General features: G+C 45.3%; 5 protein-coding genes across 7 annotated transcripts; 3 read left to right on the forward strand and 2 right to left on the reverse strand.

Annotated features, from left to right (window-relative positions):
* Positions 1–26,320: 26,320 nt before the first annotated feature.
* LOC123443298 (uncharacterized protein At4g28440-like) lies at positions 26,321–28,840 on the forward strand. The gene is made up of 2 exons (XM_045119632.1): positions 26,321–26,695; positions 28,371–28,840. Exons 1-2 carry the CDS (start codon positions 26,446–26,448, stop codon positions 28,556–28,558), a joined length of 438 nt encoding a protein of 145 aa, XP_044975567.1. The 5' UTR covers positions 26,321–26,445; the 3' UTR covers positions 28,559–28,840.
* Positions 28,841–28,936: 96 nt separating this feature from the next.
* Positions 28,937–32,047, forward strand: LOC123443296 (probable metal-nicotianamine transporter YSL1). The gene is made up of 5 exons (XM_045119630.1): positions 28,937–29,454; positions 29,567–29,730; positions 29,811–29,908; positions 30,016–30,337; positions 30,445–32,047. The coding sequence occupies exons 1-5, from the start codon at positions 28,962–28,964 to the stop codon at positions 31,582–31,584; spliced, it is 2,217 nt and encodes a 738-aa protein (XP_044975565.1). The 5' UTR covers positions 28,937–28,961; the 3' UTR covers positions 31,585–32,047.
* Positions 32,016–33,987, reverse strand: LOC123443299 (protein NUCLEAR FUSION DEFECTIVE 6, mitochondrial-like). 2 transcript variants are annotated; one of them, XM_045119635.1, is made up of 4 exons: positions 33,779–33,987; positions 33,572–33,693; positions 33,047–33,083; positions 32,016–32,169 (listed from the first exon to the last, which is right to left on the reverse strand). In XM_045119635.1, the coding sequence occupies exons 1-3, from the start codon at positions 33,907–33,909 to the stop codon at positions 33,064–33,066; spliced, it is 273 nt and encodes a 90-aa protein (XP_044975570.1). In that variant the 5' UTR covers positions 33,910–33,987; the 3' UTR covers positions 32,016–32,169; positions 33,047–33,063. The 2 variants fall into 2 exon arrangements, with proteins under 2 accessions (XP_044975570.1, XP_044975569.1); XM_045119634.1 differs by lacking the exon at positions 33,047–33,083 and having other exon boundaries at positions 33,779–33,984.
* Positions 33,988–34,103: 116 nt separating this feature from the next.
* Positions 34,104–42,375, forward strand: LOC123443297 (DDB1- and CUL4-associated factor 13). The gene is made up of 17 exons (XM_045119631.1): positions 34,104–34,380; positions 34,924–35,013; positions 35,096–35,207; positions 36,460–36,487; positions 36,576–36,674; positions 37,144–37,213; positions 37,303–37,337; positions 37,427–37,501; positions 37,582–37,677; positions 37,859–37,922; positions 39,407–39,460; positions 39,784–39,869; positions 40,285–40,345; positions 40,428–40,492; positions 40,982–41,087; positions 41,684–41,772; positions 41,891–42,375. Exons 1-17 carry the CDS (start codon positions 34,315–34,317, stop codon positions 42,051–42,053), a joined length of 1,359 nt encoding a protein of 452 aa, XP_044975566.1. The 5' UTR covers positions 34,104–34,314; the 3' UTR covers positions 42,054–42,375.
* Positions 42,376–43,694: 1,319 nt separating this feature from the next.
* LOC123443300 (probable transcription factor GLK2) lies at positions 43,695–49,452 on the reverse strand. 2 transcript variants are annotated; one of them, XM_045119637.1, is made up of 6 exons: positions 48,404–49,452; positions 47,279–47,422; positions 44,952–45,341; positions 44,743–44,811; positions 44,491–44,625; positions 43,695–44,273 (listed from the first exon to the last, which is right to left on the reverse strand). In XM_045119637.1, the coding sequence occupies exons 1-6, from the start codon at positions 49,007–49,009 to the stop codon at positions 44,103–44,105; spliced, it is 1,515 nt and encodes a 504-aa protein (XP_044975572.1). In that variant the 5' UTR covers positions 49,010–49,452; the 3' UTR covers positions 43,695–44,102. The 2 variants fall into 2 exon arrangements, with proteins under 2 accessions (XP_044975572.1, XP_044975571.1); XM_045119636.1 differs by having other exon boundaries at positions 48,398–49,446.
* Between the last annotated feature and the right edge of the window lie 21,428 nt (positions 49,453–70,880).

Consider the following 70,880-nt stretch of genomic DNA (forward strand, 5'->3'; position numbering starts at 1 on the left):
AGGCTCGCTGGGCGGTGATGAGTAGGATGAGATCTATCATGTAATCGAGTTAGTTTTGATGGGGATTGATCCCTAGTATCCACTATGTTCTGAGATTGATGTTGCTACTACTTTGCCATGCTTAATGCTTGTCACTAGGGCCCGGGTGCCATGATTTCGGATCTGAAATTATTATGTTGTCACCAATATATGTGTGTTTTAGATCCGATCTTGCAAGTTGTAGTTACCTACTATGTGTTATGATCCGGCAACCCCGGAGTGACAATAACCGGAACCACTCCCGGTGATGACCATAGTTTGAGGAGTTCATGCGTTCACTAAGTGCTAATGCATTGGTCCGGTTCTTTATTAAAAGGAGAACCTTAATATCTCGTAGTTTCCTTTTGGACACCGCTGCCACGGGAGGGATGGACAATAGATGTCATGCAAGTTCTTTTCCCTAAGCACGTATGACGACACACGGAATGCATGCCTACATCACATTGACGAACGGGAGCTAGCCACATATCTCTCCGTGTTATAGTTGTTGCATGAGTAATATCATCCAAACAAATCACCAACCCATTGCCTACGAGTTTGTCCTACTGTTGTTACTTGTCTTACTCTGCTGCTGTTGCTACTGCTCTTACTTGTCTTGCTCTGCTGCTGTTGCTACTTCTGTTACTTGTCTTGCTCTGCTGCTACTGTTGCTATTATTGTCGCTTGCTATTGTTGCTACTTGATACTGCTTTCACTACTGCTGTTCCTTGCCGCTGCTATTGCTCGTTACACTGCCGTTACTCGCTACTTTGCTGTTACTACTATGCTTGTAGATACTAATCTTTCAGGTGTGGTTGAATCAGACAAATTCAGCTGCTAATACTCGAGAGTATTCTCTCACCTCCCGTCGTGCAAACCAACAAATTGGGTCAAATACTCTACCCTCGAAAACTGCTGCGAACCATAGCGCTGGTGGGCCATCAACAACATTCTTCTAGTTTCATTGCCGGGGAGTGCTAGCAGCATTCTTCTGGTGTCGTTGGAGGAGAAGGTTTGTTGTCATCAGCATTCGTCTAGCTATCGCCAGAGATTGCAATCAACATTTTTCTAGCGCCGTTGCCGGGGAGGTATTGCTATATTCTCTCAGTCACTTGGGATTTATATCTGCTGACCACTATGAAGAATCTGAAGGATCCGAAGACCAAAGTCTTGCCCTCAACTACGAGGGGAGGTAAGGAATTGCCATCTAGCTCTGCACTTGATTCACCTTCAGTTATGAGTAAGTTTGCGACATCACCTCCTGCTAGAAATCTTGATATGTCGCCTGTGCTTGATGATGCTTATGATGCTACTGCTAGAGATGCTTGATACGTCTCCAATGTATCTATAATTTTTGATGGTTCCATGCTATTATCTTGTCAACTTTGGATGCTTTATATGCATGAATATGCTATTTTATATCTTTTTTGGGACTAACCTATTAACTCAGTGTCAAGTGCCAGTTTCTGTTTTTTCCGTGTTTTTGGCCCATTTTCGGACGGAGTCCAAATGGAATGAAACTTTACGATGATTTTTTTTGGACCAAAAGAGACCCCCGAAGCTTTGAAAGAAGGCCAGAAGAGCCACGAGGGAGTCACAAGCCCTGACGCCGCCACCACCACCCTAGGTGGTGGCGACCAGGCTTGTGACCTCCTCGTGGGCCCAACCAACGTAATTCCACCGTCATAAATTCCTATAAATTCAGAAACCCCCAAAAAGAAACCTAGATCGGGAGTTCCGCCGCCGCAAGCCTTTGTAGCCACCAAAAACCAATCTGGATCCCGCTGCGGTACCCTGTCAGAGGGGGAATCCATCTCCGGTGGACATCATCATCATCCCGGCGATCTCCATGATGAGGAGGGAGTAGTTCTCCCTCGGGGCTGAGGGTGTGTACCAGTAGCTATGTGTTTGATCTCTCTCTGTCTCGTGTTCTTGAGATGTCTTGATCTCGATGTACCATGGGCTTTGCTACTATAGTTGGATCTTATGATGTTCTTCCCCCTCTCCTTCTTGTAATGAATTTGTTTCCCCTTTGGAGTTATCTTATCGGATTGAGTCTTTGAGAACACTTGAGGTATGTCTTGCACGTGTCAGTCTGCTGTGATCAACTTGTGGGTTTGTGACAATTGGGAACCTATGCATATGGGTTGGCACAAGTGGATTCATGTGAGTACTTGATGTATGTTTTGGTGATCAACTTGCGGGTTCATGACATTGGGAACCTATGCACAAGGGTTGGCACACGTTTTGACTCTCTGGTAGAAACTTTGGGGCACTCTTTGAAGTTCTATGTGTTGGTTGAATAGATGATTCTGAGATTATGTGATGCATATCGTATAATCATGCCCACGGATACTTGAGGTGACAATGGAGTATCTAGGTGACATTAGGGTCTTGGTTGATATGTATCTTAAGGTGTTATTCTAGTACGAACTCTATGATGGATCGAACGGAAAGAATAGCTTCGTGTTATTTTAATACGGACTCTTGAATAGATCGATCAGAAAGAATAACTTTGTGGTGGTTCCGTACCCGAGAATAATCTCTTCCTTTGTTCTCCTCTATTAGTGACTTTGGAGTGACTCTTTGTTGCATGTTAAGGGCTAGTTATATGATCCAATTATGTTATCATTATTGAGAGAACTTCACTAGTGAAAGTATAAACCCTAGGCCTTGTTTCCACGCATTGCAATACCGTTCGTGCTTACTTTTGTTACTAGTTACCTTGCTGTTTTTGTAATTTCAGATTACAAAAACCTATATCTACCATCCATATTGCACTTGTATCACCATCTCTTCGCCGAACTAGTGCACCTATACAACTTACCATTGTATTAGGTGTGTTGAGGACACAAGAGACTCTTTGTTATTTGGTTGCAGGGCAGCTTGAGAGAGACCATCTTCATCCTACGCCTCCTGCGGATTGATAAACCTTAGGTCACCCACTTGAGGGAAAATTGCTACTGTCCTACAAACCTCTGCACTTGGAGGCCCAACAACGTCTACAAAGAGAAGGTTGCGTCGTAGACATCAAGCTCTTTTCTGGTGCCGTTGCCGGGGAGGTTAGCGCTTGAAGGTATATCTTTAGATATTGCAATCAAATCTTTTTGTTTCTTGTTCTTTCGCTATAAAACTACAAAAAAATGGAATTGAGGATGCCTCATATGCTCCATCTTTTCAATGTCTTTCGTGAGCATGATGGGAAGGAAAATTGTGCTCAAGTGCTGAAAGAAGAATTACATAGAATGCTTGGCATAGAATATGTGAATGATGAGCATGATTGCAATGTTGTTAGCACGAATTCTTTGAATACCCATGATGCTAATGATATGCAAAGCCATACGCTTGGGGATGCTTATTTGATGAAGATGATCTTTTTAGTTCTTCCACTTTGAATGATCAAAATCATTTTGATGAAAGCATGCCCCCCTATCTATGATGATTATTGTGAGGATACTTATGCTTTAAAGAAGAGGGATGATAAAACTTGTCATACTCTTGAGAACCCTTTTGCTAAACCTTGCTTTTTCATTGTGGACACAATTTGTAGTGCTCAAGTCTTTTACGATACTCCCACTACTATTCTTGATAATAGATTTCCTTATGTGGAGAGTAGTAAAATTTCTATGCTTGTAGATCATGAAAAGAATGCTTTAGGTGCTGGTTATATTGTTGAATTCATTCATGATTCTACAGAGAGGATCATATGCTTCTACTTATTGCAATAGTATCAAGCTTCCTCTCCATATGTTGAAATTTTTGAAGCTATGCTTGTTTTGCCTTCCTATGCTAGTTGATTCTTGCTCCAATAAATTGTTTGATCACAAAATCCCTATGCATAGGAAGTGGGTTAGACTCAAATGTGCTATCCATTTGCTCCATGATGCTCTCGTTGTGTTTCAATCCTTACCTTTTATGTGAGCATCATTGAAATCAATGCCTAGCTAAGGGCGTTAAACGATAGCGCTTGTTGGGAGGCAACCCAATGAATAAATTTTTCTTTCCTTTTTGCTTCCTATTTTGTTTTCTCCACACCATCATAATTCTGTTATGATTGTGTCTTTTGTGTTTCTTCTTGTGTTTGTGCCAAGCAAAACCGTTATGATTAGTCTTGGTGATGATTGTTTGATCATGCTGGAAAAAGACAGAAACTTTCTGCTCACGAAAAGAATTTTCATTTTTTTATGTACGAGATTTTGAGTTGATTCTTTTTGCTGCTGATTTCTAAAAAAATTCTTCAGACTGTCGCAATTTTTCAGAATTGTTGAAGTAGCAGAGGTATATGAAATATACAGATTGCTACAGACTGGTCTGCTGTTAACAAATTATGTTTTTGTTGTGTTGGTTGCTTATTTTGATGAAACTATGGATAGTATCGGGGGGTATTAGCCATGGAACATTGAAAATACAGTAACCCAACATCAGCATAAGTATAATTTAAGTTTTCTACAGTACCTAAGGAAGTGGTGGTTTGCTTTCTCATACTAATGTTATCACGAGTTTCTGTTTAAGTTTCGTGTTGTGAAGTTTTCAAGTTTGGGTGAAGTTCTTATGGAAAAAGAGATAAAGAGTGGCAAGAGCTCAAGCTTGGGGATGCCCAAGGCACCCCAAGAGATTCAAGAATGCCGTAAAATCCTAATCTTGGGGATGCCCCGGGAAGGCATCCCCTCCTTCGTCTTCAATCCATCGGTAACGTTACTTGGGGCTATATTTTTATTCACCACATGATATGTGTTTTGCATGGAGCGTCTTGTATCGTAGGAGTCTTTTATTTTTGTTGTGTCACAATCATCCTTGCTGCACACCTGGAGAGAGAGACATGCACTCACCTGATTTTGTCGAGCCTCACTTATATCTTTTGGTACACAATTCAGCTCACATGTGCTTCACTTATATCTTTTGAGCTAGATACTTTTGCTCTATGTGCTTCACTTATATCTTTTAGAGCGCAGCGATGCGTGGCTTGGTAGTTGATCTATGCTTTGAAAGTAGTCTCAAAAGGGGTAGTTATCCAATGGGATACGAAAACTTCCACCTTCATGTGCATTGAATAGTTAGAGAAGTTTGATTCATCTCAATTAGTTTTGAGTTGTGGTTTTGGTAATATTGAAGTCATGCTAGTAAGGTGTTGTGGATCTAGAAATACTTGTGTTGAAGTTAGTGGTTCCCGTAGCATGCGCGTATGGTGAACCGTTATGTGATGAAGTCTGAGCATGATTAGTCTTTTGATTGTCATCCTTTGCGTGGCGGTCGGGATCGCGCGATGGTTTATACCTACCAACCCTTCCCCTAGGAGTATGCGTTGAATGCTTTGTTTCGATTACTAATAAAACTTTTACAACAAGTATATGAGTTATTCATGACTAATGTTGAGTCCATGGTTTAGATGCACTTTCACCTTCCACCATCACTATCTTCTTAGTGTCGTGCAACTTTCGCCGGTGCACAAAACCCACCATTAGCCTCCCTCAAAACAGCCACCATACCTACCTACTATGGCTTTTTCAAAGTCATTCCGAGATATATTGCCATGCAACTACCACCATGACATGTGCCACCACGTCTACATTGCCATTGCATGATCGTAAGATAGCTAGCATGATGTTTCCATTAATGTCTATGCCATGCTAGATCATTGTCACGGTACACTACCGAAGGCATTCCATATAGAGTCATCATTGCTCTAAATTTTGAGTTGAAAGTGTGATGATCATCATTGATGGAGCATTGTCCCATGTGAGGAAATAAAAGAGGCCAAAGATGCCCACCAAAAAAAAAGAGGCCAAAGAGCCCACCAAAAAAAATGAGAGAAAAAGAGATAAGGGACAATGCTACCACCTTTCCACACTTGTGCATATTAAGCACCATGATCTTCATGATTGAGAGTCTCTCGTTTTGTCACCACCATATAGCTAGTGGGAAATTTTCATTATATAACTTGGCTTGTATATTCCTATGATGGGCTTCCTCAAAATTGCCTTAGGTCTTCGTGAGCAAGCAAGTTGGATGCACACCCACTAGTTTTCTTTAAGAGCTTTCACATACTCCTAGCTCTAGTGCATCATTTGTATGGAAATCCCTACTCATTCACATTGATATCTATTGATGAGCATCTCCACAGCTCATTGATATGCCTAGTTAATGTGATTATCTTCTCCTTTTTTGTCTTTCAACCTCCACCACACTCCACACCATCTATAGTGCTAAAACCATGGCTCACGCTCATGTATTGCGTGAGAGTTGAAAAGGTTTGAGAAAGTAAAGGTGTGAAACAATTACTTGGCCAATACCGGGGTTGTGCATGATTTAAATTCGTTGTGCAATGATGATAGTGTTGGGGAACGTCGCATGGGAAACAAAAATTTTCCTACGCGCACGAAGACCTATCATGGTGATGTCCATCTACGAGAGGGGATGAGTGATCTACGTACCCTTGTAGATCGTACAGCAGAAGCGATTAGAGATCGCGGTTGATGTAGTGGAACGTCCTCACGTCCCTCGATCCGCCCCGCGAACAATCCCGCGATCAGTCCCACGATCTAGTACCGAACGGACGGCACCTCCGCGTTCAGCACACGTACAGCTCGACGATGATCTCGGCCTTCTTGATCCAGCAAGAGAGACGGAGAGGTAGAAGAGTTCTCCGGCAGCGTGACGGCGCTCCGGAGGTTGGTGATGATCTTGTCTCAGCAGGGCTCCGCCCGAGCTCCGCAGAAACACGATCTAGAGGAAAAACTATGGAGGTATGTGGTCGGGCAGCCGTGAGAAAGTCGTCTCAAATCTGCCCTAAAAGCCCCATATATATAGGAGGAGGGAGGGGGACCTTGCCTTGGGGTCCAAGGGATCCCCAAGGGGTCGGCCGAGCCAGGGGGGAGGACTCTCCCCCCCCCAAACCGAGTCCTACTTGGTTTGGTGGGAGGGAGTCCTTCCCCTTTCCCACTTCTTCCCTTTTTTTTTTCCTTTCCTTTGATTTTTTCTCTCTTGGCGCATAGGGGATTGGTGGGCTGTCCCACCAGCCCACTAAGGGCTGGTGTGAACCCCTCAAATGCCTATGGGCTTCCCCGGAGTGGGTTGCCCCCCTCCGGTGAACTCCCGGAACCCATTCGTCATTCCCGGTACATTCCCGGTAACTCCGAAAACCTTCCGGTAATCAAATGAGGTCATCCTATATATCAATCTTCGTTTCCGGACCATTCCGGAAACCCTCGTGACGTCCGTGATCTCATCCGGGACTCCGAACAACATTCGGTAACCAACCATATAACTCAAATACGCATAAAACAACGTCGAACCTTAAGTGTGCAGACCCTGCGGGTTCGAGAACTATGTAGACATGACCCGAGAGACTCCTCGGTCAATATCCAATAGCGGGACCTGGATGCCCATATTGGATCCTACATATTCTACGAAGATCTTATCGTTTGAACCTCAGTGCCAAGGATTCGTATAATCCCGTATGTCATTCCCTTTGTCCTTCGGTATGTTACTTGCCCGAGATTCGATCGTCAGTATCCGTATACCTATTTCAATCTCGTTTACCGGCAAGTCTCTTTACTCGTTCCGTAATACAAGATCCCGCAACTTACATTAAGTTACATTGCTTGCAAGGCTTGTGTGTGATGTTGTATTACCGAGTGGGCCCCGAGATACCTCTCCGTCATACGGAGTGACAAATCCCAGTCTTGATCCATACTAACTCAACTAACACCTTCGGAGATACCTGTAGAGCATCTTTATAGTCACCCAGTTACGTTGCGACGTTTGATACACACAAAGCATTCCTCCGGTGTGAGTGAGTTATATGATCTCATGGTCATAGGAATAAATACTTGACACGCAGAAAACAGTAGCAACAAAATGACACGATCAACATGCTACGTCTATTAGTTTGGGTCTAGTCCATCACATGATTCTCCTAATGATGTGATCCCGTTATCAAGTGACAACACTTGCCTATGTCCAGGAAACCTTGACCATCTTTGATCAACGAGCTAGTCAACTAGAGGCTTACTAGGGACAGTGTTTTGTCTATGTATCCACACAAGTATTGTGTTTCCAATCAATACAATTATAGCATGGATAATAAACGATTATCATGAACTAAGAAATATAATAATAACTAATTTATTATTGCCTCTAGGGCATATTTCCAACAGTCTCCCACTTGCACTAGAGTCAATAATCTAGTTCACATCACCATGTGATTCCAACGAATCCAACACCCGTACAGTTATGGGGTGTGATCACGTCTTGCTCGTGAGAGAGGTTTTTAGTCAACGGCTCTGAAACTTTCAGATCCGTGCGTTCTTTACAAATCTTTATGTCATCTTATAGATGCTGCTACTACGTGCTATTCGGAAATGCTCCAAATATCTACTCTACTGTATGAATCCGTTTCACTACCCATAGTTATTCGGATTAGTGTCAAAACTTGCATCGGCGTAACCCTTTACGACGAACTCTTTAACCACCTCCATAATCGAGAAAAATTCCTTAGTCCATTTGTTACCAAGGATAAATTTTGACCGATGCTAGTGATTCAATCATGGATCACTCTCTGTACCTCTCAACAGACTTTGAGTCAAGGCACACTTCAGGTGCGGTACACAGCATGGCATACTTTAGATTCTACGGCTAAGGCATAGAAGACGACCTTCGTCTATTCTCTTTATTCTGCCGTGGTCGGGTTTTGAGTCTTACTCAAATTCACACCTCACAACGCAACCAAGAACTCTTTCTTCGCTGATCTATTTTGAACTCCTTCAAAAACTTGTCAAGGCATGCATCTTGTTGAAACTTCTACTAAGCGCTTTCGATCTATCTCCATAGATCTTTGATGCTCAACGTTCAAGTAGCGCAATCCAGGTATTCCTTTGAAAAACTCCTTTCAAACAACCTTGTATGCTTTACAGAAATTCTACATTACTTCTGATCCACAATATGTCAACCACATATACCTATCAGAAATTCTATAGTGCTCCCACTCACTTCTTTGGAAATACAAGTTTCTCATAAACCTTGTACAAACCCAAAATCTTTGATCATCTCATCAAAGTATATATATTCCAACTCCGAGATGCTTGCACCAGTCCATTGAAGGATCGCTGGAGCTTGCATACTTGCTAGTATCTTTAGGATCGACAAAACCTCCTGGTTGTATCACATACAATGTTTGCTCAAGGAAACCGTCGAGGAAACAATGTTTTGACATCCTACGTGCAATATTTCATAAATAATGCAACAACTACTAACATAATTCTAACAGACCTTTAGTATCGCTACGAGTGAGAAAGTCTCATCATAGTCAACTGTTTGATCTTGTCGAAAACATCTTTGCGACAAGTCAAACTTTTCTTAATAGTGACTTTTCACCATCATCGTCTGTTTTCCTTTAAAGATCCATCTTTACTCAATAGTCCTATGACCATCAAGTAGTTCTTTCAAAGTCTACACTTTGTTTTCATACATGGATCCTCTCTCGGATTTCATGGCTTCCAGCCATTTGTCGGAATCTGGGCCCACCATCGCTTTCTCCATAACTCGTAGGTTCACTGTTGCTCAACAACATGACCTCCAAGACAGGGTTACCGTACCACTCTGCAGCAGTACGCGACCTTGTCGACCTACGAGGTTTGTAGTAACTTGATTCGAAGCTCAATGATCACCATCATCAGCTCCCACTTCAATTGGTGTAGGCGCCACAGGAACAACTTCCTGCGCCCTGCTACACACTGGTTGAAGTGATGGTTCAATAACCTCATCAAGTTCTACTACCCTCCCACTCAATTCTTTCGAGAGAAACCTTTCCTTGAGAAAGGATCCGTTTCTAGAAACAAACACTTTGCTTTCGGATCTGAGATAGGAGATGTACCCAACTGTTTTGGATATCCTATGAAGATGTATTTATCCGCTTTGGGTTCGAGCTTATCAGACTGAAACTTTTTCACATAAGTGTCGAAGCCCCAAACTTTCAAGAAACGACAGTTTAGATTTATCTAAACCTCAGTCTACACTGTGTCATCTCAACGGAAATACGCGGTGCCCTATTTAAAGTGAGTGCGGTTGTCTCTAATGCATAACCCATAAACGATAGTGGTAATTCGATAAGAGACATCATAGTATGGATCATACCAAATAGTGCGTGGCTATGATGTTCAGACACATCATCACACTACGATGTTCCAGGTGGCATGAACTGCGAAATAACTTCCACATTGTCTTAACTACGTACCAAAACTCGTAACTCAGATATTCATTTCTATGATCATATCGTAGATAGTTTATCCTCTTGTTACGACGAACTTCACTCTGAAACAGAATTGAACTTTTTAATATTTCAGACTTGTGATTCATTAAGTAAATACTCTAGTATCTACTCAAATCGTCAGTGAAGTAAGAACATAATGATATCCACTGCGTGCCTCAACACCCATTGGACTGCATACATCAAAATGTATCACTTCCAACAAGTTACTATCTTATTTCATCTCAATGAAAACAAGGCCTTGCTCATGTGGTATGATTTGCATGTCACTAGTGATTCGAAATCAGGTGAGTACAACGATCCATCAGCATGGAGCCTCTTCATGCAATTTATACTAACATGACTCAAGCGGCAGTGCCACAAGTAAGTGGTACTATCATTATTAACTCGTATCTTTTGGCACCAATGTGTAACACTACAATCGAGATTCAATAAACCATTGAAGGTGATTATTCAAGCAAATAGAGTAACCATTATTCTCTTTGAATGAATAATCGTATTGCAATAAACACGATCCAATCATGTTCACGCTTAACGCAAACACCAAATAACAATTATTTAGGTTCAACACCAATCCCGATGGTAGAGGGAGCGTGCGACGTTTGATTATATCAACCTTGGAAACACTTCCAACACATATCGTCACCTCGCCTTTAGCTAGTCTCCGTTTATGCCGTAGCTTTCATTTCGCGTTACTAATCACTTAGCAACCGAACCGGTATCCAATACCCTCGTGCTACTAGGAGTACTAGTAAAGTACACATCAACATTATGTATATCACATATATACTTCTCTCGGCTTTTGCCAGCCTTCTTATCCACCAAGTATCTAGAGTTGCTCCGCCTCAGTGACTGTTCCCCTTATTACAGAAGCACTTAGTCTCGGGTTTGGGTTTAATCTTGGGTCTCTTCATTAGTGCAGCAACTGTTTTGCCGTTTCACGAAGTATCCCTTCTAGCCCTTGCCTTTCTTGAAACTTAGTGGTTTTACTAACCATCAACTATTGATGCTCCTTCTTGATTTCTACTTTCGCAGTGTCAAACATCGCAAATAACTCAAAAGATCATAGTATCTATCCTTGATATGTTATAGTTCATCACGAAGCTCTCATAGCTTGGTGGCAGTGACTTTGGAGAACCATCACTATCTCATCTAGAAGATTAACTCCCACTTGATTCAAGCGATTGTCGTACTCAGACAATCTGAGCACACGCTCAACGATTGAGCTTTTCTCCTTTACTTTGTGGACAAAGAATCTTGTTTGGAGGTCTCGAACCTCTTAACAAGGGCACAAGCATGAAATCACAATTTCATCTCTTCGGAACATCACTTATGTTCCGTGACGTTTTACAACGTTTTCGGCGCCTTGCTTCTAAGCCATCAAGTATCTTGCACTGAACTATCGTGTAGTCATCAGTAACGTGTATGTCGGATGTTCATAGCATCCACAGACGACGCTTGAGGTGCAGCACACCGAGTGGTGCATTAAGGACATAAGCCTTCTGCGTAGCAACGAGGACAATCCTCGGTTTTACAGACTCAGTCTGCAAAGGTTGCTACTATCAATTTTCAACTAAATTTTCTCTAGGATCATATAAAAAACAGTAGAGCTATAGCGCAAGCTACATCGTAATTCGCAAAGACCATTAGACTATGTTCATGACAATTAGTTCAATTAATCATATTACTTAAGAACTCCCACTCAAAAAGTACATCTCTCTAGTCATTTGAGTGGTACATGATCCAAATCCGCTATCTCAAGTCCGATCATCACGTGAGTCGAGAATAGTTTCAGTGGTAAGCATCCCTATGCTAATCATATCAACTATACGATTCATGCTCGACCTTTCGGTCTCATGTGTTCCGAGGCCATGTCTGCACATGCTAGGCTCGTCAAGCTTAACCCGAGTGTTCCGCGTGTGCAACTGTTTTGCACCCGTTGTATGTGAACGTTGAGTCTATCACACCCGATCATCACGTGGTGTCTCGAAACGAAGAACTGTCGCAACGGTGCACAGTCGGGGAGAACACAATTTCGTCTTGAAATTTTAGTGAGAGATCACCTCATAATGCTACCGTCGTTCTAAGCAAAATAAGGTGCATAAAAGGATTAACATCACATGCAATTCATAAGTGACATGATATGGCCATCATCACGTGCTTCTTGATCTCCATCACCAAAGCACCGGCACGATCTTCTTGTCACCGGCGCCACACCATGATCATCCATCAACATGTTGCCATCGGGGTTGTCGTGCTACTTATGCTATTACTACTAAAGCTACATCCTAGCAAAATAGTAAACGCATCTGCAAGCACATATGTTAGTATAAAGACAACCCTATGGCTCCTGCCGGTTGCCGTACCATCGACGTGCAAGTCGATATTTCTATTACAACATGATCATCTCATACATCCAATATATCACATCACATCATTGGCCATATCACATCACAATCATACCCTGCAAAAACAAGTTAGACGTCCTCTAATTTTGTTGTTGCATGTTTTACGTGGTGACCAAGGGTATCTAGTAGGATCGCATCTTACTTACGCAAACACCACAACGGAGATATATGAATTGCTATTTAACCTCATCCAAGGACCTCCTCGGTCAAATCCGATTCAACTAAAGTTGGAGAAACCGTCACTTGCCAGTCATCTTTGAGCAAAGGGGGTTACTCGTAACGATGAAACCAGTCTCTCGTAAGCGTACGAGTAATGTCGGTCCAAGCCGCTTCAATCCAACAATACCGCGAAATCAAGAAAAGACTAAGGAGGGCAGCAAAACGCACATCACCACCCACAAAACCTTTTGTGTTCTACTCGAGAAGACATCTACGCATGAACCTAGCTCATGATGCCACTGTTGGGGAACGTCGCATGGGAAACAAAAAATTTCCTACGCGCACGAAGACCTATCATGGTGATGTCCATCTACGAGAGGGGATGAGTGATCTACGTACCCTTGTAGATCGTACAGCAGAAGCGATTAGAGATCGCGGTTGATGTAGTGGAACGTCCTCACGTCCCTCGATCCGCCCCGCGAACAATCCCGCGATCAGTCCCACGATCTAGTACCGAACGGACGGCACCTCCGCGTTCAGCACACGTACAGCTCGACGATGATCTCGGCCTTCTTGATCCAGCAAGAGAGACGGAGAGGTAGAAGAGTTCTCCGGCAGCGTGACGGCGCTCCGGAGGTTGGTGATGATCTTGTCTCAGCAGGGCTCCACCCGAGCTCCGCAGAAACACGATCTAGAGGAAAAACTATGGAGGTATGTGGTCGGGCAGCCGTGAGAAAGTCGTCTCAAATCTGCCCTAAAAGCCCCATATATATAGGAGGAGGGAGGGGGACCTTGCCTTGGGGTCCAAGGGATCCCCAAGGGGTCGGCCGAGCCAGGGGGGAGGACTCTCCCCCCCCCAAACCGAGTCCTACTTGGTTTGGTGGGAGGGAGTCCTTCCCCTTTCCCACTTCTTCCCTTTTTTTTTCCTTTCCTTTGATTTTTTCTCTCTTGGCGCATAGGGGATTGGTGGGCTGTCCCACCAGCCCACTAAGGGCTGGTGTGAACCCCTCAAATGCCTATGGGCTTCCCCGGAGTGGGTTGCCCCCCTCCGGTGAACTCCCGGAACCCATTCGTCATTCCCGGTACATTCCCGGTAACTCCGAAAACCTTCCGGTAATCAAATGAGGTCATCCTATATATCAATCTTCGTTTCCGGACCATTCCGGAAACCCTCGTGACGTCTGTGATCTCATCCGGGACTCCGAACAACATTCGGTAACCAACCATATAACTCAAATACGCATAAAACAACGTCGAACCTTAAGTGTGCAGACCCTGCGGGTTCGAGAACTATGTAGACATGACCCGAGAGACTCCTCGGTCAATATCCAATAGCGGGACCTGGATGCCCATATTGGATCCTACATATTCTACGAAGATCTTATCGTTTGAACCTCAGTGCCAAGGATTCGTATAATCCCGTATGTCATTCCCTTTGTCCTTCGGTATGTTACTTGCCCGAGATTCGATCGTCAGTATCCGTATACCTATTTCAATCTCGTTTACCGGAAAGTCTCTTTACTCGTTCCGTAATACAAGATCCCGCAACTTACATTAAGTTACATTGCTTGCAAGGCTTGTGTGTGATGTTGTATTACCGAGTGGGCCCCGAGATACCTCTCCGTCATACGGAGTGACAAATCCCAGTCTTGATCCATACTAACTCAACTAACACCTTCGGAGATACCTGTAGAGCATCTTTATAGTCACCCAGTTACTTTGCGACGTTTGATACACACAAAGCATTCCTCCGGTGTGAGTGAGTTATATGATCTCATGGTCATAGGAATAAATACTTGACACGCAGAAAACAGTAGCAACAAAATGACACGATCAACATGCTACGTCTATTAGTTTGGGTCTAGTCCATCACATGATTCTCCTAATGATGTGATCCCGTTATCAAGTGACAACACTTGCCTATGTCCAGGAAACCTTGACCATCTTTGATCAACGAGCTAGTCAACTAGAGGCTTACTAGGGACAGTGTTTTGTCTATGTATCCACACAAGTATTGTGTTTCCAATCAATACAATTATAGCATGGATAATAAACGATTATCATGAACTAAGAAATATAATAATAACTAATTTATTATTGCCTCTAGGGCATATTTCCAACAGATAGAGCATAGCCAGACTATATGATTTTGTAGGGATAACTTTCTTTCGGCCTTGTTATTTTGAAAGTGCATGATTACCTTGCTAGTTTGCTTGAATTATTATTGTTTCGGCGTCAATAGCAAACTATTGTTTGAATCTAACGGATCTGAACATTCATGTCACGTGAGAGAAGTTACAAAGGACAACTATGCTAGGTAGCATGCAACATCAAAAATTCATTCTTTATCACTTCCCTACTCGAGGACGAGTAGGAGTTAAGCTTGGGGATGCTTGATACGTCTCCAACGTATCTATAATTTTTTATGGTTCCATGTTATTATCTTGTCAACTTTGGATGTTTTATATGCATGAATATTCTATTTTATATCTTTTTGGGGACTAACCTATTAAGTCAGTGCCAAGTGCGAGTTTCTGTTTTTTTCGTGTTTTTGGCCCATTTTCAGACGGAGTCCAAATGGAATGAAACTTTACGATGATTTTTTTGGACCAAAAGAGACCCCCGAAGCTTTGAAAAAAGGCCAGAAGAGCCACGAGGGAGTCACGAGCCATGACGTCGCCACCATCCCCCTAGGTGGTGGCGACCAGGCTTGTGACCTCCTCGTGGGCCCAACCGACGTAATTCCACCGCCATAAATTTCTATAAATTCAGTAACCCCCAAAAAGAAACCTAGATCGGGAGTTCTGCCGCCGCAAGCCTTTGTAGCCACCAAAAACCAATCTGGAGCCCGTTCCGGCACCCTGCCGGAGGGGGAATCCATCTCCGGTGGCCATCTTCATCATCCCGGCAATCTCCATGACGAGGAGGGAGTAGTTCTCCCTCGGGGCTGAGGGTATGTACTAGTAGCTATGTGTTTGATCTCTCTCTCTCTCTCTCTCGTGTTCTTGAGATGTCTTGATCTCGATGTACCATGGGGTTTGCTACTATAGTTGGATCTTATGATGTTCTTCCCCCTCTCCTTCTTGTAATGAATCAAGTTTCCCCTTTGGAGTTATCTTATCGGATTGAGTCTTTGAGAACACTTGATGTATGTCTTGCACGTGTCTATCTGCCGTGATCAACTTGCGGATTTGTGACAATTGGGAACCTATGCATATGGGTTGGCACACGTGGATTCATGTGAGTACTTGATGTATGTTTTGGTGATCAACTTGCGGGTTCATGACATTGGGAACTTATGCACAGGGGTTGGCACACGTTTTGACTCTCTGGTAGAAACTTTGGGGCACTCCTTGAAGTTCTATGTGTTGGTTGAATAGATGATTCTGAGATTATGTGATGCATATCATATAATCATGCCCACGGATACTTGAGGTGACAATGGAGTATCTAGGTGACATTAGGGTCTTGGTTGATATGTATCTTAAGGTGTTATTCTAGTACGAACTCTATGATGGATCGAACGGAAAGAATAGCTTCGTGTTATTTTACTACGGACTCTTGAATAGATCGATCAGAAAGAATAACTTTGTGGTGGTTTCATACCCGACAATAATATCTTCGTTTGTTCTCCGCTATTAGTGACTTTGGATTGACTCTTTGTTGCATGTTGAGGGCTAGTTATTGAAAGTGCAGTCATGCCCTTAATCGTGTTTTGGTGTTGTTGATAACACACATATAGATAATTAATCACTAATCCCTTTTAAGCTATTGTGAATGATCATGTGTTGATAAGGACAAGCTCATGTGCTAACAAGGACAAGATCAAGATAAGCATTCCTGAGCACTACATGCTTGATCCTTGTGGATGTTCACATGGTGGACAAATGAAGATGAATATATAAGCTAGGCTTTCCACATTGTGTATGGGAGAGCTACTTGAATACTTCATTATGTCTTGCTTTCAACATTGAGCCAAGAAGGAACAACAACATCAAGCTCAAGTGAAAGGGCTAACTCAAAGGTATCAGTTCCTTTGAAGTTAGCGGTGTGGGGTGATGATCAGCGAATAAAAGTATACACTCAAGTATGGATCATCGGTACCCTTTTACAATTCTTGAGTCTTTAGGGATCCCGCACTATTAAGAGGGGATCACAGGTTTTGTGATGAACTTGCTCAAACTAGATATCCACTTTTGTGCTCAACTCCACATCTTCACTACTCTGCTCTTATCTCAAAACAGGACTAATGCCTCGGACAACCGGCTCCCTCCGGACGTCCGAGGGCCGGTTGAGGGTCGGACGATCGACCAGCTTCAGAAATCCGGAGCTCTGCACCAGAAGAACTTGAGCCATATAACTCGGACTTCCGGCTCCCTCCGGACGTCCGAGGGCCGATCGACCGACCAGCTTCGGAAATCCAGAGCCCTGCACCAGAAGAACGTGAGCCATATAACTCGGACTTCTGGCTCCCTCCGGACGTCCGAGAACCGGACGACCGTCCCCTTTCGGAAATCCGGAAACTTACACCAGAAGAAGTTTGAGTCGAATAACTCGGACTTCCGGCCTTCTCCGGACGTCCGGTCCCTGTTCAACTCACAGTGATTCCAGACATATCTACAGCCCTCGAACGACCGACCCCTGTCGGACGTCCGACCCCTTGTGGATGCCCGGACATCCGTGAACTGTCGGATATCCGAACCGTGTGTGACTTAAAGTGTCCCCAACGGTTGTTTTACACTCCCCATTATATATACCCCCCTCCCACTTCGTGAGAGGGGGTCCAACATCCAATTATGTTATCATTGTTGAGAGAACTTCACTAATGAAAGTATGAACCCTGGGCCTTGTTTCCATGCATTGCAATACCGTTCGTGCTCACTTTTGTTACTAGTTACCTTGCTGTTTTTGTAATTTCAGATTACAAAAACCTATATCTACCATCCATATTGCACTTGTATCACCATCTCTTCGCCGAACTAGTGCACCTATACAACTTACCATTGTATTAGGTGTGTTGGGGACACAAGAGACTCTTTCTTATTTGGTTGCAGGGTTGCTTGAGAGAGACCATCTTCATCCTACGCCTCCTGCGGATTGATAAACCTTAGGTCACCCACTTGAGGGAAAATTGCTACTGTCCTACAAACCTCTGCACTTGGAGGCCCAACAACGTACACAAGGAGAAGGTTGCATATTAGACATCAATGCTATGCTTGATACTATGCCTGATACTGCTAGAGATGCTATGCTTGACACTATGCCTGATGATACTATGCTTGACACTATGCCTGATACTGCTAGAGATGCTATGCTTGATACTGCTTTGCCTGATGATGCTAGAGATGCTATTTTGCCTGATGATGCTATGCTTGATACTGCTAGAGATGCTACTTTGCCTGATGTTCCACTAGGAGTGTTCCTTGATGCTCATATTGCTAGAGTTACTGCCAATGCTCGTGATGCTTCTGAAACTACCGATACTATTGAGATAGAACCTGCTTTTGCTCCTGCTAGATCTAGCTCTCCTAGATATGAATTGCCTGATATACCTGAGGGTTATGTTATGGAGGGAGAGATAGCTAAGGATTTTCTTGCGTGTAAGGATGCCTATGATGCTGAGAAATTACTTCTCAAGTGGAAGGAAAAATCTCGGGAAGCTAGGATGAAAAATGACCCAATGTTTGCCACTTCGCCTATCTTTATCACCGATAAGGATTATGAATTCTCTGTCGACCCTGAGATAATCTCTCTAGTCGAATCTGATCCTTTTCACGGTTATGAGTCTGAGACGGTCATAGCCCATCTTGCCAAACTATCCGAAATAGCCAACCTTTTCACTAATGAGGAGAAGATCCGCCACCACTATATCCTTAAGATGTTTCCTTTCTTTCTAAAGGATGACGCTAAAGTCTGGTTCACCTCTCTTGCTCCAGGATGTGTGCGTAGTCCCCAGGAGATGGTCTATTACTTCTATGAGAAATATTTTCCTGCCCATAAGAAGCAAGTTGCCTTGCAGGAAATATACAACTTTGCTCAACTCCAAGAAGAGAGTCTTCCACAAGCTTGGGGGAGGCTCGTCCAGCTACAGAATGCTTTGCCTGATCACCCTCTTAAGAAGAACGAGATACTTGATATCCTCTATAACGGACTTACCGATGCCTCTAGATACCACCTAGATAGTTGTGCCGGTTGTGTTTTTATGGAACGAACTGTACTGACAGGGTTAAGGCGCGGTGTAGGAACTGGTCCTCCATAGACCACGGGAGGTGGAACTGAGACATAGGTTCCAGCCCCATTATTTTCGAGAGGGGAAGAAGGTCGCATACCTTTAGCCGCTTCCCCAGAGGAATTGGCCTCTGAATCCGTGTTGGCGGGTTTAACCACCAACGCCGGTTCGGGAGAACTTTTAAATCCCTCAATTAACTCTTTAAGCATGGTCTTGACTTCGTTCGTCAAGGACGTCTTGAGGTGGGCCATAGCCGCATTCAAGTCGCCCCTTGTGACCGAAGTCAAGGCCATGGCGTTGGGTTGCCCATGGGGTCCTCCCTCATCATCCTCCATACTCTTCGGGTGGTGAAACCCTTAATAAAGAGACGTGGCTCTGATACCAATTGAAAGGATCGATATGGTTGACTAGAGGGGGGTGAATAGGCAACGACCACTTTTTAATTATTCTTAACAAGTTAGGGTTAGCAACATAAAGTTTCTCTAAAATGAAAACTAGGTGATGAACCTATATGATGCTACCAACTATACTCGGTAAGGCAAGTAAGAAACAGTCTACAACAAAAACATACACAATGTAAAGATTAGAGATAACCGCAAGTGGAACCAATGAAGACGAGGATGTGTTACCGAAGTTCCTTCCCTTTGACAGGAAGTACGTCTCCGTTGGAGCGGTGTGAAGGCACAATGCTCCCCAATAAGCCCCTAGGGCCATCGTATTCTCCTCACGCCCTCACACAATGCAAGGTGCCATGATTCCACTATAGGTGCTCTTGAAGACGGCGACCGAACCTTTACAAACAAGGTTGGGGCAAACTCCACACAAAGCTTGGAGTCTCCCAACAAGACCACGGAGCTTCACCAAAATGGAATGTGGCTCCGAGGTGACCTCAACCGTCTAGGATGCTCAAACACCCAAGAGTAACAAGATCCGCAAGGGATTAGTGGGGGGAATCAATTTTCTGTTGGTGGAAGTGTAGATCTAGGCCTTCTCAACCAATCCCTAGGAAATCAACAAGTTTGATTGGCTAGGGAGATAAATCGGGCACTTTTGATCTTAGGGAGCAACAATGGAGCTTGCGAGGGTCAAAGGTGGGGTTCTTGAGGAAGAAGAACCCTTTATATAGTTGGGGGAAAAATCCAACCGTTTTCCCACTCACAGCACGAGCCCAGCGGTACTACCGCTGGCTGCAGCGATACTACCGCTGGCTACAATGATACTACCGCTCAGCCCATGTTAGCGCAAAGATACTACCGGGCCAACCACCGTCAAGAAAGTCTTCGCAAAAAGTCTGAGGAAGTACAGCTGCAAGGATGACGGTACTAAAATCCTGGAGCGGTACTACCGCTGACCAGGGGCGGTACTAACGCCAGCTCTAGCGGTACTACCGCTAGGGCCAGCGGTACTACCGCTGGGGGACCTTTTTGCAAGAGGAGAAAGACCAGAGAGGGGAAAAGCTCCATAGTTGCAGGAGAAAGGGGATGGAGAAAAAGTGTGTGCGTGCACGATTGATTCCACCCAAACCTTCCCAATACGGATCCCCTCTTAATAGTATGGCGTTCCTACGACTCAAAAACCACCAAAGAGAATCGTAGAAGACACCGTGCTTCTATTCCACGGAGGGTGCCGAATTGTCTTGTGCCTTTGTCATGTATTATCTGAAATGCTCAATGCACATGATTAGTCCATTAAGGTACTGTCATCAATCACCAAAATTACTCACGCATAAATATGCCCTAACACCTAGCTATAGACAAATGTTGTCACTTAATAATGGGATCACATCATTAGGGGAATGATGTGATGGACAAGACCCAAACTATAAACGTAGCATATGATCATATCATTTTGTTGCTATTGTTTTCCGCATGTCAAGTATACATTCCTATGACGATGAGATCATGTAACTCACTGACACCGGAGGAATGCCTTGTGTGTATCAAACGTGACAACGTTACTGGGTGACTATAAAGGTGCTCTACACGTATCTCCGAAGGTATTCGTTGAGTTAGCATGGATCAAGACTGGGATTTGTCACTCCGTGTGACGGAGAGGTATCTCGGGGCCCACTCGATAATACAACATCACAAACAAGCCTTGCAAGCAATGTGACTAAAGAGTTAGCCACGGGATCTTGTATTACCCTTGCACCTCAAGCCTTTGTGCAACCCTCTCTCCATCCACTACTTCGTGACACCTCATAGCTAGATCGGTACGGCATGGCGAAGCCCTGCCAGAGTATCTCCACCATCTTCAACGCCATGTCGTCGTGCTGCCGGAGAATTCAGCTACCTCTTCGTCTCTCTTGCTGGATCAAGAAGGTGGAGATCGTCATCGAGCTGTATGTGTGCTGAACGCGGAGGTGCCGTCCGTTCGGCGCTAGATCGGGATGGATCATGGGATGACGGTGATTTGAATCGCGGAAGATGTTCCACTACATCAACTGCGTTTATTAACGCTTCCCGCTTAGGGATCTGCAAGGGTATGTAGATCCGATCTCCCTCTCGTAGATGATCATCACCATGATAGGTCTTCGTGTGCGTAGGATTTTTTTGTTTCCCATGCAACGTTCCCCAACAACCCCACGCCCTCTAGCCAACCATATCAATCCTTTTAACCGGAAAATGTGGGAAGAATGCTTACCTCATAATTAATTTGCTTATAATCGTTCACTCGGTTCTACTACTAAGATGTTCCCTTTTGAAATCGTGTATGGTTTCGTACCTCATGCACCTATTGATTTGTTGCCTCTTTCATCTTGAGAGAAGGTTAATTTCGATGCTAAACAACTTGGTGAATTGATCTTAAAAATGCATGAGTTAACTAAGTAAAATATTGAGCGTATTAATGCTAAATATAAACTTGCTAGAGATAAGGGTAGATAACATATTGTCTTTGCACGTGGAGATCTTGTTTGGTTATATTTGTGTAAAGATAGGTTTTCTTATTTGCATAAATCAAAGCTAATGCCATGTGTTGATGGTCCTTTTAAGGTGTTATAGAAGATAAATGATAATGCGTATAAACTTGACGTGTCTGCAGATTTCGGGGGTAGTCGCACTTTTAACATTGCAGATTTGAAGCCTTATTTGGAAGAGGAAGATGAGCTTCCACGAAAGACAGCTTCATTTTAAGAAGGGAGATGGATGAGGACATCAATACCATTGTTACACCCACAACACCTGCTCCTGTATAAACTGGACCAATTACTATAGTTGGCGCACGCCAATTAAATTACGAGGTATTTTTGTTTCTTGGTAACAATTATAATGTTCATGAGAATATGATGCTGCCTAAATTGGATACATTTCTGTTGATTACTAATGAAGGGCCTAACATGGACAAGAGGAATGACCACTCGAGAGGGATCAAGAATGGAGATGAAAGCGTGCATGAAGGGAACTAGAACATCGTTTCTAGTGCATATTTCAACACATTAAAGCCTCCATGATGAGCTATAAGGACATGGACGAAATATACAAGATTCCCTTTGTTAAATTCATTTATAGCTTATTATAAGTATTGCGCCACCTTATTTTTGGGTCAGGCCAATGTAATTTGGAAATACAACTTCCTAGGCTCGTTATAGAGTCTGTATTGCAGGGGAAACGACTCACGAGGTGTTTTAGTCCCACCTTGCCCAGGGTGGACGAAACCCCCTCCCTTTTCCCTTATAAATACAACCCTTAAGGCACCTTTTAGACTTGGTTTTTGTTTAAATTAAAAGTTTGACATTGCTGCAACTCCGCGTACTTCATTTGTGTTCTACTACCGGACCAAGAAGTCACATAACCCCACTTTCATCAATAAAGCTTTCCTCTTATTTTCCAATATCCAGATTGGAATTTCAGTTTCTTGCTTCTTCTGCGTTTGCGTGCAGGAAATATACCATCATGGTCAGGTTGATCGTGCTTCGGTGTGGTAAAAAATAACCTCTCGGTGTTGGTTTAGCGATTGCTAAGGCGTGGCGTCCTCGCACATTTGTAGTTAGATCATCAAAATCTACTCCACTAAAAACGAGAGTCACCATATCATCGAAAGATGGGACACCTTCGCCTCTATCATATGGAGTGCATAGCTTTTACATGCCCGATCACAAAAGAACCTCTGTCTGATAGTCCATGGAAAGAATTAGATTTTCTACTTACAGAATTGACTCTCCGAGTCGCCTCCTCCTCCTCCTTGCTATTCGCTTCCTTATCGACCACCTCCTTCTCCGCTGCCTTGAGTTGATCCTTCAAGCTCTTCAACATACTAAGTTCTTATGGATACAAATAAGATCAGTCGTTCAACCATCTCGACCAAGATGCCACGTTCATTCAATGTTGTATCGGAACATATAATCTTTGCCATCAAACCTCTAGATCTAATGTTCCATGTCCGTCTAATGATGTATATATAGGGATAGATCAATCCTAATTAACCACCTCTTCAAGTCTAATTAACCACATCTAATCTGCGGACGAGACTCCCCTAGCGGTGTGCCTAGGGTTTTGACTACTTCTTAGTTCCCAATGGAGTTTGTTGCAATCTCCCCTCAGTGGACTCCCCAACACTCAACATCCTCTCAGGCTGATCAAGGGGGGTAGCCTGTCTATTTTCCCGACCTTGGGGATTTGGGGTATGGGTTGGCGGCGAGAGCGCTTGGTAGTACTGATGACGAGCAAATCATTGGGATCAAACGGTTGCAACATGGTTTTTGGAGGTAGAAGAGAGGTCAAGGCCTCGATTGATGCCCCCTTAAGCGTTTGGAATTACACGAAGAGGAGGAGAACACCGTGAACTTTCGTGAGGAATTTTTGGACCTCGTTCTGGAGGCTGAGTTCATGGCGATCTGTTGTGTGCATATTACGAGACTATACTCATGGGAATCGTTCTATAATACGATGAGAAATGGCTCGGAGCCTAGCACATGATGTACACTTCAAGCCTATAATCTCCATGTTTGACTCTTGATCTTCAAAAATAAACACACAACTTATAGAACTTTGCATAATCTCTTTAATTATAAAATTGAGCCTTCCTTGATATTATTCATGACATATTTGCATTCACATGCGATAACAACCATTGATAACGAAATATCTTCGGTGCAAGCTTGTGCTTCTTGGCAAGCTAAGACCTCAAGCGAAGAGGGCTCTGTAACCCCTCGGAATACCATCGAAGACAAATCAAGATAAATCTTGTCTTGGTCCCAGCATACTACATGTGCCGCCCAAAAATACGATTGCAGAACACTTCGCTATCGACGTTAATATTTGCATGGCTAGCCAAAGGAGGCTTCCCCTCTCGATTCCGACGAGTACGTACAACGGTCGGTTGGATGATGCTAGTAGTAACCAGTTTGATGCATTCGAGCTCGGAGATGTACCTACTCACAAACAGGTTATTGGACGCAGCTACGTCCCTCAATTAGCTTTTTAGGGGTTTCAATTGGTTGCTAGCCTGCCTTGACCATTTTTTTGAGAAATACCTTGAACGTTGGAAATCCCTACATGATGCTCGTGCATCAAAATGTTGACCAAACGCATAGGATCGAGTGCACTGGGCCGGCCCAATTTTCTATTTTGTTCGTTCGACATTGGGAACCTTCTCGCACGTTTCTGTACGGTTTTTACTGGTTTTTGGGGCCTTCTAGAAGGTTCTTATAACCTTTTTTCCTTTTTTCCTTTTTCTTCATCTTATTTTCATTATTCTTTATTTGGTTTTTCTGTTTTTCTGTTTCTTTCCGAAAATTATATATTTTTAAAAATCCAATTTATTAAATATTTGCTTTTTGAAAAATGTTCAATGATTTCAAGAAAACTTTGCCTTTCAAAAACAATTACAAATTCCTATTTTCTTTGAATGTACTTAAAAAATGTTCGTGTTTTTCAATTTTTTGTTATGAATTTTAAAATGTTTGCATTTTTTGAAAGTTTTATGAGAAGTCGTGTTTTGTATTACGAAATTTCGAAAAGTATTTTTTTTAGAAATTTTTCTCCAACAAGTTATAAATCTTCAGGAATTTTCCAAAATTCTTATCTGTTTTTCGGGTTGTTCATGTTTACAAATAATATTTTTTTTCCATAAATTGTTCGTTTTAAGAAAAATGTCCAGGATTTGAAATTTTGTTCCCAATTTTGGCATATTTTTGTTTTTCCGAAAAAGTTCAGAACTAAAAGTGTTCTCCAAATTTAAAAAATGTTCATGTTTCCATCTTTTGTTCTGGTATTTCAGAAAATGTTCCTGTTTGAAAAAAATGTTCATTAGTCACAAAAAAAGTTCCACTTTTTCAAGAATGTTTCTATTTTTGAAAATTTTGTTCACAAATATAAATTTTGTTCATAAATTCCATAAGATGTTCAAGTTTTCTTATTCTTGATGTGTTTCGAAAAATGTTCTTGTTTAAAATTTTATATTTATGTTTTTAAATTTTGTTTCATAAGTTTCAAAATATGTCCGCGTTTCCAACTTCTGTTCTGGAATTTCAAAAAATGTGCCCATTTCAAACAAATTGGTAATTATTTGCAAAAAATGTTCCTGTTTTTCGAATTGTTTCTGTTTATCAATTTTTTTTCACAAATATTGAAAAGGGGACAATTGTTTAGATTACTGAACAAGTTTGCAAATTTGTGAACAGAATTTTAAAATGCAAATTCTTTTTTGAAAATTTGAAATTCTTCAAAAGAGGGGAATAAAATTTGACATTCTAAAGTTATTTCAAATTTTGAACAAATTTTGAAAAGGGGAAAAGTTATGAAAAAATGAACAAATTTGAATAAACGCAAAGTGATCATTTTACAAGTTTCTGAACATTTATTAAAAGTAAAAAATAAACTTGAAAATAAAATGGAATAAATTGAAACAAAATAAAATGGAAAGAAACAAGAAAATTAACAGAAAAAAGGAAAAAGCAAAAGGAAAAGTAAAAAAGTAAAAATGGAAAATAAACAGATAAAAGTTAAGAGAGAAAACGGTTCAGGAACAAAACCAAAGAAAACCGGGGTGGGACTTCGAGAAGGTTCCCAAAACCGAAAACAGAAAGCCTCGCGTACTGGGCTGGCCCATTTCGAGTGTTGCCTGTGCGTTGTTTTGGGGCAACGATTTCCGCAACGTGAACGTTTGCAAAATATTGTTGGATCATTTACTGGCCTAGTTGAATCTATGCAGCCCATTATCTATCTTTTAGTGGATCAGGCTCAGCCCAATTTTTACAGCCCGAGGCTCGCGCTACAACAAGCCTCACTCTCGTCTGCTCCCTCTCCCACCAGTCCACCACTCCCAGCTACCCACCGAAACTCTAGGGTTTCCCAACCACCCCCGCAACCGCAAACCCCCACCCAGGAACAACTCGATCCGAAACCACCCCACCACCACTCCCGACGATGTCGACAGCGGCGGCGCAGGGCGGCGAGAAGCCGGCGCTCAGGAAGCCTGTGTTCGTCAAGGTGGACCAGCTCAAGCCGGGCACCAACGGCCACACCCTCATCGTCAAGGTCGTGAGCGCCACCCCCGTCCCTGGCCGCGTGCGCACTGGTGCGCCCGCCTCCTCCTCCGCCCGCGCCCCCCGCATCGCGGAGTGCCTCGTGGGCGACGAGACTGGCTCCATCATCTTTACCGCCCGCAACGACCAAGGTGATTGGGTTGCCACTCCTTGGCCTTTGCATATGTTGTCTTTGGTAGATTTGTTAGTACCCGGTCTTCTTGCGCTACTCTGTTTGAATTCGTGGATAATAATCTACAATGGTTAGATGCTTCTAAATTTGTGTAGCTTTAATAGTGGCGACGCCAGTTACCTGCAAAAAAATGGAAATAGTGGCGACGATAGGATATGAGGTGTAAACCTTGTGGTTATCGCTTCGTTTTACAGTTTAGGCCAACATATGGCTATCTGGTAATCCTGATGGCTCTTATTATGTTTTTAGTAGTCGGACTATTGTACTCCCTCCGTTCCTAAATAAAAGTCTTTTTAGAGATTCCACTAAGGGACTAGATACGAAGCAAAATGAGTGAATCTATACTCTAATGTATGTCTATATACATCGTATGTAGTATTCTAGTGGAAACTCTAAAAAGACTTATATTTAGGAACGGAGGGAGTATTTTGGAACGGAGGTAGTAAATTTTAGATGCCAAAATAGCAGAAAGGAAAAGTCCCTTTCTACGTAGAAGGCACTACAGGGCCGTTTGGATTACGCCCACGATGGCCATGCCAAATCAGGGCGAGCCAAAAATTTGGTGGACGAATCGGCCGCCCGCGTTCCGCCCACCTGTGGGCGTCAAATCTGAACTGGACGACCAAAATATTGGCATGGCAACGGAAGCTGGGCTTCAATCTAAAGGTTCACCCATATAGTCTGTCAACGCCAACTTTTTATCGGCCATGATCCAAACAGCCCCTACAATTTTCCAGCGATGCAAATCAGATTATGGGTTCCCAGTGAGCGCATCCTGCACAACCTGAGACAACCGCCAGGCCCATTGCCACAAAGTGCTTGGATCAGCATCTGCCTAGTAATTATAGCTTATTAAAAATTTACACACATGAAGGAAGCATCTATCCTGAAAATAAACCAGTTTTTGTTGGCCTGTATATAAAATTAATTAGGTTTTGTTCTGAACTAATTGTGAAAACAAAATAACAAAATTAAGTGATGTATAATTGAGTAAAAAAAGCTGCACACCAAACAAAAGGTGTTCACTACCATTACCTGCCATTCTACAGTTCTGCTGCCAGTGGCCATCTGCACAGTTGGATCGACTTGGACCTGATATTGTTTTTCCAATTTCCGAAACAGCACAGCATTCTCTTCCAATCTTGTATTGTGCTATTGTTTATTTGAATCCAAATGAGGGTACTATATCTGCAGGTGATGCATTCTTTTTAGTGTCCACTTGAGCTATTATTTCACCATACATGCGTGAAGTACATCTGACAATATTTTCGATACTAGATCTTCCTGTCTCCATGTCTTTAACTGGAAACCATAGTCTGACATACAATATTGATAGTACAAATTTCTTTGTCCATACATCACAGAGAAAAGCATCCTAATAGCTTCACTTCTTTCATCTGTTAATTAATTGCATGCTCAGAACTCACAACGCAATGGCTGTTATAAGCAGCAGTAGCACTACTACCTTTTGATGTGATGCATGCTAGGAATCCTGTCCTCATGTCATTTTTTCAGATCTTATGCATCTTCGTAGTTGCTCATGGTCATTGTAGAGTATAGGGGATGGGGTCATGATTCGTATTCTATTTCATGATGCATGTACTATGGACTGATGACATGCTCTTCCTATGCAGTTGACCTGTTGAAGGCTGGTGCTACAGCCATCTTGCGCAATGCTAAAATTGACATGTTCAAAGCTTCGATGAGGCTTGCCGTGGACAAGTGGGGGAGGGTAGAAGCTACAGAACCTGCCAGCTTTACTGTGAATGAAGAGAACAACTTGTCGCAAGTAGAGTACGAGCTGGTTAACGTGGCTGAGTAATTGTTGAAGTTTCCGTGCCTTTTCCCGCCATAAAAACGAAGCATTATGAATGAATATTATCAAGCCTTTGGTAAGCTTGTTTATTTCTTATGGTGGTAGTAGATAAGATCAAGATTGTATCACTTGAGCTAGAATGTTCGATGGATCAAACTGAGCTTTCCATGTATCTACTGGATTGTGATTCCTCTTGGCACTGCTTGTATTGCTGTTGTAATGGAACAAGCTCAGTGTGGCGCCATGTTGCGCTGAGTTTTAGAGATCAAATGGAATGAATTGCCGTGACATTGTGCTGGTGTTATACTGCCGTGCTCAGAACAGGTTTTGGTTTTTCGTTGAGATCTGGTATATAAAACAACAATCTTGTGCTGTTCCAGACATGTTACGGCTATAAAAAGCAACGCTTATGTTGGTGACAGTTAAAAAAAGGCAAGGCTTAGCAAGGCCAACACTTTTGGCGAACGTGCTCGAAACGAAACTAGCGGCTGAGGCAAGGCCTCAGGCAAACATGGCTGCCGTAGCCGGTGAGCATCCACGGTCGTCGGAGGCAGAAACTGCAGCAAACGTTGCCGCCGGACAGGATGGCGACGAGGAGCCATCCGTTGAGGTGGCGTTCGCAGGCCAGCCGCCGCCGCCGTGGTGGCGGCAGGTCACGGCGCGGTCGGTGGTCGTGAGCGCGGTGCTGGGGGCCGTGCTGAGCTTCATGTCGATGCGGATCGGGCTGACGGCGGGCGTCGGGCCGACGTTCAACATCGTGGCCAGCCTCCTCGGCTTCTTCGTGATCAAGTCGTGGACGCGGCTGATGGCCCGCTGCGGCGTCGCGTCCCAGCCCTTCACCAGGCAGGAGAACGTCGTCCTCCAGACCTGCATCATCTCCTGCTCCACCCTCTCCTTCTACGGTACCGCACGTCCGCCCGTCCATGCAGTTGCAGCCAGCCGCGCACGCACACGGCCACGGCCATCCCCACCAGGATTTTTGCTCGGCTGGCGGTCGTGACTTTGCATTTGCAGGTGGTTTCACGACCTACCTGCTGGCGATGACCGAGACGGTGGCCAAGTCCGCCGGCGGCACCGGCACCAGCAAGGACGTGTACACGCTGCACACCGGGAACGTGGTGGCCTTCCTCGGCCTCGTCACCTTCGCCAGCTTGTTCTGCACCCTCCCATTGCGGAAGGTTGAGCCAATTTCCGATCACTATTTTGATCCATGTCTTTGCTACAAAAAAAACTGAGACATTTCGCCATTGTTTGGCAGCTCATGATACTGGACTACAAACTGATGTATCCATCTGGTTCAGCTATCGCCGGAATCGTCAACAGTTTCCACACACCAGCGGGAGCCGCGACAGCAAAGTAAATACTACAGCATTTGTAACCTGTTGGTTCTTCACCATGCCATCTGTAAGCTTAACCGGCACTATTGTTTTCTCCCCTCCCCTCCCCTCCCCTCCCCTCCATAGATTGCAGGTGCTTGCCATGTCCAAAGCCATTGTTGGGAGCTTCATGTGGGCATCCTTCCAGTGGGTTTACACGGGAGGAAGTGGCTGCGGCTTCCAAGATTTTCCTATGTTCGGATTGAAGGCATACAAGCAGAGGTTTTACTTCGATTTCTCCGCAAGTCTTGTCGGCGTGGGCATGATCTGCCCTGTCCTCATCAACTTCTCCATGCTTTTCGGGTCTACCATTACCTCCTTCATCCTGTGGCCAACCCTCCAGAGCAAGAAAGGGACCTGGTACAACGATCCTTCGCCGACAAATTTCAGGGGAATCAATGGATACAAGGTTAGTGACAGAATTCCGTCTGAACTTTACTTTGGTTCGTACTTGATCAGATGTTTCAGTCTTCGCACTACGCTGACAGACCATGTTTGCTGCTTCCATGAAAACAGGTGCCCATGGGCATATCGATGGTGCTTGGGGATTGCCTGTTCCAACTGGGTTCAATCACCATAGGGGCTGCCAACCACTTCCACAAGAATCGCCAACAACGGAGTCCCGGCGGTACCAACATACCAGCCAATGGAAATCCAGATGAACAAAAATCTCTTAGCTACGATGAGCGTCGCAGGAACAAGATCTTTCTGAATGAAGGACTGCCGGGCTATGTCTCGGTTGCTGGCTACATCCTCTTCGCAGCTATCTCAGCAATCTTTGTTCCACGCATCTTCCCGCAGATCCGATATTACCATGTGGCCTTATTATACGCTATCGCTCCCATCCTGGCATTCTGCAATTCATATGCTTCTGGACTGTGTGACTGGTCCCTGGCATCCGTCTATGCGAAGCTCGCTATATTCCTTGTTGGGGCATGGGTTGGTGAAGCATCTGGTGGCGTCATTGCCGGTCTTGCTGCCTGTGGTGTCATGTTGATGATCATTGGCAATGCCGCTGAGCTCATGCATGACTTCAAGACAGGATACTTGACACTCACCTCGCCACTGTCCATGTTCATAAGCCAAGCAATTGGGACTGCACTTGGTTGCTTGATCAACCCGCTTGTCTTCCTGTCCTTCGAAAAACTTGTCGGCAAAGAGCATCTGGGAGAAGCTGGATCGGTATTCTCGGCACCCTTGGCCACCGCATACCGTGGGCTCGCAGTTTTAAGTGTTGAAGGAACCAAGATACTCCCAAAGCACTCCATTGAGTTCTGTGCAGCTTTCTTCCTTATGGCCTTTTGCTTGGATTGCCTGTCAGCAGTAGCCAAAGCAAAGAAGTGGAAGGCAAGTAACTACATTCCAAACGCCATGGCTATGGCAATTCCATTCTTAATCGGACCGAATATTGCAATAGACATGGCCTTGGGGAGTCTACTGTTAGTTATCTGGAAGAAAACAGATAAGAAAAGCGCAAATATGCTTGCAGTTGTAGTAGCATCAGGTTTGATCTGTGGAGATGGACTTTGGGCATTGCCATCAGCACTACTTTCAATTTTCCAAATCGAGCCACCCATCTGCATGAAGTTCTTGTCTAGTCATCAGACCGAGGTAGTGCGGGAGCACTTCCTACCCAAAGTGACTACTTCGCAATGATATAGACAAGTACTGACAGAAATTGCTTGTAAATGATGTCAGATCATATTGTTATCAAGTTATTTAGTGCACAGCTACACATGTGAATTCCTTGAGTTGCATACTTGACTTTTTTGCCTGTGTAAATATTTTTTACGTATCTGTAGCCTGTAGGAGCATTATTGAAACAACAATGTTGTACAAGATAAATGAGATTGCCAAGCGAAGACTAAAAGGATCAAAATATGCTTGATGCTAAGCCACATTGCCAGTAAAAGAAAGGGAACAGGCTTTTAATCACCAGATCATGCTGACAAACCAAACAAACAGATACAAAAGGTCAAGCATAGTATTCATTTGGCTAGCGATTCAAACTTCTACACCCCTAGCACGGTTCTCATCACATAACCATAATGATTCTGGTTAATGAAGATGAAGGTGGGAGAATGAAGTTTAAGCAATATCAAACATCATTTATTAAAAATTTCATCGTAGTTCACATACAGAAAAAGAAAAGCATGCTTCCTTTCTTTGTCAACTCATCCTGAAAGACTAGTAATCTCCTGGCTCCGTTGGCAGGTCAGCATCATACTCCATCAATTTCAGCTGTTATCCAACAATAGTAACTCATCACAATAGTTATACAAATTTAAGAAGAATGTATAAATTAAAACATTACGAATGCTACTTTTCCAGGGTGTTTCATAGTACTTCATAGCCAAATGTCAAAAAATTCAGTTTCTCTACGATATGACCGAAAGAAACAAATAGATAAAATTCCCTATGGAAAATAAATCGTTATAATACTTTATACTCTGTTAAAAAACAGTGCCCTGCAATGTATGTGTGTACGTGTGTGTTGGGGGGGGGGGGGGTCCCAAACAGTACGCTAGGTGCAAAAAACATACTTAAGGTACAAACTTTCAGCGAGTTGTCCGCTTAGAACTTTTAGATTATTTCTCAATTTGTTCTCTTCAATACTGCCTCAGCCAATAACTAGTACTCCCTCTATAAACTAACATAAGAGCGTTTGGATCGCTAGAGTAGTGATCTAAACGTTCTTATATTAGTTTACGGAGGGAGTAACACCTATCGTAATTTTTTGTTTTGGGCTCCAATGCACAAATTTGAGCATATTCATTCTTCCCGGTGGAATTAGGAGCCTTAGTCACTAAGTTTAGAGGAAATCCTCCAATAATAGGAAGCATTATCATTCCTATGTTTTGTGTAGTAATTATTATCTATCAATTGTTAAACATGTTTTTTTTTTGACGGTGCTACGGCGGGCTTATGCCGGCCTGATTAAACATGGTTTTAAAAAGGTGTAGAGAGTCCCAGACAAAGTTATGATTCATATAGCAATAAGTTGGCACGGCAGCACTTTTACACATACTGGAACAAGGTTTGGTAGTCGTTTAAGATTGTAAGGGACATAACATTTACTCATATTTCAACGAAATGGTGGAGATATTTTAGTGGTCACCTTTCCCAAGTTGGTCTTCATCTAGTTTCGTCTTTCCCTACAACAAAGAAATAAAAAGGAAAACAGAAAAGTGGGTCTCTTTCGTCAATAAGACTAGAAACAGGACTGGAGAATGACGTTAACATGAAACTAAATGCTTGAAACACGGCCAGAGAGAATTGTGAGTTGCATCCATCGATTTGTGTTTGAAGTTCATATAGTATGATGCATATGTTGAAGGAATTGGTCGAATGTTCAGAGAAATCATTATGCACTTTTGGACCAATGTTAACCAAGTTTAAGTTAGTGCAAGTCAATGTTATTATGCACACTGTGACCAACTATGGCAGGTTACTGCTACTACATCGTTTAGCTTGAGTTGGATTGTTAGGGACAATAGGAGCACTACTGACATATGATTCATGTCAAAACAAATCTACTGTATCGCTTGAATTACACCGCAACATATGAATTTCTATACACATTTGAAACCAATGCAGTACGAATTAATAACACATTTGAAGGGGAGAGTAGTTTCAGTTTCACCTTCCGTGAGCCACCCGAGGCCTCGGCCAGGCACGGCGAGCATAGACGTCATCCGCGCCGCGGCGGTGGCGCTGTGAAGCGGCAGCAGCGACTCCACGCAGAAGCTCGCCTCGACGGGCGACCTGCACAACGAACAACGCCGACCACAATCAGTTCATATCTGGCTAGTTGAGGGCGGCATGGTCGACTGGTGGCCCGAGGTCGTACCTGAGGAGGCGAGGGGGCGCTCCCAACGCGCGGCGAAGGGACGGTCGCGCCGCAGAGGAAGAGGCCCTCGCCGGAGCAGCGCGGAGAAGAGAAGCGGACGAGCGGAGCATCGACCTGGCGGCGGCGGCCATCGTGGCTGGCTTGGTGAGACGGGGGGAGGAGGAGGAGGAGGGGAGATGGTTTCCGGCTAGCCTGCGCTCGAGAGACAAGCAGTAGGAACCAATGTGGGCCTCTCATAGGTCTGCTCGGTCTATTTCTTCTTGGGCTGTGTAAGATGGGCCCAATGGGCTCTTGAACGTTGAGGGTAGCCAAGTTTCATTGTGTTGTTCCACGGCCGCCGACCTTTACCTCGAAGCCTTCTACTCTTCTCCCTTTTGTTTCCCCTCGACGGCGGCGGCGGCGGCGGCAACCAGGGTTTAGAGGAGGAGAAGCTTGCCCGGCGCAAAACCCTAGCCCTGCACCTTCATCTACGGATTCACCGCGCCTCTGCCGCGTATCCTTTACGAGTGCCCTGCCTCGCTGCATCGGCGGTCGCGATGAGGGTGAAGGTGATATCGCGCTCGACCGACGACTTCACGCGCGAGCGCAGCCAGGACCTGCAGGTGAAGCCCTCGTTGCATTCGTAATTTCTATCTACTGATTGTGCTCCCGCTCCGGTCGGTTGCGACTCCTTGCTTTGCATCCAGTATAGTCATCATCCTCATGCTGTAGATTTGGTAGGATAAGAAGCCAGAACTGTTTCCTAAGCATGGAGTGCGTTTGCGTGCAATTGCTGATGTTGGTAATACTATCATTTTGTCCAGTTAAATTGGTAGGGCTACCTTTCAACTGGAAACGATAACAAAAACGGTGGAGTTCTTGAGGGGCCAAATTGATTCCCTTCTGCTAGAGCTATGTTCCCCTTTCGCCAGGTTTGGGGGAACATCTTAACATTTGGTAGCCATCAGATATCTAGGTCATGTGTCGACCGAATAATACTTCTGTGGTGTGTTAGCATGGTAGCTGCTATACAAGTTGAAACATTCATAATATAGTGTTGATGCTATTGCCCCAGGTTCAAGTTTGTGTGGTCACTTGCTTAGGCCTTTTATTATATATTTTTGCCAACAAATGACGATCTCTATTGCATTTGTTACTCCCAACAGAAAGTATTCCGCAATTATGATCCAGCACTCCGTAGTCAAGAGAAAGCTGTTGAGTACACTCGGGCCCTTAATGCTGCAAAGTTAGAGAAGGTACGTCTCATCTTCCTCATCTGCATTTATGTTTTATCTTTACTGTATATTTTCATGTGACTTATGTTGCTCCCCATTTCAGATATTTGCCAGGCCATTTATTGGAGCAATGGATGGTCACATTGATGCTGTTTCGTGCATGGCGAAGAACTCCAATTATGTGAAAGCTATGTTTTCTGGCTCGATGGATGGGGGTAATTATCATACTTCCACACTAGCGTGCTGTTTTTGTCTCTTTTGAGCGTGTTCAATGCATTTTTATTTGCTACTTCGACGAATTAGCTTACTAAACTCAATGCAGGAAATTCTACCATACAACCTTTCACTGTTCTGCTTTTAGTTTGCACCACAGGGTGTTGCTAAATGTTGGATTTTTTTCTTGGCCGAATGCATTATAATCTCATATAGAGCTCAAAGTGAACTCTTGCCTCAATCAACATGAGACTCAATTTGCACGTAAAATCTAGAACGTGACCTGTAACATTTGTGTGCATGATCTGTGGGTTGCTAAGAATACTTTATGTTGACCAATCAAGAGTATGATCTAGTTCTAGAGATCTGCAATTTATGTGCTATTGTGATCCAATCGTATCTGATGGTAACACACTAAAATGGTAAATTTGTAACAAATTATTGTGTTCCTAATATCATAGGGTGTTCATGTGAATGGCAGAGTAGACACGTTGATGTTACAGCTAATTGGAGTGTTGTGACTTTTTTAGTTACATTGGGTCATTAATTGAATTGTTTAGGTAACTTAGTATTTAAAGAGTAAGAAGCTCTAATGCTATACCCCCCCCCCCCCCCCCCCCCCCCAAGTTCGCACATAAAGTCGCTTTGGCCATTGGAATTGCCATATTTGACCACTGTTTTTTTTGGAATATATTGATAAAACCTAATTTCAGTGGAAGTACTTGTTCAAGACAAATCTACACATATTGCTTCATGTCTCCAGTCTACGTGTACATGAGCGCGTGGATAGGCAGTTTGTAATTTTTGGCTGCATGTAACCCAAAAGGTCAGAACGTCCTGTTTATTTGCACCGGACAGAGTATCAGTTTGAGTGGCCAAACTTCGAGTAATAATAAATTTGTTAGTGCTGTTTGAATATTTTGGCACTAATTTATTCTTGTTACCATTTCTAGTGAATATATAACCCTGCCCTTTTTGTGGAACTACCGCATGGCTGCCAACCCCCATGTACTATGCATTTGCAAGTAACATCTGATTTGTTACGCTTCAGTAGTGTGTGTGATCTGGCCACTATGTGTTACCGATCTCTTGGTTCAACCTTTCTAGCATTGAAGCTGATATTTTCCCTTTGGTTATTTAAATTTACATAAAAAAGATCAAGAAGTCTCAGTTATGCATTACCTTATTCCTCTTCTGATCAAAGTTCAAATTTGTACCGGAAGTGGTAAACTGTGCCTTCTGTTTTGTTCACAGATATTCGACTATGGGACATTGCTGCAAGGTACCACAGATTGTGAACTGATCTGTTTGAAATAGTTTCCTACACCTTGTGACTCTAATTTTAATTTCATGTACAACAATAAAAACAGGAAGACAGTCTGCCAGTTCCCTGGACACCAGGGTGCTGTGAGAGGTTTGGCAACATCTACCGACGGTGATCTTCTGGTATCCTGTGGTGTTGATTGCACGTAAGTGAACCTGTGGGTGCCACTTTGTTTCGCTTATTAGACATGGATTCAATTCAAGTCATGCAACTAAATCCTTGAGGTGTTCTCTTGCTGCTTATGTTTTGGAATAAGTTGGTTCTAACTAACAGGTGTATTAATAATCACCATGTTCCAGGAACAGTTTGTCGTCTTTCTTGAGTATATATGTGTAAAACATTCGTGCAGGAATTGAGCTTTATCCTAAAATTCCCACAAGATTAAGCCCCATTAAACACAAATAGCAGCCCTTACAAAATAAATTAATATAGATTAAGAGCAATTCCGGTGGCATACTGACTTATGCGTTACACAGGTAAAAAGTTGTGCTAAATCATTTCAAACAGATTTTGAAAATACTCCTTTATCGTTGTACATGAAATATAGAAGTGGATTTGTGAATATGTATCCATGTCTGTGATCTTACTATGCACTCATCCATCTATCGTTGCAGTGTTCGACTCTGGAAAGATCCTATGCGTAAGATGATGGACAGTAATGATGCTATTGGAGATGCTTCCCAGGTATGCACTGAAGGGATGCATTACACTTATTTTGCACTATCTATGTTGTATGACATCTCATTTCCTTACCTTGCCAATGTGGTTTATAGCCGTCAGCAGTCTATACATGGAAGCATGCATTTTGGTAAGAGCACTATTGCACTGCCTTGACTTCTTCCAGATTTCTCTCATCTTCTTTGCTGAATGAACCATTTCTCTTCTGATGAATTTTAGGGGTGTTGACCACCAGTGGGATCATAATGTTTTCGCAACTGTTGGTGCTCAGGTAGATATATGGGATCATAACAGGTATAATATCTCATAGCCTTTTCCCCAGCATTTTGTGTCTCTTTCTTCTACCACGACCAATGCTAATTTCATTTGTGTAGGTCGGAGCCAATAAATACCTTCGAATGGGGTAAAGATACAGTTCTTTCTGTGCGGTTTAATCCTGGAGAACCTGATGTTTTACTTACATCATCTAGGTAATTTTAGATATTCTGTACTAAATGTTTTGTCTGTAGTTGATTATTCTTTAATTTCCCCTAAAATTCCAGTATTTGTTGCTCTCAATGTTAATTTTCTGTTATGATTGTTGTATTCTGATATTTTGCTCTCCTTAGAACTTCCTTTTCCTACTAAAATAGTATTGTATTTATTTTGCAGTGATCGGAGTTTAACACTTTTTGACCTGCGCATGTCATCCCCAGCTAGAAAGTTAATCATGAAGGTTTGTTGAAATATCTTTTATTTGTGGATGCTTGTAATGCCTAGAAAATTTAAAATAGATAGAACATGCTAATACTATGGGACTTTGATGTACAGAGAACATTTGCTTTGTTCTCATATGTTGTGCACATAATGTCTACCTTCTCCTTCTGATACCCTGTGCTGAAAGTACATCAGCATTTGTTCATGACCGAGCGTAACATAAAGTAAGTGAGAAAGGCCAACTAAAAATTACCATATGATAGTGGGCTGTATTAGTTTTAGTTCACTATTGCATGAAGATTCATGCCAAAATTGAATTGAGAATAAGATCCTGTTGAGACATCTTGGTATTGGTATTGCTTAAATTTGAGTTTACATTAAAAACCAAGCACCGATAAATTACAGTGTTTTTTCAAACTAAATTATGCTTGACTTAGAAAGATTTCACATGCCTCTTTCCCATCCTTTTTTGGTGTGTGTAACCAGGATTTAGAACTCTTAAGCCTACTTCAACAAGTTCCAAGTTAGTGTATCAGTGTATGATTCTGCTATGAATTGTACATATGAAGGGAATGTGCCTAATACACGCGTCTAAAAAGATCCAAAGTGAGCTGTGAATAATGCATTTACCTGATGATGATGTATCCTGGGTTCGTATCCCACTGGGAGTGAGGTAATTACGGTCCTAACAAGGTGTGAATAATATAAAACTATGGTAGTTATAAAAACTTGAGAAGTACAAAGAATATAAAAAATAAACGAACACTTCGCGGGAACCACCTTAAAACCTGTCAGTTTCTGGTGGGTTGGAAGAACGAATAATCGCCGGTGCATTTACAGAACACATAGATAAAATTGCTCTTCAAGAGAAATGGTTATGTGTCATTTCATATGGGTTAAATTGTAATAGGTCCTTTTAAGGTCTTGTATCTATATATTCATCTCTTTTACATTTAAAATCTGTTGACACATCTTTTTAGTTGCAACTTTGCCCTTCTGAATTAATCCTTCCTGTCTTTTGCGGACACGTTAATGTTACCCTCAATATCATTTTGTAAATACAGTTCTGAGGAGAATCTTGAAATGCATTGATTTCTTTATGTATTCTTCTGCAATCATCTGGCATGCCAACTCATTAGAGTCTTTCCGCGCGAACATACCAGATTTTCATGACCTTCTTTTAAACTAATCCATTTCAGAATCTTAAGCCTATCTTTGTTCTTGCATTTATGATCCCTAAAAATGACCATTTTGATCAGGCCAACAGTGCCCAAAATATAGGTCTAGCACCATCTTCTGCCAACTAATATAATTTCTATGTTAACCATATTTGATCAGTCAAAATTTGCATGTTCTCATTCATCATACTAACTTAGTTATTTTTAATGCTCTTATAATTACTTGGGAAACCTTGCTGAATATTTATTGCTTTTCAGCTCTATCTTAGTAACCGCTGAGCTACAGAGAGTTGGAGATGCTAATGTTTTTTTTTTCCTTATGCAGACAAGGTGCAATTCAGTTTGCTGGAACCCTAGGGAGCCCATGAACTTCACTGCTGTAAGATTGAAATGTCAAACATTTTTGTTCTTTTTATAAGATTTTGCTAATGAAGGAACTTGATTGCGCTAATTAAGGGACCAACTCATGGTCCCTGCGACAGAACCATGAGTTGGTCATGAGATCTGATGGGTTTCACCTCTAGCCTACCCCAAAACTTGTTTGGGACTAAAGGCTTTGTTGTTGTTGTTGTAAGGAACTTGCTTGTGCTAATTAAGGGACTGACATGATACTGTTCAAGACTGGAAGATATGTGAATTTATGTTTAAAATTTGTGCTTTTGCATAGCTAAGAACTTCTGTCCTGATTCCTTTTGATACTAGGCAAACGAAGATACAAACTGTTATTCTTTTGATGCTAGAAAGCTGAATGAAGCCAAGGTTGTTCACAAGGGTCATGTTTCAGCAGTGTAAGTATTATTTGGAAATACAAATATGTATTGTCTTGTTTGAAGTATAGAATATAGATATCTTTAAAGGTCACTCTCTTAGTAGAGAAAACGAGTGAATATTGTATAGATCTGTATGTTAAGTGCATGGGCTAGCATATATGCATATCTCCTGTCAATACGAATAGCTCACGGACAAGTTCTAGGATACATCAACAAAACTGAATCTACAATAAGGATTTTATACCTGGGGTGCTATTTCATTGTACTGTCAATGTGTCATTGAACTCACTGAGATGTGCAGTTTCTGCGTGGCATTATACAATGTGCACCTGAAAGCTATCATTTGATGTAGTTCTGTATCAAGCCCATTGGCAACAGTATTCTTTTCCTTTTGATTTTTAGAAGTCAATTCTTACATGAGGTGAGTTTTCAGGATGGATGTTGATTACAACCCAACAGGACGGGAATTTGTTACTGGTTCCTATGATAGAACGGTACGTGCCACTTTGTAGATCCAAGTTCACATTGTAACCATGTTTAGGTGATTTTTCACAATTGTTTTTACTGTTTTTGCAGGTACGGATCTTCAATTATATTGGTGATCATAGCAGGGAGATATACCATACTAAGAGGATGCAAAGGTTTGTTTCTATTATTTATTTCCACTCTTCCTTGCTTAGTTTGTCAGTTTGTCTACCTGATCTTAAGCCCAAAATTCAGAATGGTTCCCAACTTTTATCCCACGGTTGTTTCCATGGGTTATCAACCCCTCAAGCCTGTTCTGCTCTCAGATACCAACCAGATCAATTTAGTGTTAGATCACTTTTTGGTCTATATCTTTTGAGTGTTTTGGAATAGTCTTTTCAATTCAACCTGCTTTACAGTTGAATATGTTGCTCTGTTGAGACCTATGAAGGTTTGAGGAGAACTCCATTGCAACTGATGCAGAATCATATGACCATGGTTCTTGGAATCAGCATGATGTACCAGTTCTGATACATGTGTGCTTTATATATTTATTGGTTTTTACTATTAGCTATCTTATTTATTTCAGATCCATGTCTATGTTCAACAACTTGTTTTTATGGAATTTCTGTTCTGTTGTAACCAATTTACCCTTACCTTGGCAGGGTGTTTTGTGTGAAATACACATATGATGGGACCTATCTAGTTTCTGGCAGTGATGATACAAATCTTCGACTGTGGAAGTCCAATGCTTCAGAACAATTGGGAGTTGTAAGTTTTCTAATGCCATGCGATGTTTGCCGGTTGTTGCTGTCTCGATATGTCTGCTACTTCCTTCATTTCCATGGCATGTGAGTGAGCTCACATATAGATGCCCAGTGAAGTAGCATCATGATAAATGTCTTTTGTTGACATCCTCTTATTCCTTCTGTTTAGCAACATCATATTCCATGACCAGACACAAATGGCGTACTTAGTTAAGAATGGCAGAGAATCAATAGTAAAATGTGAGCATATTAGTGACCTTGAAGACATCACAGTTAGTAGTTGTGCAGTTGAGGTTCAGTCATGGGTTAAAAAAATGCTTACTAGGTTAGCGGGTAAAGCCTTGTCTGATTGAAACTTGATAATGGTTCATGAAGGTATGAGTTTGCCTTGTTCTCTGACACTTACCGTTCCTACTTCTGGGGCTCATGGACAAAAGGTCCTAATGACCTCACTTAAAGTTAGATTGGATACTTTGTTATCGGCAATGAGCGGCACAAGCATTGTTGATTTTTCAATTGTCATCTACTTGAGTGTTCCTTTATTATGTAGTAAGATGTTTGGGGTGTGGTGCATGATTGTCGACAAATATTTATCTCCAGGTTCTTCCAAGGGAACGCAAAAAGCAAGAATATCTAGATGCTGTCAAGCTGCGGTATGGTCACCTTCCAGAAATCAGGCGGATTGTCAAGTAAGCTACTGTTTCTTGTCATGAGAAGTGCTTTAACTTCATGGAGTATCTTGTTTTTGCGTACATTTGTTTGCAACCATCTTTCTGCTGATGCTGCATGGATGATGTGTTACTGCAGACATAAGCACGTACCCAAGCCGATCTACAAGGCAGGCAAGATACGGCGTGCCATGATTGAAGCAGAAAGCCGGAAAGAAGAAAGAAGGCGAGCGCACAGTGCTCCAGGGAGCAGGACCATGCAGCCCTTCAGGAAGAGAAGGCTCATCACAGAAGTTGAGTAGGGTGGATCTGACCATGGCGAGGCCAAACAAAGTGGTATTCTGGTGTTTAATTTTTGATCGAGTGTGAGAGATGGCATGTTGGGAACATATTTATTATGTGGAGTACTTGGAAACCTTAGATGAAGCACCGGATTACTTTTGACAAGGAAAAAAGAACTTGTGTATCAGCGATGCTAGTTTGTGACCCTCGAGTGTAAGCTCACCAATCAGTCGCTGTAAAAGTCTGTAGCATGTGCTGTGTTATTCTCCATGGATGCCTTTATGGCAGCACCTACGTGTTGTCTGTCTTCTAGACGAGAGTAAAGTCTGATTTACACCCTAAGGTTGTAAAGGTGGTACCCTGACCTCTCTGATCCCGGTCAATTAGAGATGAACCTTCATCTTTAAATCCTGGAAGTTGGTACCCTGACCTCTCTGATCCCGGTCTAATTAAACCTTCGGCGTTTTTAGGAGTGGATTCGGTGACGTGGCATCGAAAGACAGGGATTACTCTGACCAATTTTTAATCTAATTGCCACAATTTTTAGAAAATGACACCATCACCATAGAGCTGACCCCATAGGATCTCTTTTCCAGCTTCGTTGGGTACTGTGACGCCGTTTGCACTACCCATGTGAAGGAAGGCGTTTGCACTACCCATGTGAAGGAACCAGACGAAAATGATGTATAGCACATGAACGACGACGGTGATGGAAGGATTGTGCCCCCGTCGCTCCAGCCAAAACACCCAGGCGAGCACGACCAGCTGGGCTTAGCGCCACCCATGCTTCACGTTCACGCGTCCGCATCTATCATGCACTGCACCACACCCGGCTCCAATGGCAGCTCGTAGCTCGCCAGCCATGCTGCTACGATCCGCACGGCGATGTCCCGCAACGCTGATCGGGTGGAGGTAGTGGATCCGCAGCAGGAGCAGCGACATGTACGATGGATGCGCTGACGACGGGAACCGTACTATGCGCGCCGCGCACCCACTAGTTCGAAGATCACGTCCATGAGCAACTTCCGCCGCGAGGCCTCGGACGTTGGCGAGCGTTGACTTGCACAATCTTGATGCAGCGTGCCGGAGCTATTCTGTTTCACGGCAGCCACGAACAGTAGCACGGCCAGGTTTGATTTAGTGGGACCCATCTGCAGGTGCCGACTCACCCTAATCCGGGACTTTCTTGAGCCACGTAGAAATCCCGGTGTTTGGATACGCCTCCAAGGTTATAAATGATGGGATCAAAAAGGTGAGGGTACCGACTTCCGGGATTTAAAGATGAGGGTTCATTTGCGTTGGTCTTTACAATCTTAAGGTTTATTTCAGACTTCACTCTCTAGACGAGGTGGCATTTGGTGTACAAGTCATTGAACACGGGAAGTTTATCTCCGTTCCTTGTTTTCTGCCATCTCTGTTGTTTCAGTTATATTTGCTGATTATTTCTCATATAGATGCAGAGCTTCTATATTTGTCGAGCACATCTTGAATTTGTTTGTATCGATTGCAAATGTGCTTAGCCACAGTTGATATATCATTTGAGCTCACAAAAATTACTGAAAAGTTCGTTTCTGCATACAGATACAGAGTTTCTGTCTCATATCTTTGTGTTAATAATACTAAGTTTCTCATCTCAAATAAATAAATACTACGTTTCTCACTTTTCGCAGAAATATGCAAGTGCATATCCAATCGGAGCATGCAGTTATTCACTTCCAGTCCAATAATATAAGTCGTTCCATCTCAGCAATATAGACGCAACAACCCTCGTGTGTGCGCACAGCACGCACGTACACGAGACGAAAAACCCAGAGATCCATGTCAGTGCACTCATACAGACACACCCAGGACAGTACATTATTATAACTATCAGGTAGAGTATATATATTAATCTACACGCGCATGCGTACATGGACCGACCGGCCGGCAGGTATCAGTCATGCCTATGCACGTAGGTACAGACGGACGAGAAGTCGACGAGTTGTGTCACCCAGAGAGAGAGAGAGGGCGGAAGCAGCTGCAGCAGCATGGTGGCTCCGGCGCCGGTGGTGGTGGAGACGTACGTAGTCTCAGGCGGCGCCGTCGCAGTTGGTTGTGGCCGCCGGCGGGACCTTGGGTATGCCTTGCTTGTGCAGCTCCGACATGACGCTGTCCAGCGACGGGGGCTTGAGCCCCAGGGGAAGCGGCAGCCATGGCTTCACTAAAACGTCTCCGATGGCTGCGTCGATGCTCTCCTTGGACTGCATACACGTACATGCGTTGCGTGCAACAGAAATCAGCAACCACAGGTAATATATATATATATATATTGGGAATTACACACGTAGATTACTCCAAAAATATAATCAGTCGATGTCTATACTTTGGATTGGAACACTGTACCGTCTACTATAGTGTCACTTCAGGATCAAAAATACAGTATAAATTAATGAGCACGAGCCGTGCCTATGTGCTTACCGGGTGGGCGTCGAGCTGAAGCTGCAGGCCGGCCACCTTATTGTTCTGCGGCACCGGCGACGGCGGCGGCGGGATCGGCCTGTACATGGGATGCGGCATCATCCCCGGCATCGGCGGCGCAGCAAACCTCTGCATCTACACGAACACACACAGGTTACCAAATTAGTTAGGCCATTACTGCAGCTAGTTCAACAGTAACGAATGGGTAAATAAGTAATCCAATTTACTGGCCTATAGCTATTTTTCAATTACCATGGCCGCAGGAGGCATCGGCGGCGGAACGCACTGCGTCACTGCCTGCGGACCCCATTTCCGCGCAGCCTGAGCGAGGAGAAAATGGTAAACCAACCGGTTATTTTACGAATGCATACCGCCAAACATGCAAAGCAAAAGAGCGGGCGCGCGGTCACGTGAAGGCGGGAAGAGGGGAAACAGAGACGGAGCAATGTAAGCACACGCACGTTGTACTGCTGGTGCCAGTAGACGGGGTCCACCGGCGGCTGGTGCGCCCACGCCGGCGGCGGCGCCAGGTGCCGCGGCCACACGGGCAGCATGGTCGACGGCGGCGACAGCGGCAGCGGCAGCGGCGCGTCGACGCCGGTGGGATGGCCCCACACGTGCAGCGGCCGGCAGAACGGCGGCGGCTGGCCGGGATGGTGCGCCATCGCCGCGTGCGGGTGCGGCATCGTCCCCGGAGGCGGGAACCCGACCGTCGGCACGACCCACGGGCCGCCTCCCGCGGGCGCGTCCTTCCTCGGCCCGCCGGCCGCCGCGTACATCTGCCGCTTGTGCGTCCAGCTCGCCGCCTCCGCCTCCCTCGCCATCAGGTGCTTCCTGTGTGACCGGTACTTCTGCACTTGCACAAAGGACATGCAAACTCATTAATTTCCGTTTGAAACGCAACCGCATTAACTCCGAGTCTTCGACCACAAATGCAATCTCATATACTTGTACTTCCTTGATCACATTTTATAAGACACGGTTAAATTTAAGTGCATTTTTATAATAGATAAAGTTTAGGACGTTTTGCATTTACTACTAACAGCTATTTTTATATGCATGCGATGGTATAATGCTATTTTTCAGTTAATCTCATAACCAATCAATAATCATCTAGGTTTCAGAATTTTTTTAAGCATGCTTTCTAAACCGTGACATAAGGAGTATCAGGTTTTTTTGATTTAATATTTCTCAATCGTGTTTGTAATTGTTATTTTAGAGAACAAACATGAAATTGAGATATGATGGGTTGGAAGGTGGTTGTAACCCCAGACTACCAGGGATCAAACCCTAGGCAGCGACAATCAATGTTGTCAACTTCTCAGGCTCACATGAGTAGGGTATGCGCTCATATGAATGAATGTATATGCGTTCTCATGCTCATTTGATGGTTTTGTAGTTTGTGGTCTAAATTTGATTTCTTAGCTAAACAGGAAAATTACCACAAAACTAGATTGAAGAAGCTTTTTTTTTAAGTGTAGATTGAAGAAGTTAGACTATCACAATCCACTATGCCTCACCGGCTCACTAAAATGCATAGCAATGCAATGATCAGCTACTCCCTCCATTCCTAAAACCACGACAATGATTATGGAACATTATGGAACGGAGGGAGGGAGTACATTTTAGAGAACATTTTATGAGGTGGAAGAACTTATATACAGTTATAGGCAATTTACAGAAAGATCTAGCATATACACAAAGGACCGATTAAATCAAAGGTAATAGAAGAAATGGCCGAGATGTCGATCTCTATCGCCCGGCGCCAAAGCGGGAAGCGCGCGCACGGGAATTCATGTGAGGATATGGCCATCTCGCTAGAAAACGGGCGTAGTACATGGGCGCCACGGCGCGGTGAGAAACCCGGCCAGCGGCGACATGGCACGCGCCCGCGCTGACTAGGGCAGGGCAGGACCGGCCGGGGCCTCCCTCTCAATCCGTGTGGCGTGGGGGCGGGCGTGTGGTGCCCCCCTGCGCTCTGCTCACCTTGGCGCCTCCCCGTTGCACGGTTCGGGCAATGGAATATCGTCGTAATGCCCAAACGCATGCATGGAGCGCCGGATAATTGCTTGAATCAAGTGAAGGGATGGTTTCACTTTTAACACCCCGCCGTCTGCATGCATGTGTCCGTGTAAGCGGAGCGGTACTGGAAGAGTTGCATGATTCACGGCCGCCGGGGTCACATGCATGCATGCATGAGCATGGCCTAGTACAGCCTACAGTGCGTCGGTCGTACAACGTGGGTATACGTAGGCGAAGCGATAATAACGCTGTAATAATAGCGTACATGAGGGCTCGACTGGGAGTGGCGGTTGCATTGCAACGCCGGCCGTGCAGGGCCTCGACAATGCATGGCGTGGCGACAATACATATGGGCAGCGCAGACGTACATATGTTACCCAGATGGCCAGATCTGACTGTGCTGCCTCCATCGGCATCGAGCTGGGGATCAATGGATGGATGGATTACTCGTGCATGCATGCTTGTGTGTACGTACATGCTCGTGTTTGTCTTGGCGCTAGCAGGGGCAGGCACCGCGTACGTCCGTGTGAATTTAAAACTGGAACGACGATCGATATCCTTTAATTAATATACTCCCTCCGTTCCTAAATATAAGTTTTTATAGAGATTTCATTAGTGGACTACATACGGATGTATATAGACATACTTTAAAGTATAGATTCAATCATTTTGCTTCGTGTGTAGACCTTTAATAAAATCGCTTAAAATACTTATATTTAGGAATGGAGGGAGCAATGTGCATGAATGGTGGAAATAAGAAACGCACCTGGAGATGGCTGGCGATGTTGTGGCGCGTGAGACGGTACTCGTTGCCCATGAGCTCCAGGATCCGCGACGGCACCGCCTTGTCCAGCCCCAGCTGCTCCACCGCCTGCACGAACCGCCGGTGCAACTCCGGCGTCCAGTCCACCTGCGATTCCATCATTTCATCAGCCGAGCCAACGGCCATATTTAAGCACGAATTATTTTATTAAAGCAAAGAACATCATTCAAACGCTTCAGATTCAGGCCGGGTACTAAATCGAGCGCCTCACTGAATTATGAGCCTGCTTACCCTAGAACTAGGAACTAGGGAGACGTACACGCACGCACGCACGCACGTACGTATAGGCAAAGAGAGACGAAATTGAGTTGAGAGACAAGACTTTTCATAGGCGCCGCACCGGCCGCGTGTGAGAAAACTTGCACCGAAACAAAGCGGCAAAGAGCAGCTACAGCTACACTGTTTGCTGTTGCTGTATGTGTATGCTACTGTTACCGTGCGTTTCCCGTGACGCTCTCTCTTTCCCTGCCGGCCGATTGAGATCTATCCGTCCGTCGTCCCAAAAAGCTGCCCTGCACGGGGATTTCCATGGCCTATTCATTGCCGCGCAACATTTCGGTGCAAACAACCTCCGTCCACGCGCCTATCCACTGATGACGACCATGTTGCTCAACTACGTACGAGTACGAGTACGAACGAACCCAGCAGCCGCGCGCGAGCGTCAAAGGCGATCAGCTCCTCGCGACGGAGGCAATCACGAGCTGCTGATTCGCCGCGGCTGTACCATGCAGATGCAGGGCCAGGGCCATGCCCATGCCTCGTGCTGCTACGATCGACCGCTACAGCTAGGTCTCTCGTGATTTCTTGGGTCCTGGGTCACTCAGATCTGCGTCTGCCTCGCAGGAGGTGTCGCCGATCGTGAGAAAGATTATGTCAGAGTTTACGCCAGACGGGCAGCGTCATGTGCAGATCGATTGGACTCTATAGACTTTATCCCTTTCTTTCATTCTCCCCCCCCCCCCCCCCCCCCCCGCATACGGTTAACCGAGCTTAATTATGCGTATACCGTGGAGGTGGAGCTAGGGCTAGTGAGAGAGACTGTGAGAGAATGCAGGGCAGTACCTTCACCTTCCGCCTGCCGTGGGAGCTCTTGGTCGCTGCGGCTGCCGACGTCCTCTTGCTGTGGCCCTCTGCCGACGCCGACGACTTGCTGTTCTCGGACCCGACCGCAGCGGAAGAATCGTCCGTCGTCACCGCGCTGCAAACCTCATCGCCCACGATGTTGTTCTTCTTCTTGTTCTTGTCGTTGTCGTGCTGCTGCTTCACATCTTTCTCTTCCGACGACGACGACAGCCCTTTCGTCTCGCCCTTGCCTTCTGGTAATTCCATGTCCATCTCTGCTGGTGGTTCCGTTTCCACGGTCGTCTTCTCGTCGTCGCCATGGTGATGGTGGGTTTCGCAACCGTCTGGCGCTGGCGCTGGGCTCAGCACCGTCGTCGGCTCGTCGGCGAACTCGGCGAGGAGCTCGGTCGGGTCGACCTCGAGGTCGGGGAGGATGTCGTCGTCGCCGTCGTCGACGTGGAAGAAGGGCATGTCGCACGCGCTGAAGTCGATGTAGTCCAGCAGGAAGTCGTCGTCCTCCACGGTGGCCTCCGGGAACCCGACATCGACATGGTGGTCGCCGAGGCTGAATATGGCCGGACTAGGGCTTTGCAGCGTGGCCACCTCAAGCATCCCAATCTCGGCGTACGTAGCTTGCAGGATCGGCAGAGATGGGAACGAATTGACTTGGAAGTAATCTTTGCACCAAACACCACTCTAAATCTCAGCTGACTTGACGATGGCAGCGATCTTGATCGATGGGTAGATGGAGCTACGGGCTATATAGCGACTCGGTTATGAACCTGGGCTTGGTGTGGTAGCAAGATCGGCAGTGCAGTGCATGAGCAGCAGGCAGGCGCAGGCCAGGTAGAGCTCTCTCCAATGGAGATCTCTAATGGATAGGAGGGAGAAGGGAGGAGAGAGGGATGGGGAAGGAGGTTGAGGCTAGTTTGGTGGTGATTTGGGAGTATTAGAGAGCGAGGAGGACGCATGTCCACCACAAACCTCCTTGAGATTTCTCTCTCCACCCTTTATAGGGTCTCTCTCGCTCTCTGCCTCATTTCTCTCTCATAGTCATAGGGTTCTTCCCCCTCCCCTCTCTAACACACACGCACACATCACACTGCTCTGTACATTATACACCGACTGCCACCGAATTGTATGCATGGATGGCACATGACACCAAGACTCCGAGTATTTATCTGTTTCACCTTATCTCACTGACCTGCACGCTGAGAGGGTGTTTGTTTCCAGGGACTTATTGGTTTTGGGACTTAAAAAAGTTCCTATAAGTCCCACCTAAACCAAACACAAGAGACTTATTGGGACTTATTATGATGATTTGGGACTTATCAAATAAGACTCTCTAGTAGGAGCTTATTGGGACTTATTGCTCGTTAGCCCGCGGAAAAAGTCTCCCGCATCGATCGAGTGGCCGCCGCCCTACCCCTCGTCGCTCGCAGGCCCCAGTCGCCGCCGCCCCACCGCCACGTCGCTGCCCGCCCCGTCGCCACCCGGTCCGTCGCCGCCCCGCCCCGTCGCCGCCCGCCCCGTCGCCGCCCCGCCCCGTCGCCGCCCCGCCCGTCGCCGCCCGGTCGTCCCGTTTTCTGCCTCGGTTCGTCCCCCCCCCGCCGCCCCGTTTCTGCGTTGGTTCTCCCCCCCGTCGCCCCGTTTCTGCATCGCTGGAGTTTTCTGGTCCGCATGGTTATGTGAACAAGTGTATTTTATTAGGTGCAACATGAACTTATAAGTCCCTGTAAACAAACAGGTAGGGACTCGGGACTTATAAATCCCTGTAAACAAACAGGTAGGGACTTATGACTTATAAGTTGAGACTTAAAAAAGTCCTAGGACTTATGAAACAAACAGGGCCTGAATTCGACCCAGAAATAATTCTCTTATACATGCATGGCGGTCCAGTAATAGGATAGATGGTTAGATATCTAGGTCTATTTTATAGCCGGTTGTGGCATTTTTATTATCCCTATGAGGATGTCTTTATTATTTTGGAGCTTGTTTCGAACCTCTGAATGTTTATTTTCGATTGCTTAAATAAAGTGGTTGCGTGCATCGTTTTGATGCAGAGGCCGGAGGAAACCTCCTTTTCTAAAAAAAAACATGCATATGCATGCTATATGGTGTTGGCGGATTATTCGTCCACTATATTCTACTCTCTACACAACTTATTGAAGCAAATTGCAAGAAACCATCACATTAAAGACTAGATTAGTAGAAAACACGAGTCTACATTTTCTTTGCAGAAAGCATTGTGTCTACTGTAATCATTTTATAAATAACAATAATCGGCGGCTTTGGTTTGTTTGAGTACGTTTATGACAGATGGGGATGGCTGGTAAGGACGACATGGCACCGCTTAACACCTCACATGTAACAACGACGTTTGTTAACATTGTCATGTTTTGTGGAGCCGTAAGGGGTCCATCTGTCATTGGAAGAAAAAAGAAAAAAACTGCTTTTTTGCTTGCCTTACCTTCACCAACGGACCACCTCGCCGCCACCCGTCCCATCCCAGGACAAGGCAGAGGCCACCGCCGTCGTTGCCGCGTCAAGGGTCTGAACATACAAGGCCTTGCTCGGGACTGAACGATAACCTCGGGCAAGGCCTTACTCAGACTGATCCCCACGTGACCGTCCCCGTCCTCGCGTTGTGCATGCCGTGTCCACAGCTCGTTGTGTGCGAGGCCTGCCTCCCGTCCCGCTCCCGGCTGAGGCTGAGGCCGCACCACCGTTGCCACGCCAACGGCCTGAACAACGGCATCAGGCAAGGCCTTGCTTAGGCTAATCACCATCTGACCGTTGCTCAGTTCGATGGATGGGCGAAGGCCATGAGGGATAGTAGTGGATGTACACCATGCCCGCGGAGTGTTGCAAGTGAGGCCCGCCTACTGTCCCGCTCCCGGCCGAGGCAGAGGCCGCCACCATCGTTGCGCGAGGCCCGCCTACTGCCCCGCTCTTGGTCGAGGCAGAGGCCGCCACCACCGTTGCGAGAGGTGATGGGGATATATATCTAAGATAGGGTCATAGACCTAATCTACATGTAATATCCAAGGGCACTGCATTGGAGGACTTAAAGATTACAAGGAAGGCTCCGACTGAATCACCATGGCGCATGGGTCACTCGACAAAACATCCACTCGGAGGTTTCTCCCTCCATTCGACAGTCGTCTTTCACTCGAAAGAACGAGAAACCAGTCGACCGTAGAAGATCAAGAACCACTCCAGGAAGGCCAACGAGCAGTCATTCGATTGGCCATCATAAGTAGCATTTATTACGTACATTATCAATAATGTTCACCTTTATTTCCACTACCGAACCCTTGATTGCCGGATCCTTGATGAGGGGTAGCGCACTCTATATAAGCCACCCCTCCCCTCTGGCACACGGGTTTGCACCCCCTATGACACACACATTCCACACGGCAAGAGCTCCTAAGCACTCTGACGTAGGGCTGTTACCTCCACTAGAGGGGCCTGAACTCATACATTCATGTGTACAAACTCGCCGTAGCTAGGACTCTACCCTCTCCTTACGTACCCCTAACCTCTACTGTCAGGCTCGTTCCCACGACAATTGGCGCCCACCGTGGGGCAGGCGTCTGAGCGACTTCCCACGAGTTTGCGATTTTCTTCCTCGTCATGCCTTCCGGCGGCGGTTTATTCTTGGGCAGCGAGATCCGTCTTAGTGCGCTCACCTTCGTTGCCGATGACTCGACATGGCTTCAGGAGGCGCCCCCGATTTGCGGGGCGACGCACTTCTGTGCAAGTTCCTGGGGTGTTCTTCTTCGGTAGCCATCGACTTCGGTGTCGATTGCTCTCCCCGTTGTTCGTCGCCACAAGCGATCTGGTCGCTCACAACTCCAGCGTTGGGTGAGGCATGCGGCGGCTAGCCAAGCATCGTCTCCGCAAATTGCGGCTATTAAGCCCACCGAATCGCTTCGCGGTGCGTTTGACTTGGCGTCAGATCATTCCGACGTTCCTTCTCAGTGCGAGAGCTACAATCCTGCAGCTGAGGTTTTCATGGCTGGTTCGCAGCAAAGCCCGCCTGTCTTCGTTCACGGCGGGCACGAGGTTGGAGGGCCCTCGAATGAGCACGCCCGCCAACGTCCTCCAGTTTCCGATCGACGTCAACAACAGTTGTTTCTGGGTGGATCTCAGAACAACGTCGAGGTATTCTGTACTCCAGTTATGAATGTTGCAGCCGCCGCTAGGATAACAGATTCCATTCAACTGCCAAATTCAGAGGCTGGCAGAGGTTTGGAGCTGATTCGAACATTGCTTCAGGCAGTGCAACAACAAAATTCAGCTGTTTCTCAGTGGCTCAATAGGTTACACAGTAATTCACCCAGAGCAGACACAGTTCGGTCGGTTTATAGTCCAGGATCACCTCTGTGTCGCACAGGCGGAGGTTACCACGAGGATCAGTACAGAGATCAGGGGCGAAATCAGTTTGCTCCCTGTTATCACCGTGATGACCGCTGTCGAGTGCATTCTCCCCCTCAGAGTGGTTCGTATGTGCCCCGACACTACGACGGTAGACCCTCGATCGGCGATGAGCATGATCCTGGATTCAATGCGAGGAATGTCCTCTTACAGAGGCGGATTGACAAGGGCAGGGCTCACAGGGATGGTTATGACAGGGGTCATCTGAGTGAAAGTGGTGTCGTTGTCTCTGGCCCCGAGTGTTTCAGCAGAGCTATTCGATCCGCTGATATTCCCCCAAACTTCAGGTTGGCGGCTGGGATAAGCAAGTTTACGGGAGAGTCAAAGCCTGAAACATGGCTAGATGATTACTGAGTGGTTGTGCATATTGGTGGAGGAAACGACAATGTAGCCATGAAGCATTTGTCTCTCATGTTGGATGGTTCGGCCCGAGCATGGCTGAATCAGTTGGCTCCATCTAGCATCTATTGCTGGGAGGACCTTGCCCAAGTATTCATCAAAACTTACGAGGGCACGTGCAAACGTCCTGCTGGTTTGTACGAGCTACAACATTCTGTGCAGAAGCTGAGTGAAACTTTGAGAGATTACATCCAGTGTTGGACCACCCTCCATCACAAGGTGGAAAATGTTTCCGAGCATCAAGCCGTCTGTGCCTTCAAGGCTCGTGTTAGGTGCAGAGAGCTTTACTTGAAGTTTGGTCGAACATGAGATATGTCCCTGAGCAAGATGATGGGGATTGCCACTCTGTAAGCCAATGGCGAAGAGGAAGACCACCTCCGAAGCGGCAAGGGAAAGGTAGTCGACAATGATGCTGGCGTTGGCAATTCCAATCGGAAGCAGAAGCGCAAAGCTGATGGTTCCGCTCAGGCAAAAGCAGCCTCTCTTGTGGCACAGGGAAAGAATAAAGGGAAGCCCAAAGGGCAAGCTCCCAAGAAATCGAAGAATCAGCCAGGAACAGATGTCCTAGATATGTCGTGTGCAATCCACACGAAGAAGGATGAAGAAGGCAATTTGATATTGCCCAAGCATACCACTCGACAATGTAGATTGTTGATTCAACAGTTCAAGGGAGTTCGTTCAGGTGAGAAAACTCCTGGAAAGGAGGAGGATGAAGATAAAGATGATTTTCCAGAAGTCAATGCCAATTTGATGATTTTTGTCGATGTTGAGAGGAAAATTCGAGTGGAAGTTATAAATAGAGAAGTAAACATGGCTGTTCCCACCCCCCACGTACCTCAAATGGTCTCAGACTCCCCATAATATTTGACCAGTCAGATCACCCTTCTCACGTCGCTACCCGTGGTTGACATGCTCTGGTGGTAGATCCCGTTGTGGGAGGCATTATTCTCCGCAAGGTCCTCATGGACGGAGGAAGTGGGTTGAATATTTTGTATGCGGATACCCTCAAAGGGATGGGCATTCCGATGTCCTGACTCAGCGAGAGAAATATGCAGTTCCATGGAGTCATCCCTGGGAAAAAGGCCAAGTCGCTCGGCCAGATTGCGTTGGACGTGGTGTTCGGCAGTGCAAGAATTTTTGCAAGGAAAAGTTATCATTTGAAGTTGTAGACTTCTACAACGGATATCACGCCATCCTTGGTCGTCCAGCTTATGCCTGTTTCATGACTCGCCCATGTTACGTGTACCTCAAGATGAATATGCCCGGACCCAAGGGTGTGATCACAGTCACAGGGAATCGACAGAGAGCTGAGGAGTGCTTGCAGCAAGGCTCCAAGATTGCTAACCAACAAATGGCTGTGGTCGAGTTGGAAGAATATCGTAAGAATACTGATCCTGCCGATCTGCTGCATTCCAAGAGGCCCGCTTCTGAGTCTGCTTTTCTTTCGACGGGTGATGCGAAGCAAGTGAACGTTCACCCGACAGATCCAAATGCTGCCCTGACCAACTTCTCGACGAAACTCGACAGCAAATAGGAAGCCGCGCTCATCCAGTTCCTTTGTGAAAACTGGCACATCTTCGCATGGAAGCCTTCTGACAGGCCGGGTGTACCTAGGGAACTAGCTGAGCATCTACTGATAGTTGACCCAAAAGCTAAGCCCGTCAAAGAGCATTTGCGTCGGTCGACAGCAAAGAAACAGAAAGCAATCGGCGAGGAGGTGGCTCGACTCTTGGCGGCTAAGTTCATAAGCGATATTTACCACCCCGAGTGGCTCGCGAACGTCGTCATGGTCCCCAAGAAAGACAAGTCTCTCCGCATGTGTATTGAATTTAAACATATCAATCGGGTCTGCCCGAAAGAACATTTTTCGCCCCCCGCATCGATCAGATTGTCAACTCGACTGCGGGATGCGAGCGTTTATCTTTTCTCGATGCATACTCTGGTTACCATCAAATCTGTCTGTTTGGTCCAGATGAAATAAAGACGACCTTCATCACCTCTCTCAGGTGTTTTTGCTATATCACCATGCCTTTTGGTCTGAAAAATGCAGGCGCCACTTTCATGCGTATGATTCAGAAATGCCTGCTTGATCAAAACAGTCGGAATGTCGAGGCTTATATGGATGATATTGTAGTCAAGTCTCGCAAAGGTTCCGACTTGTTGACTGACTTGGTAGAAACATTCGCCAATTTGAGGAAATACGATATCAAGTTAAATCCGACTAAGTGTAATTTTGGAGTTCCTGGTGGGAGGTTGCTCGGTTTCCTCGTTTCTGAACGGGGGATCGACGTCAATCCTGAGAAGATTGGCGCCATCGTCCGAATGAAAAGCCCTGAGCGGGTGCACGATGTCCAGAAGCTCACAGGCTGCCTGGCGGCATTGAGTAGGTTTATTTCTCGCCTCGGAGAGAATGCATTGCCTTTGTACCGACTGATGAAGATGTCTGATACGTTCGAGTGGACTGCCGAGCCAGAAGCAATGTTTGTTGAGATAAAAGCCCTGCTTTCCACCCATCCAGTGCTTGCTGCTCCGCATAGCAAAGAACCCCTGCTCCTATACATTGCAACTACTAATCAAGTCGTCAGTACGGTTCTAACTGTCGAGCGAGAGGAAGAAGGCAAGGCTTATAAAGTTCAGCGTCCAGTTTACTATAGTTTTGAAGTGATGACTCCTTTGAAGCAAAGGTTGATGGGGAACGTTGGATGGGAAACAAAAATTTTCCTACGCACATGAAGACCTATCATGGTGATGTCCATCTAAGAGAGGAGATTAGATCTACGTACCCTTGTAGATCGCTCAGTGGGAAGCGTTAAGAAATGCGGTTGATGGAGTGGTACAACTTCGTGATTCAACTCACCGTCGTCCCACGATCCGTCCCACGAACGGTTCCGATCTAGCGCCGAACGGACGACACCTCCGCGTTCCGCACACGTACAGCTCGACGATGATCTCGACTTCTTGATCCAACAAGCAAGACGGAGAAGTAGATGAGTCCTCCGGCAGTGTGACGACGCTTCGGTGGTGGTGATGATCTACTCCTGCAAGGCTCCGCCCGAGCTGCACAGAAATCCGATCTCGAGGTAAAACTATGTGGAATAGGCTTGAGTTGCACGTGGCAAAGTTGTGTCTCAAAAAGCCCTAAACCACCAATATATATAGGAGGAGGGGAGGGGCTAGCCTTGGGGCACAAGGGCCCCAAGGGTGTGCCGGCCGCCAGGGTGGAGGAGGACTCCTCCAATTTAGTTTGGGAAGGAGGAGTCCTCCTCTTCCTTCCCACCTCCCTCTTTCCTTTTTTTCTTTTCCTTTGGTATTTTTACATGTGGTGCCATAGCCCTCTAGAGCTGACTCCACCAGCCCATTAAGGACTTGGTGCGCCACCCTAGGGCCTTGGGCTCACTCCCGGGTGGGTGGGCCCCTCCTGGTAAACACCCAGAACCCATTCGTCACTCCCGGTACACTGTCGGAATTGCCCGAAACTTGCCGGTGACCAAATGAAACCATCCTATATATCAATCTTCATTACCGGACCATTCCAGAAACCCTCGCGACGTCCGTGATCTCATGCAGGACTCTGAACAACATTCGGTAACCACACATATAACTCAACTATACTAAAACATCATCGAACCTTAATTGTGCAGACCCTGCGGGTTCGAGAACTATGCAGACATGACTCGAGACATCCCTCGGTCAATATCCAATAGCGGGACCTGTATTTCCATATTGGATCCTACATATTCTCCGAAGATCTTATCGGTTGAACCTCAGTGCCAAGGATTCATATAATCCCGTATGTCATTCCCTTTGTCCTTCGGTATGTTACTTGTCCGAGATTCGATCGTCGGTATCCGCATACCTATTTCAATCTCGTTACCGACAAGTCATGTTACTCGTTCTGTAATACAAGATCCCATGACTTACACTTAGTCACATTCTTTGCAAGGCTTGTGTGTGATGTTGTATTACCGAGTGGGCCCCGAGATACCTCTCCGTCACACGGAGTGACAAATCCCAGTCTTGATCCATTCTAACTCAACGGACACCTTCGGAGATACCTGTAAAGCACCTTTATAGTCACCCAGTTACGTTGCGACGTTTGATACACACAAGATATTCCTCCGGTGCCAGTGAGTTATATGATCTCATGGTCATAGGAATAAATACTTGACACGCAGAAAACAACAGCAATAAAATGACACTATCAATATGCTACGTTCATAGTTTGGGTCTAGTCCATCACACGATTCTCCTAATGATGTGATCCAGTTATCAAGTGACAACGCTTGCGCATAGTCAGAAAACCTTGACTATCCTTGATCAACTGGCTAGCCAACTAGAGGCTTGCTAGGGACATTGTTTTGTCTATGTATCCACACATGTATCTATGTTTTCATTCAATATAATTATTGCATGGATAATAAACGATTATCTTGTAACAGGAAATATAATAATAACTATTTATCATTGCCTCTAGGGCTTATTTCCAACAGTCTCCCACTTGCACTAGAGTCAATAATCTAGTCGTCACATCGCCATGCGATTTACATTGTAATAAATCTAACACCCATACAGTTCTGGTGTTGATCATGTTTTGCCTGTGGAAGAGGTTTAGTCAGCTAGTCTGCTACATTCATATCCGTGTGCACTTTGCAAATATTCACGTCCTCTCCTTCGACATAGTCGCGGATGAGGTTGAAGCGTCGTTTGGTGTGCCTGGTCTTCTTGCGAAACCTTGGTTCCTTTGCTAAAGCAATGGCACCAGTGTTGTCAAAGAATAGAGTTATCGAATTTAGTGCGCTCGGCACAACTCCAAGATCCGTCATGAACTCCTTCATCCAGACACCCTCCTTTGCTGCCTCCGAGGCAGCCATGTACTCCGCTTCACTTGTAGAATCTGCTACGACGCTTTGCTTGGAACTACACCAGCTTACCGCACCCCCATTAAGAATAAATATGCATCCGGTTTGAGACTTAGAGTCATCCGGATCAGTGTCAAAGCTTGCGTCGACGTAACCCTTTACGACGAGCTCTTCGTCACCTCCATAAACGAGAAACATTTCCTTAGTCCTTTTCAGGTACTTCAGAATATTCTTGACCGCCATCCAGTGATCCACTCTTGGATTACTCTAAAACCTGCCTGCCATACTTATGGCCAAGCTGACATCTGGTCTAGTGCACAACATTGCATACATGATAGAACCTATGGCTGAAGCATAGGGACGGAACTCATTTGTTCTTTATCTTTCGCAGTTGCTGGGCACTGAGTTTAACTCAATTTTATACCTTGTAACACTGGCAAGAACCCCTTCTTGGACTGTTCCATTTTGAACTTCTTCAAAACTTTATCAAGGTATGTGCTTTGTGAAAGTCCTATCAGGCGTCTCGATCTATCCCTATAGATGTTAATGCCTGGAATGTAAGCAGCTTATCCTAGGTCCTTCATAGAGAAACTTTTATTCAAGTAATCCTTTATGCTCTCCAAAAACTCCAGGTTGTTTCCAGTCAGCAATATGTCATCCACATATAATATTAGAAATGCCACAAAGCTCCCACTCACTTTCTTGTAAATACAAGATTCTCCAACCACTTGCATAAACCCAAATGCTTTGATCACCTCATCAAAGCGCTTATTCCAACTCTGAGATGCTTGCACCAGTCCATAAATGGATCGCTGGAGCTTGCAAACTTTGTTAGCATTCTTTGGATCTACAAAACCTTTTGCATCATATACAACTCTTCCTTAGGAAAACCGTTAAGGAACGTCGTTTTGACATCCATCTTCCAGATTTTATAATCGAAAAATGCAGTTATTGCTAACATGATTCGGACGGATTTAAGCATCGCTACCAGTGAGAACGTCTCGTCGTAGTCAACTCCTTGAACTTGTGAAAAACCCTTTGCCACAAGTCGAGCTTTATAAACGGTCACATTACCGTTTGTGTTCGTCTTCTTATTAAAGATCCATTTGTTCTGAATAGCCTTGCGGCCTTCACGGAATACTTCCAAAGTCCACACTTTGTTTTCATACATAGATTCTATCTCAGACTTCATGGCCTCCAGACATTTGTTGGAATCCGAGCCCACCATTGCTTCTTCATAATTCACAGGTTCATTGTTGTCTAACAACAGGATTGATAAGACAGGATTACCGTACCACTCAGGAGTAGTACGTGATCTTGTCGACATGCGAGGTCCGATAGGAACTTGATCCGGAGTTTCATGATCATCATCATTAACTTCCTCCTCAACCGGCGTCGCTTCGACAGGGGTTTCCCCTTGCCCTGCACCACCATCTAGAGGGACTAGAGGTTCGACAACCTCATCAAGTTCTATATTCCTCCCACTCAATTCTTTCGAGAGAAACTCCTTCTCAAGAAAAGCTCCATTTTTAGCAACAAATACTTTGCCCTCGGATTTGAGATAGAAGGTGTACCCAACTGTCTCCTTTGGGTAACCTAAGAAGACGCACTTTTCCGCTTTGGGTTCCAGCTTTTGAGGCTGAAGCTTTTTGACATAAGCATCACATCCCCAAACTTTAAGAAACGACAACTTCAGTCTTTTGCCATACCACGGTTCGTATGGTGTCGTCTCAACGGATTTTGATGGTGCCCTATTTAAAGTGAATACAGTTGTCTCTAATGTATAACCTCAAAACGATAATGGCAAATCGGTAAGAGACATCATAGATCCCACCATTTCTAACAAAGTACGACTACGACGTTTGGACACACCATTACGTTGTGGTGTTCGAGGTAGTGTCAATTGTGAAACAATTCCACATTGTCTTATGTGAGCACCAAACTCGAAACTCAGATATTCACCCCCATGATCAGAACATAGGAACTTGATCTTCTTGTTACGATGATTTTCAACTTCACTCTGAAATTGCTTGAACTTCTCAAACGTCTCAGACTTGTGCTTCATCAAGTAGATATATCCATACCTACTCAAATCGTCAGTGAAGGTGAGAAAATAACAATATACGCCGCGTGCCTCCACACTCATCGGACCGCACACATCGGTATGTATGATTTCCAACAAGTCACTTGCACGCTCCATTGTTCCGGAGAACGGAGTCTTAGTCATCTTGCCCATGAGGCATGGTTCGCACGTGTCAAGTGATTCAAAGTCAAGTGACTCCAAAAGTCCATCGGAATGGAGTTTCTTCATGCACTTTACACCAATATGACCTAAACGACAGTGCCACAAAAACATGGCGCTGTCATTATTAACTCCACATCTTTTGGTCTCAATGTTATGTATATGTGTATCATCGCTATGAAGATTCAATATGAACAATCCTCTCACATTGGGTGCATGACCATAAAAGATATTACTCATAGAAATAGAACAACCATTATTCTCCGACTTAAACGAGTAACCATCTCGCAATAAACAAGATCGAGATATAATGTTCATGCTTAACGCATGCACTAAATAACAATTATTTAAGTTCCTAACTAATCCTGATGGTAACTCAAGTGAAACTGTGCCGACGGCGATTGCATCAACCTTGGAACCATTTCCCACACACATCGTCACTTCATCCTTCGCCAGCCTTCATTTATTCCGCAGTTCCTGCTTCGAGTTGCAAATATGAGCAACAGAACCAGTATCAAATACCCAGGCACTACTACGAGAGTTGGTTAAGTACACATCAATAACATGTATATCAAATATACCTGATTTTTCCTTGGCCGCCTTCTTATCAGCCAAATACTTGGGGCAGTTGCGCTTCCAGTGACCCAGTCCCTTGCAATAATAACACTTCGTTTCAGGCTTACGACCAGCCTTGGGTTTCTTCGTCGGATTGGCAACAGGCTTGACGCTCTTCTTGGAGTTACCCTTCTTGCCTTTGCCGTTTTTCTTGAAACTAGTGGTCTTATTGACCATCAACACTTGATGCTCTTTCCGGAGTTCTGACTTTGCGACTTTCAGCATCGCGAATAACTCACCGGGTGACTTGTTCATCCCTTGCATGTTATAGTTCAACACAAAGCTCTTATAGCTTGGTGGCAGTGATTGAAGAATTCTATCAGTGATAGCTTTTTGCGGGAGTTCAATCCTAGCTCAGCTAGACGGTTTGAGTACCCAGACATTTTGAGCACATGTTCACTGATAGACGAATTATCCTCCATCTTGCAAGCATAGAATTTATCGGAGGTCTCATACCTCTCGATCTGGGCGTTCTTATGAAAGATAAACTTCAACTCCTGGAACATCTCATATGCTCCATGACGCTCAAAGCGACGTTGAAGTCCCGGCTCTAAGCCATACAAGACTGCACATTGAACTACTGAGTAGTCCTCCTTACGTGTTAACCAGGCGTTCTTAACATATTGGTCAGCCATAGCGGGTGGTTCATCTCCTAGCGCAACATTAAGGACATAATCCTTCTTCCCAGCTTGCAGGAGCAACTTAAGATTACGAGCCCAGTCTACAAAGTTGCTTCCATCATCTTTCAACTTAGCTTTCTCTAGGAACGTATTAAAATTCAGGGTGACTGTTGCGTGAGCCATTGATCTACAACACAAATATTGCAAAGTGAACTTAGACTATGTTTAAGACAATTAGAGTTTAACTAATCAAATTACTAATAAAATCCAACTCAAAAAGTACATCTCTCTAGTCATTTGAGTGGTACATGATCCAAATTCACTAACTCAAGTCTGATCATCACTTGAATTGAGAATAGTTTCAGTGGTAAGCATCTCTATGCTAATCATATCAACTATACGATTCATGCTCGACCTTTCGGTCTTATTTGTTTCGAGGCCATGTCTGCACATGCTAGGCTCGTCAAGTTTAACCCGAGTGTTCCGCGTGCGCAACTGTTTTGCACCCGTTGTATGTGAACGTTGAGTCTATCACACCCGATCATCACGTGGTGTCTTGAAACGACAAACTGTTGCAGCGGTGCACAGTCGGGGAGAACACAATTTCATCTTGAAATTTTAGTAAGAGATCACCTTATAATGCTACAGTCGTTCTAAGCAAAATAAGGTGCATAAAAGGATTAACATCACATGCAATTCATAAGTGACATGATATGGCCATCATCTTGTGCTTCTTGATCTCCATCACTTAAGCACCGGCATGATCCTCTTGTCACCGGCACCACACCATGATCTCCATCAACGTGTCGCCATCGAGGTTGTCTTGCTATCTATGCTATTACTAGTAAAGCTACGACCTAGCAATATAGTAAACACATCTGCAAACACAAACGTTAATTTAAAGACAACCCTATGGCTCCTGCCGATTGCCGTAGCATCAACGTGCAATTCGATATTAACTATTACAACATGATCATCTCATGCATCCAATATATCACATCACATCATTGGCCATATCATATCACAAGCATACCCTCCAAAAACAAGTTAGACGTCCTCTAATTTGTTGTTGCATGTTTTACGTGGCTGCTATGGGTATCTAGTATGATCGCATCTTACTTACGCAAAAACCACAACGGAGATGTGCAAATTGCTATTTAACCTCTCTCCAAGGACCGCCTCGGTCGAAACCAATTCAACTAAAGTTGAAGAAAACGACACCCGCCAGTCATCTTTATGCAACGAGGTTGCATGTCAGTCGATGAAACCAGTCTCTCGTAAGCGTACCAGTTATGTCGGTCCGGGCCGCTTCAATCCAACAATACCGCTGAATCGAGAAAAGACTAAGGAGGGAAGCAAATCAAACATCACCGTCCACAAAACCTTTTGTGTTCTACTCGAGATAACATCTACGCATGAACCTAGCTCATGATGCCAGTGATGGGGAACGTTGCATGGGAAAAAAATTCTTATGCACACGAAGACCTATCATGGTGATGTCCATCTACGAGAGGAGATTAGATCTACGTACCCTTGTAGATCGCCCAGCGGGAACCGTTAAGAAATGCGGTTAATGTAGTGGTACAACTTTGTGATTCAAATCACCGTCGTCCCACGATCCGTCCCACGAACGGTTCCGATCTAGCGCCGAACGGACGACACCTCCGCGTTCAGCACACGTACAGCTCGACGATGATCTCGGCCTTAATGATCCAGAAAGAAAAACAGAGAAGTAGATGAGTTCTCCGGTAGTGTGATGGCGCTCCGGTGCTGGTGATGATCTACTCATGCAGGGTTCCGCCCGAGCTCCGCAGAAATCCGATCTCGAGGTAAAACTATGTGGAATAGGCTTGAGTTGCACGTGGTAAAGTTGTGTCTCAAAAATCCCTAAACCACCAATATATAAAGGAGGAGGGGAGGGGATAGCCTTGGGGCACAAGGGCCCCAAGGGTGCGCCGGCCGCCAGGGTGGAGGAGGCCTCCTCCAATTCGGTTTGGGAAGGAGGAGTCCTCCTCTTCCTTCCCACCCCCCTGTTTCCTTTTTTTTCCTTTGGTATTTTTACATGTGGCGCCATAGCCCTCTAGGTCTGACTCCACCAGCCCATTAAGGACTTGGTGCGCCACCCTAGGGCCTTGGGCTCACTCCCGGGTCGGTGGGCCCCTCCCGGTAAACACCCGGAACCGATTTGTCACTCCCGGTACATTGCCGGAATTGCCCAAAACTTTCCGGTGACCATATGTAACCATCCTATATATCAATCTTCGTTTCCGGACCATTCCGTAAACCCTCGTGACGTCCGTGATATCATGCGGGACTCCGAACAACATTCGGTAACCACACATATAACTCAACTATACTAAAACATCATCAAACTTAAGTGTGCAAACCCTGCGAGTTCGAGAACTATGCAGAGATGACCCGAGACATCCCTCGATCAATATCCAATAGCGGGACCTGGATGCCCATATTGGATCCTACATATTCTCAGAAGATCTTATCGGTTGAACCTCAGTGCCAAGGATTCATATAATCCCGTATGTCATTCCCTTTGTTCTTCCGTATGTTACTTGCCCGAGATTCGATCGTCGGTATCCGCATACCTATTTCAATCTCGTTACCGGCAAGTCTATTTACTTGTTCTGTAATACAAGATCCCATGACTTACACTTAGTCACATTGCTTGGAAGGTTTGTGTGTGATGTTGTATTACCGAGTGGGCCCCGAGATACGCCTCTGTCACACGGAGTGACAAATCCCAGTCTTGATCCATACTAACTCAATGGACACCTTCGAAGATACCTGTAGAGCACCTTTATAGTCACCAGTTATGTTGCGATGTTTGATACACACAAGGTATTCCTCCGGTGTCAGTGAGTTATATGATCTCATGGTCATAGGAATAAATACTTGACACGCAGAAAACAATAGCAACAAAATGACACGATCAATATGCTTTGTTCATAGTTTGGGTCTAGTCCATCACATGATTCTACTAATGATGTGATCCAGTTATCAAGCGACAACACTTGCACATAGTCAGAAAACCTTGACTATCCTTGATCAACTGGCTAACCAACTAGAGGCTTGCTAGGGACATTGTTTTGTCTATGTATCCACACATATATCTATGTTTTCATTCAATACAATTATAGCATGGATAATAAACGATTATCTTGTAACAGGAAATATAGTAATTACTATTTATCATTGCCTCTAGGGCATATTTCCAACAAAGGTACCCTCATTATCCGAAGCTCCTCTATGGTATATATCTATCAGCAAAGAAGGTGGCACACTACTTTCATGATCACTTAGTTTCAGTCGTCAGTGATGTTCCATTGTTTGAGATCCTCAACAATCAAGATGCGGCAATATGCCCTAGAGGCAATAATAAATTGGTTATTATTATATTTCCTTGTTCATGATAATCGTTTATTATCCATGCTAGAATTGTATTGATTGGAAACTCAAATACATGTGTGGATACATAGACAACACATTGTCCCTAGTGAGCCTCTAGATGACTAGCTCGTTGATCAAAGATGGTCAAGGTTTCCTGGCCATAGACAAGTGTTGTTACTTGATAACGGGATCACATCATTAGCAGAATGATGTGATGGACAAGACCCAAACTATAAACATAGCATATGATCATGTCAGTTTATTGCTACTGTTTTCTGCATGTCAATGTATCTGTTCCTAAGACCATGAGATCATGCAACTGCGAAACACCGGAGAAATACCTTGTGTGTATCAAACGTCGCAACATTACTGGGTGACTATAAAGGTGTTCTACACGTATCTCCAAAGGTGTCTGTTGGGTTGGCATGGATCAAGACTGGGATTTTTCACTCTGTGTGACGGAGAGGTATCTCGGGGCCCACTCGGTAATACAACATCACAATAAGCCTTGCAAGCAATGCGACTAAGGAGTTAGTCACGGGATCTTGTATTATGGAACGAGTAAAGATACTTGACGGTAACGGGATTGAACTAGGTATGGAGATACCGATGATCGAATCTCGGGCAAGTAACATACCGAAGGACAAAGGGAAGAGCATACGAGATTAACTGAATCCTTGACATAGAGGTTCAACCGGTAGAGATCTTCATAGAATATGTAGGACCCAATATGGACATCTAGTTCCCACTATTGGTTATTGACCGGGGAGTGTCTCAAGTCATTTCTGCATAGTTCTCGAACCCGCAGGTTATGCACACTTAAGGTCCGATGACTTTTTGGTGTAGTTGAGTTATAGGTGTTGGTAACCGAAGGTTGTTCGGAGTCCCGGATGAGATCCTGGACGTCACGAGGAGCTCCGGAATGGTCCGGAGGTAAATATTGATATATAGGAAAGTGGGTTTTGAACTCCAGAAAAGTTTCGGGCATTTTCGACCGTGTACGGGGAGTGACGAATGGGTTTCGGGGGTCCACTAGGTGGGCCCACCCACCCCAAGTGGAGAGGAGGAATCCTACTCCTAGTAGGATTGGAGTAGGACTCCTCCACCTCCAATTTTGGCCAAACCTTGGGGGTTTGAGGCTGCCTCCTCCCCTCCCTCCCTCCGATATATACTAGAGGTTTTAGAAGTGAGGGCTAACCCTAATTGCCATGTGCTCCCTCTACTTCTCTCTAGATCTGTTTCTCCTCTAGTCTAGTTCGGCGGTGCTTAGGCAAAGCCCTGCTGGATTAGTTCATCACCACCACCACCACGCCGCCTTGCCGGAGAACTCATCTACCTCTCCTCCCCTCTTGCTGGATCAAGAAGGAGGGGATCGTCATCGAGCTGTACGTGTGCTGAACGCGGAGGTGTCGTTCGTTCGACACTAGATCGGTATGGATCGTGATGGGGTCGCGGGACGGATCGTGATAAGATCGCGGGACGGGCTGCGATTTGGATCGCGAAGATGTTCCACTACATCAACCGCGTTATATATGCTTCCGCTTAGCGATCTACAAGGGTATGTAGATTCACTCTCCCCTCTCGTAGATGATCATCGCCATGGATAGGTATTGCGTGTGCGTAGGAATTTTTTTTGTTTTCCATGCAATGTTCCCTAACAATCATATACTTTGGTATTAAATTCGAAGCAAAGAAGGCAATCAAATATCAAGCGCTTTCTGATTTTATGACCGAGTGGATAGAGCAGCAGCATCCAACTCAAATTCACTCGGCACACTGGACCATGTTCTTCGATGGCTTAAAGATGTTGAATGGGTCTGGTGCCGGCGTGATATTGGTATCTCCAAAGGGTGACAAGCTCAACTATGTCCTCCAGTTTCACTTTGATTCCTCCAATAATGAAGCTGAATACGAGGCACTCCTCTATGGGTTACGTATGACCATCTCACTGGACGTATGGCGCCTCATGGTATACAGTGATTCGGATTTGGTGGTCAATCATGTGATGAAGGAGTGGATGTTAGGAACCCTGCCATGACTGGGTATCGCCATGAAGTGAGAAAGCTTGAGAAGAAGTTTGAAGGTTTGGAACTCCACCAGATTCTCCGAGTGAATCAAGAAGCCGACGACTTAGCAAAGATTGGATCCACTCGGAAGCCTGTGCCTAGCAGTGTGTTTCCGGAACACTTACATTCTCCTTTGGTGCAAGAAGATCCCTTCACTAAAGAGCCCCCGCAAGCGATAAGCGCTTCCAATCCGACTGAGGTTGATCTCCCATCAGTCATTGATCTGGTCAGGGAGATTCTGGTGATTACACCCGATTGGACGATGCCATATATTGCGTACATACTGAGGCAAGAACCCCCAGAAGACGAGGTTGAAGCTCGACAGATTGTCCGCAGGTCCAAGGCGTTTACTATAATGGATGGACAACTTTACAGAGAAAGTGTAACCGGCGTAGCTCAGCGGTGCATCTCTCCCGAGGAAGGTCAATTGATTCTGGAGGAAATTCACTCGGGGACCTGCGGTCATCATGCGTCCTTGTGGATGATTGTTGCCAAAGCATACCGAGCTGGTTTCTTCTCGCCGCGCACAAATGAAATGGCTAAGGAAATTGTTGAGCACTGCAAAGGATGCCAATTTTACTCAAACTTGCCACATAAGCCCACGTCTGCCCTGAAGACTATTCCACTCGTCTGATCGCTCGCTGTATGGGGTTTGGTTATGGTTGGTCCTCTTTGAACGGGCGAGAGTGGATTCACACATTTGCTTGTAGCAGTCGACAAGTTCACCAAGTGGATTGAAGCTAGACCCATAAAGAAGCTGGATTCACGCACTACTATCAAATTCATGAAAGAGATAACGTTCTGGTATGGAGTTCCCACATTATCATCACGGATAAGGGATCCAACTTTGACTCGGAAGAGTTCAGACACTTCTGCTCCGCCCAAAGCACTCGGGTTGATTACGCGTCCGTCGTGCACCCCCAGGCTAATGGTCAAGCAGAGCGAGCAAAGGGCCTTATCCTTCAAGGGTTGAAGCCTCGACTCATGCGAGATCTTGAACATGCACCTATAGCTTGGGTTACTGAAATACCGTATGTTTTGTGGGGCTTGAGGACGACTCCTAACCGATTGACTGGGCGCACTCTTTTCTTCTTGTTATACGGAGTTGAAGCCGTTTTAGCGAGTGATCTCCTTCACTATTCTCCTCGAGTAGATATTTATTCGGAGGATGAAGCTGAACAGGCGCGACAAGACGGTGTAGATATTCTGGAAGAAGAACACGAACTAGCTTTGATTCGTTCGATAGTGTACCAGCAAGATTCGTGTCACTTCCATGTAAGACACGTCATGAGTCGGCCCTTCCATGAAGGTGATCTGGTGCTCCGAGTGGATCAAGAACGGCCTCACAAGCTCGCTCTCGCATGGGAAGGTCTTTTCGTCATCACCAAAGTGCTAAACAATGGAGCCTACCACCTCTTCAACCTCAAGAAGAGAATTGGCGAACCAGGTGCTTGGAACGTGGATTTACTTTTACATTTTTACACCTGATGTCGTGGGTATAAGTCTGACAGTAGAAGTGTAGGGTACGAAAGGATGGGCAAAGCCTTAGCTACGGCGAGGATGTATGAGTTCAGGCCCCTCTACGGTGGAGGTAAAAGCCCTACGTCTCAGTGCTCTTGGGAGCTTAGTGTCGAGTGGAGTATAGGATTAGAGTAAAAGCCAACCCCTGCACCAGTGGGGAAGGGCGGCTTATATAGAGTGCGCTGCCCTTCATAATGGCCCGGTGGACAGGGGTGGAATAGTGATGAATAAATGCTTACGTTACAGGTAACGTAAGCCTTAAATGTTAATAATGGTGTATGAAAACGCATGACCGTTTCCCTCCTCGGAGGTTACGATGTACAGAGTGGAATCCAGTCGGTACGTTAAATACGCTCCGAGTGCTCGTCACCGACTGGATGATGGGGGAGTCCTTAGTTCAGTCGGAACTGTCTAAGGGCCTTGTCCTCTATGAAGGGTAGTCCTAGGGTGGGACCTATAGGGAAGGCCTATGACCCTACCCTGGGACTATAACCCCATCATTAGGCCCCGAATGGATCGGGGTTGGAACGATGAAGTGATGTCTGGAGTATGGATCCGACTGGTATGGATGTGACTTTTGCGTTGTTTGCTTTGATCCATTTTATCCGTTCAACCAGTGATCCGAGTGAATATACGAGTGAAACGAACCGTCAGGGACCGAGTGCTTCCGCGGAATCTTTTGATGTGACCGGTCAAACTGACAGCGGCGGATTTTCCGGGATCCTCAAATTTCGGTTGCCGCGCGCTCAGCGGGGATGACGACATCGCCATCGAGTAGGTTTTGCCGCCTCGATTACCGTGCCTTTATCTTCTCCACTAACATCACAGCAGCCGGTCAGGGAGATAAGATTTCGGGTCCACCTGTTAGCGACTCTGTCGGAAGCTTATTTAAGCCCCTCCGGCGGGGATTTATTGTTGCGCTGCTCATCTTCCTTGCATTAACCTCGCTCCTCCCGCAGCTCCGTGTGCGCCCCAAGCCTCCTCCTTCCTCTCCTCCTCTGCGGATCTGTTGCCTTCGCCATGACGAAGGGGCAGACCAGCAAACTCGAGTTGCAGAAGAAGAAGAAGAAGGGGACGGCCCCTGCTCAGCGGCGACAGCGGGCACTGTCGGCGGGTTGGATCCAGGGGGATTTCCTCCCCTCCACGATGACGGAGGACGAATTGCTGGAGTTGGTGGAGCATGGCATGATCGTCAACAAGTCCTGGCGGCTGCCGGAAGGCGAGACGGAGCCGGCGCCGAAGGAGGGGGAGCGCGTTCTGCTGCTTAGCCATGTGTTCAGGGGCTTTTCCTTGCCTCCCCACCCCTTCTTCCGAGGTATTATGACCTACTTCAGGGCGCAGCTCCATCATTTTCCTCCAAACGCAATAGCCCACCTTGCTGCATTCGTCACCCTTTGCGAGTGCTTTATTGGATGTCCCCCCCACTGGGGGCTCTTTAAGTACGTCTTCTCCGCTAGATCCCAAACCGTCAAAAAGCTTAGCCAGTCGGATGATAAGACCCATCTCCTCCAGCTCTGCGTGGGTTTAGGTTTCTAGAAGAAAACAAAGAGTAGCTACCCCCCTCCAGTTGTCCGAGTCAGTTAGGAACTGGCAATCGACCTGGTTCTATTGCCAAGACATTGCTTGTCCGAATGCCTCGAGCGGGTTGCAACCTTTTAGCCTAGACCGTCCGGGCCCTCCCAGGAAGCTTGCGCTCTCTAAGGGGGAAAGGACCCAGATCCAGCCTTTGGTCGACGCGCTGATAGCCGCCGTCCGTAAGGGAGTCACCGGCACGGACCTACTGGAGACTTTTCTGGGTCGGCGCATCCAGCCGCTGCAGGCCCGACACCACGCCATGTGGCACTACGCGGGGCCTTCGGACTCCACTCGGTCTCATCCAGAGTGCGTGACCGGGGAGACTGTGAGGGTGTGGGTCTGCGGCATCACAGGCGCGTGTGATAACCCCCAAGGAGCCCGGCGGGTGAAGCCCTTCCGCGCTGACAATCCTCCTCCGAATGAGGTAAGCCATCTTGCCGAGTGCTTTTAATCTTCTTAGATTTATTACTTTTCTTGTCCTACTGACTGACGTTGCCGACTGTGTTTTGTGCAGGAATGGACTAACTGGTATTCTGCTGTCTCGAACGGGAATCCAGCCGAGGAAGAGGAGGGCAGCCAGGAGGGCAGCGCGGATAGCGCCGAGTACGTCTCTGACAGTGGGGAGACGGAGGAGGAGTCAGAAGAGGAGGAGGAGGAGGAGGAAGGGGAGCAGAGCTCGCCACCTCCACCACCAGAGCACCGAACTAAGCGCCGTCACGATCCTGCTGCTCCGCCGGCTCCTCC

The sequence above is a fragment of the Hordeum vulgare genome, chromosome 3H (genome assembly GCF_904849725.1).
Source record: "Hordeum vulgare subsp. vulgare chromosome 3H, MorexV3_pseudomolecules_assembly, whole genome shotgun sequence".
Classification (NCBI taxonomy): domain Eukaryota; kingdom Viridiplantae; phylum Streptophyta; class Magnoliopsida; order Poales; family Poaceae; genus Hordeum; species Hordeum vulgare.

Coding starts and splice junctions, on each gene's coding strand:
- LOC123443298 (XM_045119632.1), top strand. CDS start 26,446: ATGTCGACAGCGGCGGCGCAGGGCGGCGAGAAGCCGGCGCTCAGGAAG. Junction 26,696..28,370: donor TACCGCCCGCAACGACCAAG/GTGATTGGGTTG, acceptor CTTCCTATGCAG/TTGACCTGTTGAAGGCTGGT.
- LOC123443296 (XM_045119630.1), top strand. CDS start 28,962: ATGTTGGTGACAGTTAAAAAAAGGCAAGGCTTAGCAAGGCCAACACTT. Junction 29,731..29,810: donor GCACCCTCCCATTGCGGAAG/GTTGAGCCAATT, acceptor ATTGTTTGGCAG/CTCATGATACTGGACTACAA. Junction 30,338..30,444: donor GGGGAATCAATGGATACAAG/GTTAGTGACAGA, acceptor CCATGAAAACAG/GTGCCCATGGGCATATCGAT.
- LOC123443299 (XM_045119635.1), bottom strand. CDS start 33,909: ATGGCCGCCGCCGCCAGGTCGATGCTCCGCTCGTCCGCTTCTCTTCTC. Junction 33,694..33,778: donor GCGCCCCCTCGCCTCCTCAG/GTACGACCTCGG, acceptor TTCGTTGTGCAG/GTCGCCCGTCGAGGCGAGCT. Junction 33,084..33,571: donor CCTCGGGTGGCTCACGGAAG/GTGAAACTGAAA, acceptor TCTTTGTTGTAG/GGAAAGACGAAACTAGATGA.
- LOC123443297 (XM_045119631.1), top strand. CDS start 34,315: ATGAGGGTGAAGGTGATATCGCGCTCGACCGACGACTTCACGCGCGAG. Junction 37,502..37,581: donor GATATATGGGATCATAACAG/GTATAATATCTC, acceptor TCATTTGTGTAG/GTCGGAGCCAATAAATACCT. Junction 40,346..40,427: donor CTGGTTCCTATGATAGAACG/GTACGTGCCACT, acceptor CTGTTTTTGCAG/GTACGGATCTTCAATTATAT.
- LOC123443300 (XM_045119636.1), bottom strand. CDS start 49,009: ATGCTTGAGGTGGCCACGCTGCAAAGCCCTAGTCCGGCCATATTCAGC. Junction 45,342..47,278: donor ACATCGCCAGCCATCTCCAG/GTGCGTTTCTTA, acceptor GTGCAAGTGCAG/AAGTACCGGTCACACAGGAA. Junction 44,626..44,742: donor CGATGCCTCCTGCGGCCATG/GTAATTGAAAAA, acceptor GTGTTCGTGTAG/ATGCAGAGGTTTGCTGCGCC.